This window comes from Tasmannia lanceolata, unplaced genomic scaffold (genome assembly GCF_043159265.1).
Source record: "Tasmannia lanceolata isolate RefF3 unplaced genomic scaffold, GAP_Taslan_0.1 ptg000044l, whole genome shotgun sequence".
NCBI classification, from domain to species: Eukaryota; Viridiplantae; Streptophyta; class Magnoliopsida; order Canellales; family Winteraceae; genus Tasmannia; species Tasmannia lanceolata.
Window position 1 is genome coordinate 15,230,897 of NW_027518721.1, and position 72,089 is coordinate 15,302,985.

The 72,089-nt window shown below is 38.0% G+C and overlaps 1 protein-coding gene and 1 pseudogene across 5 annotated transcripts; both read right to left on the reverse strand.

The window, feature by feature from the left end:
* Positions 1–6,230: 6,230 nt before the first annotated feature.
* LOC143863826 (uncharacterized protein At3g49140-like) lies at positions 6,231–30,929 on the reverse strand. 4 transcript variants are annotated; one of them, XM_077374603.1, is made up of 11 exons: positions 30,794–30,929; positions 30,504–30,645; positions 30,004–30,226; positions 29,540–29,642; positions 29,377–29,444; positions 29,157–29,285; positions 28,910–29,038; positions 28,315–28,665; positions 26,707–26,859; positions 12,614–12,709; positions 6,231–6,778 (listed from the first exon to the last, which is right to left on the reverse strand). In XM_077374603.1, the coding sequence occupies exons 1-11, from the start codon at positions 30,837–30,839 to the stop codon at positions 6,674–6,676; spliced, it is 1,545 nt and encodes a 514-aa protein (XP_077230718.1). In that variant the 5' UTR covers positions 30,840–30,929; the 3' UTR covers positions 6,231–6,673. The 4 variants fall into 4 exon arrangements, with proteins under 4 accessions (XP_077230718.1, XP_077230717.1, XP_077230719.1 ...); XM_077374602.1 differs by having other exon boundaries at positions 28,910–29,041; XM_077374604.1 differs by lacking the exon at positions 26,707–26,859 and having other exon boundaries at positions 28,910–29,041.
* Positions 30,930–33,483: 2,554 nt separating this feature from the next.
* Positions 33,484–58,872, reverse strand: LOC143863341 (F-box protein PP2-A15-like; annotated as a pseudogene). The gene is made up of 4 exons (XR_013240868.1): positions 58,858–58,872; positions 56,784–57,049; positions 54,614–54,732; positions 33,484–33,829 (listed from the first exon to the last, which is right to left on the reverse strand). The product of XR_013240868.1 is annotated as an F-box protein PP2-A15-like (transcript).
* Between the last annotated feature and the right edge of the window lie 13,217 nt (positions 58,873–72,089).

Below are 72,089 nucleotides of genomic sequence, written 5' to 3' on the forward strand. Positions count from 1 at the left end.
ACCATTAGCATGACTTAACTTTCTCTACCATTTCCACTAACTTCATTTTTCCCTTTAAAATAACACCATTATCTCCATTACCATTATATATTCCATTATCCCCACCACCATTCCCACCATTACCATTATATATTCCATTATCCCCACCACCATTCCCACCATTACCATTATATATTCCATTATCCCCACCACCATTCCCACCATTACCATTATATATTCCATTATTCCCACCACCATTCCCACCATTACCATTATATATTCCATTATTCCCACCACCATTCCCACCATTACCATTATATATTCCATTATTCCCACCACCATTCCCACAATTACCATTGTTTATTTCCATTATTCTCCACCACACCCACCATTCACATTATATATTCCATTATTCCCCACCACAATTCCCACCATTACCATTATATATTCCATTATTCTCCACCACACCCACCATTCTCATTGTTTATTTCCATTATTCTCCACCACACCCACCATTCTCATTGTTTATTTCCACCTCTCCACTAAGTTTTTCACTATATAAAGAGAGGTGATGAGAGGAGAAGAAAAAAAAAGAACACATTGTTTTTGGATAGTTTTCTCTTTCTCTCCCTCAATATCTCTCACTCTCTCACTCTCACACTATCATTATCTACTTTCTCTCCTTATTTGTTTCTCCCCATCTCTCTCCCTTGTTCCATATATAAAAAAAATATAAAAGAAAATAAAACAAAGAAAAAGAGAAAGAAAGCGGAAGCGGATCAAGCGGCGGTGCGATTTTCGAATTTTTCGGCTCTCGGATTCGGCGAGGATTTCGATCACAGGTAGGTACTTAATTTTTAGATTTTTCTAGAATTATTTGGTATATTTGCATGATTTTTAGTATTTAATTGGATTTAGTTGAAAATTAAATTTGTATGCTCAAAATCATGATCTCCATGAGTGTTTCGAAAATAAAATATATACTAAATGAATTCCAAAATTAATGAAATTTCGTGGGAAACTAATATGATACCAGTACATTCTACCATGAAATTTTGAGAATTTTGAGAATTTGTTTGGTATATTATTTTATGCTTTCTTTGAAATTTACCAGCTTTTGGAGGAATTGTTACTGACATCAGATCACAACTAAAATTCTTAAAATTTTTACAGTAGTCTTTAATCTCACATTTCTAGTTACTGTAAAAGTTTCAAGTGATTTGGATCTGTTTTCATATGGGATGTAGGGTTAATTCATAATCTGGTCTGAAAATTAAAAAATCTGAAACTGATAGTAAATGGTTTCCAAAATTCATGAAAATTTCTCAGTATGTTATTTTTACTTATATCTTATTAATGTAGAAATTTCATTGAATTTAGATTCATATTTCTAGTGGTTTCTGTGTTATTTGTGCAATCTGGTCAATCAATTGTTAAATCGAAATTAAATATGAGCTTAATGTAAAAATCTGTAAAACTCTTTCCGTAAGCTACATTTCATCATATCTTGCTGCTGTAGAAATTTCAACTCATTTCGAATTCGTTTGCTACAATTTCACTTGTAAAATCACTCATATGTTTAAAATTGATAAAATTCATTGAAAATCCGAAATTAATTGAAAATCATCTGAATATTTCTAAAGAACCTTAAATCTCTGTCACACATTAACTCCTTAATCCATTGAAACAGAAATCTTAGGATCATTAGAATTCCCTGGAAAAATGGTCAGTGCATCCATAATCGTATCCCAATTGCAACCGATCTTTGACAATTTGAATACTTAAGCTATAGCATGTTGTTGGCTCCGAGGTTACTGTCCACGGAAATCCTGAGATATGCCAGGCAATAAGATGTTATAACCTAAGTATTAAATTGCGCAAGGAAAGAACGCACGATTCCCTTCCTTGGATGCTATTCTGGGCCGAAATTGGTGAACCCTAGAACCATTGGTAATCCTCAAGTGTCCATAAATCGAAAATCCATGAAATCTGAAATTAATTAACTTCAAGAATTTGAATTGATTTGTCTCGAGTCTTCCGGAACCATTGGATTATGGTTTCCAATCTAAGAACCATTAGAACCCAATTTAGGAACACTAGTGTTGTGTCGTGTCCTAAGTTTTAGGGAGTCCTAGAGTTAGGAGTCCAGCCTCATCACGGACGCTTGCTATGTATAGCAACCGTACCATAGGTCTAGTTACACTAGTCACCTCATCTTTCCCTAAGACATGCCTAGTAGACTAGGATGTAGGCTAACCTGCATTAGTCTAAGGGACAACTTGCATTTAGATAAGAATCATATAGCATCTTCGATGAAATCCTAAGATAATAAAATCCTCAACTTGAATTAAACAACTTCTCTTAAAACTGTTGAAACAGTCAATCCCGTCTAGGTCGGTGTCTTAGTTGAGTTAGGCATATGTAGCTTAGCTTAGGTGCACCGAACTACGTCGACTCTGATCCCAGTGAGGCTTGGGTACGTAGGCAGCTTGGATGTCTGATGGCATACCACCCGCGAGTCGGCACCACAACAAATTGTGGTGTTTTGTATATTAATTTTCTTGTAAATGCTTAATCAAATCACTTAGGATTTTCCATGAAATTAGAATTTTAGGAGAACTGTCACTTAGATTGAATCCAGACAAATAAAGAAATCAAGATACACATTTAGGATTCACATTGAAATTAGATCATAGGATGCATGTCCCGTAGTTAGCACATTAACAGAGAGTTGAATGAGCCATTTAAAATAAATTTAAAAGAGTTAGCTTTTGGAATCGAAGACCGATTATCGGGCAGGAATGGTGCATGTGGTGGATAACTCCCCATACCTTCCATTCTCGTAACCAGGTAGCGAGTCTAGATTTCTGGTTAATTACGGGTCCTAGATCCCACATCTAGGTGGCGACTCTGTCAGTCTCTTTCGTGTGGAATTCGGATTGCCTTAGTGATCCCAAGTTCACAGGAAAGATTAATTCAAATCAACATTAAAATGCACACGCCAATCGCGTGGGTACGAGAGACCAAGAGAGAGAGCGCGGCGGCTCGCGCCCCACGCCCCTCTCGCGGGATCATGTCCCACAAAACCAATGCTTTATATCAAATATTGGTTTAAACCATTATTGTTCAAAAGTTAGGGGCTGCTTTCCGAAATAGAAGGGGTCTAAACAAATGATTTGTCAACCATTATTGATTTAAACCATTTATTATTCAAGATTGTGGGGTTTAAACCAATGATTGGTCAGAAATTAGGGGTTTAAACCAATGCTTTATATCAAATATTGGTTTAAACCATTATTGTTCAAAACTTAGGGGCTTATTTCTGAAATGGAAGGGGTCTAAACCAATGATTTGTCAAATTTTTTTGATTTAAACCATTTATTATTCATGATTTAGGGGTTTAAACCAATAAGGTGGGAGAAATTATTGGTTTAAACCATATATTGTCAAAATATTAATGGTTTTCTCAACTCAACTAATTTTCAAAAAAATTGATGTTTTAACCAATGATTTACAAGAAATATTGGTTTAAACCATCATTTTTCAAAACTTAACAGCTGTTTTCTGAAATACAAGGGATACAACCTGTTTACCGAAATAGAAGGAATTCAAACGAATGATTTTTCAACATTATTGGTTTAAACCATTTATTATTCAACATTTAAGGGTTTAAACCAATAATGTGTGACAATTATTGGTTTAAACCATATGGTTCTGAAAAATTAGGGGTTCTGTAAACTGAATAGGGGTTTTAACAAAATATTTCTATCAAATTTTGCTTGAAACCTTTATATTTCAAAACTTAGGGGATTTCCAAAATATCGGTTCAAACAATTACGGGTTTAAACCAGACTTTAGGGCTATAAACCATACATTTCTAACAAATTAATGGTTCAAACAAAACTTTACGTCTTTAAACCATAAATTTGTTAACAAAATAGGGTTTTAAACCAAACTTTAAGTCTTTAAACCATAGATTTCTATAAAAAATAGGGTTTTAAACCATATATTTGTAAAAATTAGGGGTTTTGAGAGAGAGAGAGAGAGAGTACTGATTTTCCCAAAACCCCAAAACTGATTTTCTCAAAACCCCTAATTTTTTGTTTCTAAACTGATATTCTCAAAACCCTAACTTAATATCTCAAAAACTAACTGAGAGGGAGAGACTACGAACCAGGGAGAGAAAATGTTCGCTTACAATCAGAGGCTACCGGAGAGAGAGGGCCGGAGAGAGGATGCCGTCGAGAGAGAGGATGCCGTCGAGAAAGAGGGCCGGAGAGAGGGAGAGAGAGAGGGGGTTCCGTCGACAGAGAGGGTACCGTCGAGAGAGAGAAACGCCGTCGAGAGAGTGCCGGAGAGAGAGAAACGCCGTCGAGAGAGTGCCGGAGAGACAACACCGACGGCCGGCGAGAGAGAGAGAGAGAGAGAGAGAGAGAGAGAGAGAGAGAGAGAGAGAGAGAGAGAAGAGAGGTGAAAATAAAAAGTCAAGTTTCTGAGGGTAAAATAAACGATTTTTACCTGAGGGTAGATTTGTCTTAAAAATCTCAAACCAGTCAAAGTCACTCTACTTTGGTCATTTACAACACTCCCCCCTTCATACGATTTTATCAAATGAAAGCCCTTTTTTTGGTCATTTTCTCTTTATTATATGTACTTAGGAAAAAAAATACTGTAACCCCTTCTAACCAAGGTTTAAAATTTCGGTTTCAGTACCGGTTTCGGACCCTGAAATTTCGAAATTTCGGTCGAAATATGGTACAAAACCCAAATTCAATATTTTATTCAATATTAAATTTCGGTAATTTCGGTTGAAATTTCGGTGAAATATTAAATTAATATTTGAAAAAACAAATTTTTTGGGTCAAATTTCGCAAAACCGAAATTTCAGAAATAAATGACCGTTTTGGTTTTGGGTGATTTAGGTGTCGGTCTCCACCGAAATCCGAAATTTCGGTCCAAAATTTCAAATTTCGGTTGAAATTTAAAACCATGCTTCTAACATGGATTTTAAACCAAACTACCCCATATTATAAATAATAACCAAAATACTGTAACCCCTTCTAACATGGATTTTAATCCTACATCTCTAGTTCTCTACTAGCTAGCAAAATATCATCCAAACATAAGACTTAGAAAGATAAACTTACTCCCACATAGATACCATTAACGTGAAAAATGTTTTAGAACACATACGGATTTATCAAGTTTGTAAATCAAATGTTTTCCTCTATCTAATAAAAACCTTTTAGCTTGATTCATGCAAACTTCCTCCTCATAGATATTCACTGAGGAAGGGCATTTTTATGCTCGTTTAATGAGCCATTAGTGCCATGATTATTCTTAATGAGTCTTCCTTAAAAACTTTATAAACCCACTTACACTCGACGGGGCTAAACTCCAATTGGTATCTCATCGAGATCACACACTTAATTACTAATCATTGAATTTATTTCATCCTTCACAGCCTCGTACCAAAATGTAGAGCTCTCTCCACTCTACATAATTGGGTCATCTTCAATTTTACCCTTATGGCTAGGTTCTTGCAGGTACACTTCATAATGGGAGAGAATTGCATATCTCTTTACTCTTGAGAATCTTCTTAATGCTATTACTTCCTCTACATGTTATGGATTTTCTTTGAACTTCTTAATAGTCTTTTATGCAGCAACATACAAAAATTGGCACCATAGATCAGTGCTGAAATGGAACCTCAAGGTTTCAAGAACCACAGTGTTCAAGGTGAGACAATCACATAAACAACTGAGAGCAAAGGGTTATAAGGGAGACAATCACATAGACCCTGCTGTGCTTTTTGGGCTGCACGAGTACAAACTTCATTGTTTTTGTAGGGCTTTGGGCCCTTTAGAGCTTGAAAAAAAGATGAAATAACTGTAGCAGTTCTATAAACTTCTCAATTCATTACAAATACAGTTTAATCGATGAGTTTTCCACAATGTTTTCCCTATGACAGTGAAAAACTTCTCATGATCATCTTCTGCTTTTACGGCCATTTTTTCACCTAAGTTGTAATTTTTTTGTTTTTGCATTATTCAACATCGTGATGGGACAATAGCTTATGATTATCGGGTTTGGTAATGCAACTAGGCATTTGGTTAGGACATTGCACAATGCTATCACCTAAAGGCTGTGTTTAGATGGCCGAAATCAGGAATTGGTATCGGCATTCTATTCTGATTCCTATTCCAATTCCCCAATAAATGGAATGAAAAAAAAAAATAAAAATCAATTCATTATTTAATAAAAATTTCATTCCAACCGGGCCGAAATCATAATACCACTTCTTGGAGCAGGAAACAGATTCCAACAATTTCCCCTTCAATCCAATGCTTTTAAGTATGCCTACTTACAATCAATACTACCTCTAGGCCTCTTCTATGCCAAAATCATCGTTTCTGAAAGGCAAGTTAAGGGCTTCAAGAGGCCAGTGCTGAAATGGAACCTCAAGGTTTCAAGAACCACAGTGTTCAAGGTGAGACAATCACATAAACAACTGAGAGCAAAGGGCTATAAGGGAAACAAGCTCCACCAAGGCTATAACAGTTACATTTTTACATTTGGCATAAAATATGTTGGATACACAAACTCCAGAGAAACTGCTGCCCTGCTAAATCTGGCTCTCGGCACCATGTAGAATACAACAAACCATTGATACACTACAGAGGTTCAAAAGGTGTTAGCATTCCTTCTGGTGAGCTTCAAATTGTGTTTCCAGGTTCTGATGGATCTTCGGGAACAGAAGATCGTGAAGTTGTCTTTCAGCACTATATTCTGAAGTGGCCTGCAAAGACAACTCAATTGAGATAAGATGGCGCGAAATCATCCAGGTTTACATGAAATATGTATGACAGCATTTGGAGAACTTTGAACATGACATAAAATACGATATATGTTAGTCATAAGTGGGGGCCTGCCTAGGTATGGGACTAGGTAGGATTCAGCCTGGAATGGGACAGGGTTAAAGGGCTTAGCCTAATGCGCTCCATCAGCTATGGAGCTTTTGGCGTATTGGTTAGGTATGTAACATTTGGCTTCAGAGCAGCCACCATGTTACGTGTTCGAGTCGCGAAGGGGCGACCCGTGGAAAGGGCTACCTAAAGGCTAGACTGAAAGCCACCAAGAAGTGGGCTACCAAGAATGGCAGATGCAGAAGGATGGTGGAATGTTACGGTCCTGGGCGGGGCCTGCCTAGGTATGGGGGACTAGGTGGGACTCAGCCTAGTATGGGACAAGTTTAAAGGGCTTCGCCTAACTGATTCCATCAGCCCTGGAGCTTTTGGTGTATTGGTTAGGTACTAAACAATATATTAGCCTGGGTTGAAGTCAACAACCACTTACCAAGGAAATCCAGAAGTGTCAAGCAAAGTCAAAGGATATGGTCCTAAATAATGACCAAACATAGAAGTGTCATCTTCTTACACATACCAGCAATCTTCAAAACACCATTTGCATCACTTAGCATGACGAAGACTGTTAGGCGCGCAGTGTGTGGAGTACTGTTTCAATATTTTTCTTAAGTATTTTATGAATGGATGAGCAAAACCCTTCATTTTTTGTCCCCACCATACATATGCCATAGGATGATCCTAACCCTTTGATTTGTGGAGTTTTTCCATACCGTGCTGGCCAAAAATGGGGGCCACAAATCAAAGGGTTAGGATCATCCTATGGCTCTAATTTGTGGGGTATGACCTATCTAAGACAGGGACCAACAAATGAATGATTTGGATCACCATTCATGTTGCCCCCCTAAACTTTTTGGGCTGCAGAGTGCTGCACGCATGTTCATCATATAAAAACTCCCTAAATAAAACCTAATCTCTACTTTAGAGCAGCCCAAAATAATTATAGAAAGGGTATTACATGTTGCTGCCCTCTTTTTTGGGGCATGGCCTATCTATGATGCGGTCATGTGGGCCCTACTATACCTTTTGGGCTGCACAAGCATTGTACGCATGCTCACAATATAAAAACTCTATGTAAAGAACTACCTTCTACTTTAGAGCAACCCAAAATAAATATAGAAAGTGCATTACATCCTGTTGTCCTAAAAATGCTATTCACGTTTTGCCATATAGGGCTCACAAATACCTACTGGAACTTTACCTAATAAATAAATAACTACGTCGGTCAATTTTCGTATAGTACGGATGCCTTTGGGGCACACTGGATATTAACATGATGTTCCGTTCCGAACACTTTCCAGACATTCGAAAAACTATTTACGAATGATTTCCAGCGCTCCCATTGATTCACAAACATATCAGTTATTAATGCTACTACATCAGTCCCCAAATGCAGAAAAAAACTCATCCGCGAGTTTGCATCTTCAATTTTCAATAATTTATGATTATTCAACTTCACAAGTCATGTTTCGAAAACCACATGACTTTCATTGTAGGATTGTTCTTTCATATTTCGCCCCCCTGGTTAATGATAAGCATTGTTGTTCAAAAAAGTTCAATCATTGATGCTGTGAATCTCTCGAGGTTGCATCAACCAATCACGACTAGGAAGTTATCGATCTTGAATTTTCCTTCAAGCTTTACTTTGCCATCCAATAATATAAAATCAATTCTCATGTTCACTTAGTTACGTGTTCACTTCTTTACGGACATTTGAAATGTCTTTCATTGTTCTTACAAAGAAGCTCAAAATTTCCGAATCTGATTTATCAAATTTCCAAGATTGGATGAAATTCTTCTACTCATGAAAAATCAGAATTCATGGGAGGCATAAAATTTCCTTCCTCGAATACTTTCTCTTCAAAAATCAAACTCGATATAGGAATAATTTCCATTTTACGAGAAACATTTTAAAAAATAGCACTTGAAATTGAGCTTAGATTCATACTACCATTCTCACCAAGTCCATCTTCTATACTTTTTTTTTTTTTAGAAAGGTAATGCTTTTATTGATTATAACCAGATTGTACATAGAGGAGGGACAAAGTGTCCCTTTGCAGTATATGCTACAAAAACATGTAGAACCCTTACTAGTCCAGAACCCTCGGTTCTCCATCTTCTATACATTCATTGTGACTACATCACACTGCACTTCCTCTTCTTCTTCTTCTTCTTCTTCTTCTTCTTTTCTTTTCTTTTCTTTTCTTTTCTTTTCTCGAGTGACATGATAACATCACACTTCCTCTTTGTACATGGGTCAAATAGAAAAACTGAAAAAGAAATTAAGCAACGAGTAGAAACAAGTATCGCATCTCCCTTCATGAATCATTGTATCTAGTACGGTTAGGGGTACTTTCCTTTTTTAGATGTAATTTGTCTACCATCTTCCTTGAAAAAATATTTTTGTTGGATCCTCCACCGATAATAAGATTACATAACTTTCCTTCCAAGGTATACCTTGTTTGATGTTAGATCACTGAAATGTCTATTCATTGATGATCTATGGAGGTGATAAGATTGTCTCTTGAAGCAAACAGATACTCTACACTTTGATCTTTTATAAGAGAAAATCCATGTGGAGAAAAATTTCGACCTGGAATTTAGCATGGAATTCAAGTATTCTTATGTTTATTCCCGAGTCTCGATTCCGTTCATCTCCTTGAACAAATCAATCATCACCGTAATTTTGTACTTGACCTCAATCATCACAATCTCAACCTTCAACTTTACATGACCCACATCGATGAAAAGGTTTGATGTCATGTATCTTAGCATCATCTTTGTTCATCGGGTTCTCTCTACGTCGTGAATCCACAAGCGACATGGGTAGATCTAGCCTTTACAACACCCTTTGGAGAATTTTCTTCAATTGATCAAGTTCATGTGGATCAATAGCCCTTTTTGGTGTCATAGTGAATCCTAAAATGATTTTCTGCATCGAACTTGCTTTGATACCCGTTAATGCAAGTAAACTACTAGGAATCTACCAAAAGTTCAAAATTTGCAAGAGAATTGAACAATCTCAGAAAGAATCTAATAAAACTTCATATGCTCTCACAGAGAAAGAAAATGATACTATATTTGATCATATCATGATTAACATAGGGTAAAACCCAGCACCTAAGGGGGAAAACTCATAAATATTCATTAACCTCCTCAAAGCTAAATCAAAATTCATATTTATAATAATCCCGAAAAACCTTATAACCCTAGTTTAAACCTAACCATTGCCTAACCATTGATATATGATCAATTTCTGCCCTTAGATCAACCTAAATAAAGCCTAACTTCTATTGTAGAGCAGCCCAAATAAAAAGAGAAAATGCATTACATGTTATTGTCCGAAAAACACTATTCTCAATTTCTCTACATAGGATCCACCAAAAAGGCAAATCATAAAAATTAAATGAAAACCACTAAAAATATGCATAAAATATTATAACTATATTGTCCAATTTTCCTGATGAATGGAGGCCTCTACCTTTAGGACCCACTATGGATGCTACCATGACGTTCTAGACATTTCACGGAACATCCCAGAAACAATTTGCAAAATAATTTATGGCACTTTCATTGATACATAAAAATATCAGTTGTTAATGACACTGTATCAACGTTGGTCTTCCATACACCAAGCCAATGTGCTAATAATTTGGTACATAGCATGAGATGGGTTTCATATCTGGTCCATTTCAAAAAAAAAAAAAAAAAGTGGTTTCATATCTGGAACTCATTGTGGACAATACATGGAACATTTAGAGTGCATCTTGTTTTTTCAAACAAGTATGACTTGAGCCTGTGAAATTACAAAAATAACCTCGATAAGTGATGTCACACAGAAACAATACAATGAGTGCAACATCTGTAGCAAGATGAGTAATGTTGTTACTAATATAGGTGGGCTTGTGAAATTACAGAAATAACCTAGATAAACGATGTGCCACATAAATAATAAAATGAGCGTAACATCTGTAAAAAGGTGAGTTATGCTGTTACTACTAGAGGTTTCAAGCTCGGGCGTCTTCAGCGTTGAGCACCATTTGGCAAATATAAATATACAAATTGCGATTACCGAAGTGGTGCATGCCATTTGCTAGAAGAGACTTTTGGAGAAGATGAGGTGACTACTATGGTAAATCCCTAAACTCGTTGTAAGACTTTACAAGGGAGTATTTATTTAACTACCAAGATTAAACAGAAACTCACAACTCTCATGGTGATGAATAATACTTATCAAGTCTAAAGTGTACATTGCGTAGTTTGTAATGTAGGGCTCTACACAAGGTTTTAATTACCTAGTATTGTGGTGTATAGTAAACAACTGCGTGTTCTTAAACAATCTACCATCATGCAATTTCCGTGAGTTTGTGTCAATCAAATGATCTTTAGCACAAATCCTTTGTTTTCCATTTTTGCTTTCAATAAATTTTCATATTTTCAATTTGTTTTGTCAATTTCTGTTATTGTTTATCTAAGAAAAATCATGTGACCAAAAGGTGAATGTCAAGGATAGGTACACTTTGAACTTCTTCCATCACTTCGGATGTGGTAAATGAGAGATGCAAAAGAATATTTTACAGACTTCATTACAGCCCAAATAAGGGTTTAACACGTTCCATGATGTAGAAAGGTGTACCACTAATCACTAAACACATCAACCTCATATGTAATCTAATCCTTAATTTCTGAATGGCCATGGGTTCAGATTCAAGAGCGACGAAGAGAGTACTAAAAACGTTCAAGTTGTCTGGGAGTGAGAGTAGAGTAGGAGCCCACCTCGAGTAGAAATTTCCTACTACAAGGTATATTCAATGAATTTGGAAATTATAGCTAACACACTGTATGGTAATCGATCATGAAAGAAATACTACTGGCGTGAGAAATACTACTGGCATGAACCATTCATACTTGTTCTTGTAGATGAATTTTGATTGTTTAAAAGTCTCCTGCAAGGGTGCAACTAAGGTCCTAATTGCCACAACTCCACTATACAAAAGAAGATATAAATAACTTACACTATGCCAATTAAGAGGGATGATAGAGTGAAGGGTGCCTTGCAAAACTCAGCTTCAAGGGCACCCCTATTCGTTGATTCCTGAAAAGTCAACACGCTTTCCACTTTTTTAGGCGCCATCCACTTTTTTCGGCACAACCATAATTGCACCTTGCAGAAATTAACAAATAGGGGTGCCCTTGAAGCTGATTTTTGCAAGGGCACCCTTCATTCTATCATTCCTCACCAATTAATAATCAAGAGAAGATATTATTGGTAAATGATTCATTCTTATTCTTAGAGTGTTCTAATGACATTCCATGTTCAACAAAATCCATCTTACATCTACCAACTTTATCGGGTTCGATAGATCCAAACATCGATTTCAGTTGTCCAAGTCTAATACACTAAACTGCTAGAATTCAAGGTGTTGGATATCATTTTTAACCAGATATAGTTTGATAAGAAGTTTTTGCTGAGAATTCCAAGAAATTAAACAATGAATAAAACATAGATCTTTGTTTCTAGGTAGGTCACAATAATTACACTCTTTAAGTTTTTGCTGAGAATTGCAAGAAATTAGAACACAAGTAAAAGTTAAACACAGATCTTTGTTGCCAAGTCACAATAAAAACATTATTTCATCAATAAAGAGAACTTCACTAAAAGCTAAAAACAATTACAGAGGTGCAGTGCCAAAATCACTATTGTAACATACCCGTGTATTAAATGAGAATCTTAAGGTCTGGACTTGCGTTCCAGAGCAGACTCTTAAGTCAAAACCGAGACTGTCCATGCCAATGAGTGCTGCCTCCTGTTAAGTCACGACATAGAATTCTAATTAATGTACTTATTAACCTGGAAGAACTAGAAAGATGCAACAGAAGAAAACTATTGCTTGCAAGTGAATACATGTGTTGGGAGTCACTGGTGTTATATATGTGTATTAATTAAAATAATATATAGAGAGAAAGAGAAATTACCAAATAGTTGTTTGCCAAAAGAACAATTAATCCTTATTTACAAAGACAAAAACCTCCCAACTCTAGTGCCTTACAAATGGACACATTGTGATTTACAAACTTGTGTTCCTTGCCTATGATCCTGTGGCATGTAACCATTTTCATCATTGTAGAGCACAATATATTACGATTATTGGGGAGGAGAGAGGGAGGGGGGGGGGGGGGGAGGGGGGGGTGACAATATGTTTCATGTAAATAAGTACTTACAATAAAAACTTACCCTTAAATAACTATTCAAAAAAATTCTCTTAAATAAGTTTAAGTTCTTATTATACAGATAATATTTACTTTATGCCAAGGACCGGTGAATTTTACAAATCTTTTAATTTTTAAATATATTTAATGTAAGCCCAAGGGTTCTCATGGCTTAATCATTCACCTTACCTTCTTGTTTTGGTGCTAGCAAACTAAATTGATTAGCATTTATGGACTAATGTGTTGCTTTGAGGTGTTGTGTCATATACAGGAATTTCATGTCATAATCGCCATTACACAACTCAACTCAACACATGTCTTGTGGATACACACACACATGATCAAAGAGCTTACATCTACATCGGAGTCATCACCATTCGGAGATGATCAAGTTAAGAAGCTCAAGATAAAGATCCCTCAAGCTACCTAGCAAGTGTCAAGAAGAAGCTTGGAGTTAAACAAGCCATTGGTGACACATCATGCACCTTCCAACATGCATTAAAGATTGAAGGAGTCACAAGAGCGAAGTCAAAGTTCAAGATGTTCATTCAAGCCGAAGAAATCCAAGAGAGTGCAAAAGAGCAAAGACATGCCAAGAAGACTCAATGGTATACACTTTAGAATGTATTTTGGAGTTCTCTTGATTTTATGTTTAAATGCACTTTCAAAAGGTTTTCAAATGGTTTTCATACTTAACTTTTTACATCTTTGAAAACCATACACACATTTGGCCCGCTAACAAAGGTAAATCATTTGTAAGAGGAAGGGTTCCTCGCAAGGCTTCGTTCAGAAAGGGTTGGTGCCCTTTGGAGTTCGAAGGAGAAGTTGTATGTCCGGCTTGATGATTCGCCATTGAAGAATCCCAATCTTAGTGGAGCATCCAAGGAGGAAAACTTGGAAGAGTGGAGTAGGTCTTGTGGTAGACCGAACCACTATAAAAATCGTGTGTTCCTTGTGATTGCTTGTGATTGCTTTCTCCTTCTCTTTGCGCTTGGTGATTGGTAATCTCTAACCCTATTTGTGTTTATGTTTTAAATTAACAAGAGTTAGTGAATGTATGCTAAAGTAAGATCTAAACCCTAGCTTTCATCATCCTGAATATTTGAACAAGGGTTAGACCATATTTGCTTAATTAGAAAATTAATTTTATTAATCCACCCAATTAAACCAAGAATTTTTAATTAGCCAATTCACCCCCCCTCTTGGGTTGTCACACCTGTCTTTCATTTGGTATCAGAGCGTAGGCTCTTAAAGAGATTTTTAAATTCAAAATCTACAAGAGATAAAGATCCGTGACAATCCAAATGGATTTTGAGTTAGGACAATCCGTTATAATTCCTCCATTCTTTGATGGAACAAATTATAGAGCATGGAAAGTAAAAAATGTTTGCCTATCTCAAATCCATAGATTTTGGCATCTTAGATGTCCTTGAAAGGGGATTTTCTATTCCAAGGAAATGCACTAAAAATGATGCAAAATTATTTTTGTTAAATTCAAAAGCTATTATTATAATATGTTGTTGACTATGTCCCAATGCTTTTGATAAAATTTCATCATGTACAAATGCAAAAGATATTTGGACTAATCTTGAAAACTTTTATGAGAAAAATAGTAGTCTCTCTTCAATTGATAAAAATATTGTTTTTGAACAAAAAGACTCTACAAAAATCTTTTGCAAAGGAAAACTCTTTCAAGTATTCAATTTCCGATTTGGAAAAAAAATTTGAAAATTTGAAATCGGAGGTTAATGAAAGTTTGTAAAGAAATGAAAAATTAAGTCATTTAAGCAAAATCTTGATAAATAAAAAACGATGGCTTAATTAAATAGTGCAATATCCTTGGAAAAGAAAAAGAAAGCCTTGCAAACACAAACAAGGATTTAAATGAGAAATTCAAACTTGTTTGTGAAAATGAAGAAAAATTAAAAGCTAATTTATCTTAACAAACAAATTGCTTTGAAAGTCAATTAAATGAGATTGAACTAGTTAATAAAGAACTCTCTATGAAGAACCAAATAATACAAAAAGAAAGGGACAAACATGTTTGTCATCATGTGTATTCTTGTGGTTCTAGTTGCTCCTCATCTACCTACACTTATTCATGTTCATATTGTGGTAGATTGGGACATCACAAATCTAGGTGTAAGCTTAGAGTTGTGAGATCAAACAAGTTTGTTTGGATAAGAAAAGACACTCCCACAAACAAACTTGGTAGGAACCAAAGTGATTTGGGTTCCACAATTCCCCACTCAATTCAGTGTTTGAAATTAGTGATATATGGGGTTGTGCTTTAATTGCTATATCATGTGAATCTTCTCTCTAAATATTATAGTTCAAATGTTAAACTTCTTGTATCCAGACTGTCTGTGCTTAAATCATACATCATTTCAATTCATGAACTTGGATACATATACTTGTATTTGTTCACTAAAGGTTGTATCCATGCTCTTATGTACTTAATGATAACATCATATTCAACTATAGTCTAAAAGTAAATCACTTTTGTATTCACATTAGACTATATTTTGTGCTATATTGAAAATCTTTTAGAAAAATCCATCTAAGAGCAAGAACACACACATATGCACTTCGCATCCACAAATGGAGAGCTTATCCTGACAATATTTTGACTAGACATATAGTAAACATATGTAATCATCCATATCTAGCAAAATCCATTTAGAACATCCACTTTGAGCTTCACTGAAAACATAGGTCCATTTATTCCATTTGAGCTTAAATATTGAAAAATAGAAATGAATTTTTAAATGTCCTCACATAGCTTAGGGATCAAGTTTACACGTCCATTATAATTCCATAAATACATGCAAAATAGGAGAAAATGAGTTAGACCACAAAATCCTTTAAAAAATATGAAAAATCCAAAACAAGGGTGTGGCGGATGACCGACCCTCTACGGGCGACCGTGTTAGGGAAATAGGAGAAAAATAAATCGAAATAGGTTAGACGCAGCGGGCGACCGCATGAACCCGGTCGACCGCTGGTAGTCGAGATGGAAAAAATAAAAAGAGTCAGGCGAGTCGCGGCGGGCGACCGCGATAGACCAGTCGACCGCGACGGTCGAAAACTGCGTTTTAAAGGACGACCGCGAGTCATTTCTAACTTCCGCCGCTTATCTCTTCTCCTAGGTTTTTCTTCCCTCCTTGCCCCGAAGCCATTCCTGGTGGAAGATCATCAAGATTAACGCATTCAAGTGAGTTTTGATCCGTTCATCTTTCTCTATTTCTCATTTTCTCATCTTTCTCTTTGTTTCATCCATTAAATCACCCCATAGCTCATTCTCTCCTCATCTCTCCTCATTTCTCCCACAAATCTTTCATTTTCTACTTGTTCCCATCCTTTTCATCCATTCTCATCATCTTTCTCAAAACCCCCTTGATTCTGACTTTGATTCTACACTTTTCCTTAAAACCCTAGTTCTAAAATGTCAACTTTAAGGAAAACCATTGCTCAAAAAGGAAAGCGAGCAAGAAACGAGCCGGAAGAGGTGTTCCCTATCGAACACTTCTTCAACAAGCAGGCCAAGGATTGCTACAAGATATTCGTGAATCGAATAGTCATCTCTAGAAGAAAAGTCATCTTTCAAGATTTTGATAAATTCAATCTCCTACCACTTTTTGATTTCCAACGTTGGTCCTTCTTTCTCATTTATAGCGCAATGGTTTATCCTGACCTAGTTAGGTATTTTTATGCCAATTTGGAAATTTCTCATGGAGGAGTAATTATGAATACCCATCTTCAAGAAGACAAATTTGGGTTAAATTTGAAGGATTTATGTGCTTGGCTTGATGTACCGAATGATGGGTTAAGGATTTTCTTTTCGAAAAATGATGAGATAGAAAAACACTTGTCAAGGACGGATGTTTATGAAACCTTAGGAACTGTCCCTCTTTCTCAAGACAAACTTAACATCAGTGCGGGTCTAATGAATAATGTAGCCCGAATCATTCACAAGATTGTAACCTACAACATCACTCCCAGGGCAGGAAATTTTGATGTAGTGAAACCCCTTGAAGCCCTCATAATCCATTGCATTATGAGAAAGATCAAGCTAAACCTAGGGTTCATTATGATAGGTTATATGGATGAGGCGGTCAAGAGAGGACAAAGTGGTCTTCTTTATGGGATCCAAATTACTAAGCTCCTGAGACATCATAAGATGAACCTGACAAATGCATTCATTGAAAACCCTGATCCTGTAATCAACCACACCACCCTTACTCTTATGAGAATCCCGATACCTGGTGGAGGTGGTCCCAGTGGATTTACACTAGATGAGATTAATGAGGCCATGACAGAGGCTGAAGAAGTGGCCAGGATACAGGAGCAGGCTCGATCACAGGCTCAGCAGCGTCAGGCTCCTGCCGCTAGCTCATATGGGGATTTCGCCAGAGATATCACATCCTTGAGGACTGGCTTAGATACCGTCACGACTAGCTTAGACACTCTTTCCACCAACTTTGTGACTGCTGAGAGCCAAAAAGCCTCTGATCATGAGAAACTTATGGAGCTTATGGCAAGGCAGCATAGGAAGATGATGCAAACTTTTCAGAGGAGTCAGGTCACCAGATACTACACCTCCAGGACTCCACCTCGTGATGAGCATCAACCTCCACCTCACGACTGATCGATGACCAGCACCTTCTTTGCAGCAGACGCACTGGAGTTTGTCTTATCATGATTGCTACTTGATCATCATCTTTTGTTCAGTTTTTCTCTTGTCCAATATGGGCTTTTGGACTATGCTTGTATTTCCTTTTCTTCAGTGGATGGTTATACCCGATGTGGGCTTTTATTTTGGTCTGTACATGCCCAGTATGGGCTTTTATGACTGTTGTGGATGTTGCCCTAGATGAGCTTGTGGATATTGTGGATGTACGTCCAGTGTGGGCTTGATATTTTGTTTATGGATGTATGGATGGTGCCCATAGGGGCTTTATGCTTTATGATTTATTTTGGTTCATATCTCAGAGTGTATGCTTGTATTTATTGTGGTGATGATGAGTTCTTGTTCCTCACATCCATTTATATACCTCTGATGATTGTTTGACAGGATGTGAAGAGGGTGTGTCTTTTCCATTCTCTATTCATGTATATGGAGCCTCATTTTGCCCTATCTATATATACATGATCTTTCTTTTTGCCATGGATATGTACTCCCTTGTTATTCATTCTCTTGTATCATTGTGGTTATTGGACTATACTCTACTCTTTATCAGGCCTTGTCTAATAATCATCCATTCACATTCAAATTGTGATTATCAAAAAGTGAATGGAGCACCTATTGAGTGGTTTAAAAGTGATTACGTTCAAATCACTGGGCCTATGTGCTTGGATCTTTTACGTTTAGATTAGATGCACATAGTCAAGGGGAGCTTTCACTTGCAAATGTATAATCATCTGGGGTCAAACAACCTACACTCAAAAGTTATTTTATAGTTATGAGCATGTTCATGCTCAGGAAGAGACTTGTCTGCCCTATGACAAGAAAATCTCATACATAATGCAACTTGTGAACTTGAAAGGTTAGGTCATAGATCTAAACATATCCTTGCTCAGGTAGATTCTTATCTACTTTAAAAAGTTGCAAATGAAGCCCAAGTATTCAAATCATTCTGCCTTGTCATGCTCTATTACATAGGTTTCACCTAGAGCCTCTAGCAAATTCATAGGGGGAGAGCCAAATGGTTATATATTCATGATTATATAGACCAATGTGATATGCTCATATGGTTTATTGCCCCTATTTTTGTGCTTAACTTGCGAATCATTAGATCAAAAAAAAATTTAATTAAAATTTATATTGATGATGTCTTATCATACACTTTACATTATTTTCTCTTAGATAAGTATCATATGAGATTGAATGGTATATCATATACAAGACACATAGCGTAGACAAACTATTATTCACCTTTACACCCCATTTGCACTTTCTCCTGTAGATCACTACCTTTTTTATGTTACCAAAAGGGGGAGATTTTTTTGGAATTGATTAGGTAGTCCAATTGTATATGCACCATATATTTTACAGTCATTAACTTTATTTGTGCATATAGTGAGCGGGAGTTATGCTCTATTTTTTATATCATATCATGCTTATTCAATTATTTGTTTGATATCTCCTTCCTCCCTAATCAATTTGTCTGTCATTATAAAAAAGGGGGAGAATTTAAGCCCAAGGGTTCTCATGAGTTAATCATTTACCTTACCTTCTTGTTTTGATGCTAGCAAACTAAATTGATTAGCATTTATGGACTAATGTGTTGTTTTGAAGTGTTGTGTCATATACAGGAATTTCATGTCATAATCGCCATTACACAACTCAACTCAACACATGGCTTATGGATACACACACATGATCAAAGAGCTTGCACCTACATCGGAGTCATCACCATTCGGAGATGATCAAGTTAAGAAGCTCAAGATAAAGATCCCTCAAGCTACCTAGCAAATGTCAAGAAGAAGCTTGGAGTTGAACAAGCCATTGGTAACACCTCATGCACCTTCCAACATGCATTGAAGATTGAAGGAGTCACAAGAGCCAAGACAAAGTTCAAGATGTTCATTTAAGCCGAAGAAGTCTAAGAGAGTGCAAAAGAGCAAAGACATGCCAGGAAGACTCAATGGTATATACACTTTAAAATGTATTTTGGAGTTCTCTTGATTTTATGTTTAAATGCACTTTCAAAAAGTTTTCAAATGGTTTTCATACTTAACTTTTTACATCTATGAAAACCATAATCACACCCAAAAATGTGTTTGAAAACCTAGGACTTAAGCCCAAAGACCAAAGCCCAAAGCTCCTGGATCTTAAAGTTAAAAATGGAATTTTACTTAGGGCCGGTCGATCGGGCTATTCCGCGCGACCGCGGGATGTAACCTGGAATTCCAGGGCATCTCGAAATTTATCGGGTCGGTCGACCGGGGGTGAGCCGGGCGACCGAGGAAATGGTTCTATCGAAACAGAACCATTCCAAGTTGGTCTTGGCGGGCGACAGCCATGGGTCCAGTCGACCTTGATAGTGTATTTTAGCCGAATTTTTATTCAAACAGATTGCCCTCCCCAGGTGATCGCCATAGGGCTGGTCAATCGTGCCGGTATGAAATTTAAAATTCAAATAAATAGCCCGATAAGGGCGGGCGACCACCGTGCCGTGGTCGACCGCCACAGCCTGGAAATAGAGCCGTTGGGGCTTGCGCAGATTGACTTTTTCAACCCTCTATTTTACAGTTTTACCCCCAAACGGTCATATTTCCTTGTGGGCTATATATACACTATCTAAACCTTTCTAAATAACCTTTTGCAAGATCAAATCCTATCTTCTTGAACCTAAACTTTTATATAAAAGGTTAAACCGCTTTGAACTTGTATTTTTACATTCTTTCAAGAAGATCTCCATAGGCTTTACATTTGTATCCATTCATTGGAGAGATTGTGAGCTATACAATGTTTGTAATCTGCCTATTAAGAGGCAAAGAGAGTTCTTCATTTTATTCTTGAGGGTCTCCGATTTGGCCCCTTAACAAAGGTAAATCATTTGTCAGAGGAAGGGTTCCTCGCAAGGCTTCATGCAGAAAGGGTTGGTGCCCTTTGGAGTTCGAAGGAGAAGTTGTATGTACGGCTTGGTGATTCGCCATTGAAGAATCCCAATCTTAGTGGAGCATCCAAGGAGGAATACTTAGAAGAGTGGAGTAGATCTTGTGATAGACCGAACCACTATAAAAATCGTGTGTTCCTTGTGATTGCTTTCTCCTCTTTGCGCTTGGTGATTGGTAAAATCTAACCCTATTTGTGTTTATGTTTTAAATTAACAAGGGATAGTGAATGTATGCTAAAGTAAGATCTAAACCTTAGCTTTCATCATCCTGATTATTTGAACAAGGGTTAGACCATATTTGCTTAATTAGAAAATTAATTTTATTAATCCACCTAATTAAGCCAAGAAATTTTAATTAGCCAATTCACCCCCCTCCCCCCAGGTTGTCACACCTGTATTTCATTTTAATTTCCTACACAAAGTTGCATCAACAATTACTTACAATCATCTTTTACTTGAACTTCAAAAATATGGCACGAGAAACTTCTACAAAAATATGAAATATATTATAATAAAAAATAATATATAATAAAAAAATCTTGAAGACAAACATGTTATTAACATTCATTTTATACATTTTCTCAATAAATTACTCAATATTTTTTTGAATGGCAATAAATTAAATAATATTAAAGAGATAGAAGCATTAAAATAATAGTACGAAACACACACGAAAAATTCTCAAGACACATGCAAGAGTAATTCTCAAGACATACATGCAAGAGTAATCCTCAACACACACAAAAGAGTAAGACAACATGCCATTATTTTGATTGATTACAGCCAAATAATTTCATTTGAATGTATTTACTCTCCTTCCAATTTGCTTTGCTTTCTTTTGTATGATCATCTCGGTCATTGGGCAATACCCAACTGGTCGATTCAGAAAGATTTGAAGGTTAAAGCCGTGGGTTTTGGCTCCTTTCTGTTCAAACTCTAGGACGAAAGTGAAGCCATATGGATTATGCAGGATGGGCGGAGATGCCAAAGGTAGGATTTAGGAGCATCTGTATCCTTGGTACCCGGAATGCCAATCAGGAACAGAATCGACCTGGGTGATTATCCTGGGTGTCCCTCTTCATATCTGTACTGAATCAACTTTCAATGCCATCGGTTCCGTATTTGGACCGGTAATAGAAATTGGATTTGGGCTCAATAGAAGCAGGGGGATGGATAAGCCTAGGTTCAAAATAATGTCCAGAGAATGGCAGACCCTCAATTTTGCTGTCTGGATTTGTCCTTCTTCAATGTTGTCTGATCGGATGACTGGCTTGCGTCGAGGGCAGTTGAATTTGAGCCGGACGTAGCTTTTTAGAGGATCCTCCTTGGAGGTCATGGTTCTTCCATCCTCTGCCACTCTGCCTTGCCTGGAAACCTTTCCTTGTTCCTCGAGGGTTGTTAGCGGGTTTCCTCGATTAGTGTTGGATGGGGTGAGGGCTAGTGTGGACAAATCATAGGACTTTGCAACTAATCCTTTTCCAGGTACACATTCTGTTTTCTTTCCAACATTTGACTTCTAATGTTTTAGGTGCTGAGATAGCAGTATCTCTATGATCTAGAATCTTAGAGAGAACCCATTAGCATCCAGTAAGTGTCCTTGTTATCAGGGAGAACCCAAGTCACTCAGTTAATTTTGACTTGGAACCTATCCGAAATTTAGCTCCACCCCTTGGGATTGCTGATTCTCCTACTAGAATAAGCATTAATGAGGATCTTGTTGGGTAGTCTTCTGTAGTAGGTTCCAAGAGATTGATTGCAGATTTAGAAGATAAAGGTTTGTAGGCGCTTAGGGTCTGGAAAAATCATTAGATATTGTGACTTTTCATATAATGAAAAATTAGTTTCATATCATCTAAATCAGCATGTGTAGGGCGATTCATAAATCGACACACTTGATTAACAACAAAAAAGTCGCGCAATGGTCAAATATTGGGCACTGCCACACATTTCCAAACGAGGGGAACCATAATAAGCACTAAGGTTTCTGTTAAAATGGCTGGAGTTACATTTACAAATATAACATCGAGAAACCTATCGAGAAGATCAAGAGCATAAAGAAGCAGAGCAACACAAATGTATTGTGTTGTCAAATGTGAACTCAAGGTGCATTTCAATTTGCAACCAAATATACATTTGACATTTGGTAAGTTGACAAGTTCCAAGTTGCCATTGTTTGGAAGATCACTGTTCTTACTCCACTAACTTCTTCCACTTAGGATAATTCGAGCGTCGACAACAATTTTGATAACCATGAAACCCCCACTCAATATGAAAGAGAAACTGAATTGTAAGAAATGAGTTGTTAATGGAGTGACTAAGAATGTTATTTCTCCTTAAAGAAATAGAAAGATCAAGAAAAGATCATTGTACAAATAAAAATGAAAAGATGCAGACTTAAATGAAGGAAAAGAATCAGGGAATACATACACCATGAGAATCATGATGAAAAATAGAGTGGAAGTTGGACCTCTTGAACTTTTTTCATGCTACTCGCGTGGAATTCAAGTTCCATATCCTTCTAACGAGAGCAAAGAAAAAGGATTTTCACGGTTGAGGTTACCCACCCACTCATTGTTGTTATTTTTAAACTAATGTGCAGATAATTAAAAAGGAAAAGACACGGGAATTCAGGCATCAGTGACTCATGATGGAAAATAGTGTGGCAAACAGTACCTCCTCTTGAACTTTTTTCACATTCCTCTCATAAGACTTCAAGTTTCATATCATTCTCAGTGTAGTGAATGAGAAAGAACAAGCATTTTACTGCTGAGGTTACCCTCCTACTCACCACTATCATTGTTACTAAAGAAGGACAATCTTAATTGAACCTAACAAAGATGACTCAAGAAACTGTAAAGGCTTGACAAAAGGATAACATAATCAATTGTTCCATTAGGGACAACCCTTTTCATTCTAACACACAAAATTGGGAACCTTAAATTGAGATGAGTCTTCAAGAAGGTATGGTCCCTTACTCCCACAACCCTCACCAATCACCCTTCCGATGTTAGGTCCTAAAATACAACACAACCATGAAAGAAACCATGCTGCAATTAAGAGAGTTAGTAAGACAACTGATACAATGAGGAGTGATAGGTAAGATTGAAGAACATGATCAAGAGAAATTCATAAGTAGGAAGAAAAATCAACTGAACATTTCTAGAGACGGATGAAAAGGACCCTTGGGAAATAGAATGTTGTCAGGTCATGAAGGAAGAGAGAGTGGAGAACGCATTAGATTAAATGTCTATTAATTGCTCTTGAATCAATGAACCAAGAGTGAGCAGGAGTGAATGGAGACATGAAATGTTTAGATACTTGAATGTGAACATCTCAATGACGAACTATGTACGAACAACTCCATAACTTTTTTTTTAAAAAGCTCAAAATGAACCCAACCCAAAACAAATAGAACACATTAGGATTAAATGTCTATTAGTTGTTCTTATATCAATGAACCAAGAGTGAATAGAGACATGAACTGTTTAGATACTTGAATGTGAACGTCTCACTGAAGAACAACAAACAACTAGATAACCTTTAAAAAAAACTCAAAATGAACACAACCCAAAACAGATAGACAACCTCCCCCCGTCTCTCTCTCCTCTTCTCAGACATTGGTTCTGAAAATTTTTGGTAGAAAGATTTAAAAAAAACAATGAGAATGAGAACCATTTGAAAACTCTTAATTCAGTTTTTGAAGATACTCATAGTAAGAACTTGTACCTATGGATTGAAAGTCTCCTCCGATGTCACCTTAGACAGACCTCCAAGGAAGAATCCAAGACACCCTCAATGAACCCACCTAGATGATTGCTTCCTTGAATACAGCAAAATGGAGCAAAGATGAAGAGGATGAAGCACAAAAGGGGAGGAAAAACCCAAAATAGGGGTATATACTCAACTCAAGTCAACTCAACTAAACCTTTGTCCCAAACTAGTTGGGGTCAGCTAATGAATCCTTTAGAAAATTTTCATGAAAAAGGTGAAAGAAATTACCCGGCTCAAATTGACTAAGTCTAATCCTAACACTAGTTGGGTTCGTCTACATGGATCATTTAAAATAGGGGTATATAAAATAGGAATTTTGTAATCCTCGGAAACTCAACTAACTCTCAACTCAACTCAACAAAGCCTTTGTCCCAAACTAGTTGGGGTCGGCTAAAAGAATCATTTAGAAAAAATTCATGAAGAAGGTAAAAGGAATCTACCTAGCTCTAATCCTGGTTCTAGTTGGGTTCTTCTACGTAGATCATTTTCTTCCATTATATCCTATCCAAGGTTCAAGTTCTCTGTTATGTTCCTAGCTATCAAGTCTTTCCTCAATGTTTCTACCCAAGTTGTTTTCGGTTTGCCCCTACCTCTTTTTACTCCATCAATTTGGCACGAGTCGCCTCTTCTCACTGGAGCATCCAAAGGCCTACGTTGGATATGTCCAAACCATCTTAAGCGGTGCTCTCTCATCTTCTCCTCAATTGGAGCCACCCCCACTTTTTTACGAATGTCTTCATTTTTAATTCTATCTAGCCATGTGTGGCCGCACATCCATCTAAGCATTCGCATCTCCGCTACACTCATCTTATGCACATGCTGCTTCTTGGTGGCCCAACATTCTGAGCCGTACAGCATGGCTGGCCTCACAGCTGTCTTATAAAACTTTCCCTTCCACTTGGTAGGGATTTTACGGTCGCACAGAACTCCTGAGGCAAGCTTCCACTTCAACCAACCTGCTCTTATTCTATGGTTAACATCCTCTTCAATCTCTCCTTCCTTATGTAGAATTGAACCAAGATAGCGAAAGATACCCCTCTTAGGTACCTCATGTCTAATCATATTTACTGCATCCTCGTCCCACCTCCTTACATTACTAAAGTTGCATTCCATATATTTTGTCTTAGTCCTACTCAGTCTAAAGCCTTTAGATTCCAAAGTAGTTCTCCATAACTCTAATTTAGCATTTACTCCTGCTTTGGTTTCGTCGATTAATACTATGTCATCTGCAAATAACATACACCACGGCACCTCATCCTGATACACTTCGTAAGCTCATCCATAACTAGCGTAAAAAGTTAAGGGCTTAGAGCCGATCCTTGGTGCAGTCCTATTGTAATTGGAAACTCACTAAACGTTCCATCCGTGGTTCTGACACTAGTTACTGCTCCATCGTACATATCCTTAATCACATCAATATATTTAGAAGGCACTTTTTTTCCTTTCAAGGACCCACCACATAACCTGGGAACCCTATCATACGCTTTCTCCAAATCAATGAAAACCATATGAAGGTCCTTTTTATTTTCTCTAAATCTCTCCATTAACCACCTAATAAAAAAGATAGCTTCCATAGTCGATCGTCTAGGCATGAAGCCAAACTGATTCTCTGACACCTTAGTCTCTATTCTTAGTCTATGCTCAATTACCCTCTCCCAAAGCTTCATGGTGTGACTCATTAGCTTAATTCCCTGGTAATTGGTGTAAAAGGACCTCAGAAACCTATAAAATAAATGGTCTAAAAGAAAATCAACCTACAAAATAAATGGTGTAAAAGAAAATAACCCATAATTTATTATTATTCCTAATATTTAAGGGTATATTGAAGAATCTGGTGCAAAACACCCATAAATTTATGATTATATCTCCAAAACTAAAAATTACTCCAAAGTTCCCTAAGAGCTTCAAGACACCTTTTAAGAGGCCATCTTGTTTTTGAACTACACTCACATGAACAGTCAAGAAGATAAACCAAAATTTAAAATTTTCAGCCGAAATTATTAAGATTTATACCGAAATTTCCACCAAAGGCTGAGGCCGAAACCGAAACCAAAATTTCAAACCTTGAAGATAACTGATATAAAGGCCTGAAGAGCCCATTAAATGAAATGAAACTCTAACCAAAACATGAAAGGTTGCCCTCAGTCACACAAGCAGCGTAGCATATCCAAACAGCGGAGGTTATAAAGAATATGCATTACCTCTACTTGAATACCCTTGCTCCTCCAACAGAGAGACTTCAGAGCATGTACAGACTTCTCTCCTCCAGCTTTCAGACGAGATATAATTTTGGCAGCTGAATGTGCAATAACATCTGGTCTAGCTTTTCGAAAATCTTTGACTTCTATCGCAGTCTGTAAAGTAGTGGAAACATAAAAAAAAAATATTTAAGACGAAATTGTAGGACTACATCATTACATGCGAAGCTTTCCCAAATATCATTAGAATGGTCGCCCAGAAGCACATGACATCAAACTGCTTCACCAAAAATAAACACGTATAGAAATAGAAATGCGAAAACATTTAGTATACATTTAAGAGCCCTATCCTTCTAAAAAGTTAACTTTAGGTGTAAGCTTAAGAAAGTATTAGAGGGATGTTGAAGATTGCTCTAGGGCACTTTATGTTTTAAAGTGTGTTGGGATATTTTTTGTTAAGCTTGATATAGGTTAGTTTTTCCAAAGAGTGGATTATCTTGTGGAGTGGATCCCCCATTATTTTAGATTTTATTGATCTTTATCGCGGTTTTGTTTATTTGCTTCCTATTATATCCCATCTCAATCATGGGTTGAGGATTCTTCATGACCGACTTGCCTCAATGATTCTTCTCTTCTTACCATCAATTAAATTTCAGATAAATCACACCAACTGTTAAAAACTCGTTAATCTATTTATCGTGTGATAGCGCTGTATGCTCTTTACAGGCAAGGAATCTATAAGTACAGATTGTAGGGGGCTAAATTAAATGGAATTGGCGTGCAGATTTGCCCTTCAAAAAAATTAAATGTAATTGAAGTTAACCCCATACTCGATAGTCTCTTATGCTTACTCATACAATATATTAAAGAAACACCTACCAAAATGCAGTTATTTTTATCACTCTTCATCATTTTTGCATGCATCAGTAGATTCAGTACAAGTCCTACTTGCAAGTCTAAAAACAATTAAAAAAACGTAGCTAATAAAGTCGCATAGGCCATTGATGATTTGACAGCATCTCATAAAATAAGACTAGCAATGTGACAAAATAATCATTTCATGCTAAGACTATAGGGATGCCAACTAGAGTGAATTACAGAGAGATCCACAATATGAACCTGAGTAGGAAAAAAATTGTGAGAGACAAAGAAATGCATCATTTATGTCTGGCGTGCAACCTTAATTTGGACTCCTGAGATTTCGGAGTACAACCTGCATTTATCACTGGGACCAAACATGAAACAGCTAAACCCAGTCACAGTTAAATTACAATTAACAAAACACAGTCTTCACTTTCATTACAATGCATGCTTTGAATATACAAAGATTTTACAATGCAATGAGTGGATAGAAACATGGATTTAAATTTCGGTTTTGGTCCCAATTTCGGCCTTGACTGAAACCGAAATTTCGGCTGAAATCCCATAAAAATTTTTTTTTTTTTAATTGAATTTATTGAAATTTCGGCCGAAATTTGGGAAATCTGAAATTTCGGATTTCTCAAAATTTAGGTTTTGGTCCCAACCAATTTCGGACGAAATTTAAAACTACAGATAGAAACAAGCAATCAGATGACGGTAACAAAGCAGTCTAGAAAGTTCATAACTTGCCTGATTTCCATATGCAGAAACCAGCTGAATATTAATCATCTCAAGCTTGTAAAATGTATATTCAGCTCGAGGGTTTTCATCTTTTTCCGATTCATCAGCCCAGATAGCACCATGTTTAGACGAGGTTTGGGAACCTGACCCACATTCATGAGAATTAAGGACACCAAGTCCTCCTTCATTGTCTTCCAAAATTTTCTCAACCTGATTTTTGTCATCATCACTAGTATGATAACCTGCTATATTCTTTCGGACAATCGAGTGTTCTTCAATAAAGGCAGGTCTTAACAGACCTTGGATAGCAAGACCACTCGAAGGTTGAGAAATCCAATCCAATTGCTGATCTGATACCACCTGCACAAACAAAACCATGTGCAATCTGATAGCTTGAACCATGGTAAATAAATTGTTGATCCTTCATACAGGAAAAAAAAAAAGAGAAGAAAATCTGGCATTCAATATATACAGCAGACAGAGGGATGTTGTAAAGAATGTCATGTAGCATTCAAGGAGACATCCACATCAAATCTGATAGAAAAAAGTGTAACATTAGATCATTTTCTCCAAGATTAATTATTATCCAAGCATTTCCAGATACCTCAGCCATTTTTCTGGAAAAATATAAGGGATGACAAGAACGCATCGTCTCCAAGTTTGCCCAATCACCTAATGTCTCAGAAGAACCAAAATCATCATCTTCCTCATCTTCAAGAATTGCAACCCAATCCTGCTAAACAAATATTAAAACAACATGGAGGATGTTAAAAAGTTCTGAAATTTCCTCCACCCTTACAAAGACATAATAAAGTTGCACAATTTGAATTCATGCAGAACAGAACCTACACCTCTTCAAAGTCATCATCAATGTCACTATCTTCATCTGTGATTTCATCTATGCCAAAATCAATATCAGCGGGCCCTGATAGATCCATCTCGCTGAGCATTTCTATATTATCCAAGCCTATTAATACTTGCTGCAATAAATATCAAATTTACAGAAGTTATAAGCAAAGCAAGGAATTATGGTATACAGCTCTAGATATAAATAAATTAAAGGTTAATTACCACAAAGTTATTGTCAGCAGTTATAGTTTGCAGAATATCTTCAGTGTTGCGCACCTTGAAGTAAATATCTGACGAAATTCAGAGCATGTAACACTTGAAGCAAGGCAATAGGAGTATTGATCCCAAGAAAAGATACTAAACATGAAAATGGTATATTGCTTACCTCCATGCTGATCAGTTACATAAGGCAACTCTGGCCAGAAAATGTTCTCCTGAACTTCATCATTGGCCACTCCTGAAACCATAAGTATTGCTTTGCTATTTACCTGCATGTAGCATGAATATGGTAGATTCAAAAGCCCTGGAGATATTCCAAATAAATAAAATTCGTCTTATCATTCAAAAAAATAAACAGGACACAATTTTGGCATTCAAAATTTTTTTATGGATTGGTATTGAACTATTGCTAATTGTTGTCAAAACATATAACAAACAACTATCCACATTTATCCCAGAAGGAGGAAACAGAAATGATACCTCAATTATCGTTCTCGTCGTCTCAGCATCAGTGAGTCTAGCATCTTCAATACCAATCCATCAAAAAATTTTGGTATTGATTGGTATTGAATTATTGCAAATTGTTGTCAAAACATATAACAAACAACTGTCCACATAAATGATACCTACCTCAGTTATCGTTCTCGTCATCTCTGCATCAGTGAGTCTCGCATCTTCAACACCCTGTGCCAACACAGAATCCCTAATTTCCTCAGAGGGGTGGTAATGTGACTTTCTGCCGGACCCCATTGGATCCGACATCGAGTCCGAATACTCTGCCGCGGCTCGACACCTGTTCTTAAGAATATTATTTTTAGCCTTGAAAGAACAGCCATCGATTCCTCTTGGAAGCCTGTAGTAAATCAAAGTCAGTGCAGAGCCTATCAGAAAACATTTTTTAAAAAATCTTGGATTTTACAAGCTAAAACCTAGATTTTTTAAGCTAAAACCTGGATTTTTTACCAGACTGAGTAGTAACACACGTTATCTACGCATTCAAAATGTAGGTTTTAAGATTTAAAATCTTACAATCCAGGATTTTACAATCTTGGATTATAAAATCCATTGTTTTATGTGACAGAAAAAAGGAATCTGAGAATGAAAGTATGAGAATGTTCGTATGAAAGTACCAAAGCCCAGCTAGATCTGATGCTTGAGAAATTCTTTTGCTGGTAAATCGGTGAGCGCAGCATTGAGATAACGGTCTGCGACAGACTAGATGAGGAGCAGCTGGATCATCGTGACCGTACAAATTCCACGATGATCGAGAAGCTTGCATAATCATCGATCGAGGAGGGGAAAGATAGAGTGAGTTTTTGAAATGCAAGGGAATAGAGTAAAGGAGAAGAGAAAAGAGAGAAAAAATTGGGGATTTATAGAGGGGAGGAACAAAATAGAAAGAAAAGTGGTGAATACTTACTTGCAATGGAGACCGAGGAGAAACCCACTGCCATCGCACTTTCCATATCTCTCTCTCTCTCTCTCTGAGTTGTGTTCGTATGGATGAGAGGTGACGTGTTATCTTTCTCTTTCTTGCTCTATGTAATAGGACCAGCTGGTTTAAGCATCCTGAGAACTGATTGTGGAGAATTTATTAGGACTGTCAATCGGATGGTCAAGCTCGAAGCCCGCCCGTTCGGCCGCTAAAAGCCCCGCCCATAATTAAAATAGAACAAGCCAAACCAAGCTTGTCAAAAGTTGAAGCCCGAACTTTAATTTGGGCTGAGCTTGATCTTGTCCAGCCCGTTATAGGCCCAGGCCCGATAATATATTTACTATATAAATTTTTAAGATTTTTAATGCCCTTAAAAATCAGTAGATATTAATTAAATAGGTTACTTAAACATTAATATCCTATAGGCTATAGTTCGATATTAAATAGGTTTTTTTCTTTCTTTATTTTGCCCCTCTTCAGCCCACTTAATATGATGATCCAAACCGTTGAAGTATACAAATTGGGCCCCTCTTCAGCCCACTCCATATGAACGGTTTGGATCATCATATCTTATATGCTATAGTTCGACTTCAGATTTATTAAATGAATAAGACAAAATCTGGCAAAAAATCAATCGGTGTGGCTTTTCTCACATGCTAAAGCCAACAAGTTTAATGGCTTTCTATGAAATTGGCTTTTCAATGCTTGCCTTAGTCTTTTCTCGTGCAGAAAATAAGAGGTGATGGGCAAGCCCGAAGCCCGTTGTGGAGTTTGGGCAAGCAAATTTTGTAATTTAGTCAAGCCCGAACTCGGCCCGAAGTCCGTTGTATAGACATGGGCTGAGCTTGAGCACCTCAGGCCCGCCCAAGCTCGGCCTGACTGACAATCCTAGAATTTATATGATGGGTGGCCGTGAAAACACGTGAAGTCTAAAAAAAAGTAGGTACAGCCCACTTTTTTCGATGATCCAAACCGTTCATCCGTTTGGGCACAACGTAAATAGGTTGTGCCCCAAAAATCAGTTCCATATTCAGATCAGTTCAGATCGGAGGGTTAGGATCATCCTATGGAACTGATTTTTGAGGCACAACCTTACCTTGTGCCCAAACATATGAACGGTTTGGATCATCGAAAAAAGTGGGCCGTACCTACTTTTTTTAGACTTCACGTGTTTTCACGGCCACCCATCATATAGGTTCTCATGATTGTGAGTCCAAAACGGATTATTGGACTCAAAAATTAAGGCCACTTTTGGCCACATGAAAAGAATATTCCATGGAATATTTGTTGGGCCAGGTGGGATTTGGGAGGATGGTTTTAAATTTCATTTTCTGTACCGGTTTCGGACCCCACTGAAGTCAAAATTTCGGTCGAAATCCGGCGAAACCAAAAAAATACTATTTTATTCGATACCAAATTTCAGCCGAAATTTGGGTAAAATATTAAAGTAATTAAAAAAACAGGTTTTGGGTGAAATTTCGGGAAAAAACGAAATTTTAGACAAAATAAAATACCATTTCGGGTTTTATTGATTGCGGTCGAAATTTAAAACCATGCTTGGGAGAGATGAGATGGAGGCAATTACAAACAAATTCTCTCCTGGACAAGTAATCAGCTACACAATTAGCCTCTTATCAATTACTTTTGGACCATGTGGGCTCATAATGTCCTACAAGATCAACGGTCCCGATTGCACTTAGATGTCCCGAGTTGGATTCTAAAGTTATACTTACCATTGATTTGACGGTGATGTCTTTCTCATCATAAGACATTCTCCTTATATTGCCATTTGTACATGTATAACAACATCTTTGTCATTTTGTAAAATAAATAGGAACCTTTTTCTCATAAAAATTTAGAGCATAGTGTCAACAAATACGTTCAAAGTACACCAAAAACAACTCAGTGGGTCCGCATCATTGAACGTAAAAAACCATTCATACATTGGACCCTAACTTAAATTGACGGTGAGGATGATCCTAACCCTCTAATATGTAGATGTTTAAAAAGGACGACACAGTATAAAAACTTCTCCATATTAAAGGTTTAAGATCACCCTACAGAGATGATTTTCAGGACATAGCCGCTGGAGTTGGGATCCGACGAATGGACGGTTTTGAACATCCTTTGGAAATGATCTATCTGGTAGTGTGGTACAGCCTATTTATGTTGTGGCCCAACAAATGAACGGTTTGGATCATCCCTTTCACGAGCTTTTAATGCCCCCCTCACTCCCACCCCCAAAGTTTCTTCCTCTTCAGTCCATCTATCACAACTGGCCCTGAAAATATTCCAAGGAATATTTTTTCCAAGGTTGCCAAACATGGCCTACTTCCAATTGGTTTTTTTTCCCCTGTTTTTCAGGGGCTTTTCATGCTCCCCTCACTCCACCCCCCCCCCCCCCCCCCATCTTTTCAAGTCTCTCCCTCTCCGCCCATCTCTCTTTCTTTTTTCTTTTTTTTTTTTTTGATTGGTAATTTGGGGTTAGGCAGACCCCCACCAAAATTTATTCAAAAGAAAAATGATTACATACGGTTATAAACGGCTCCATAGGAGTCTTCTAGAAGGATTACATTCAGTTCATGAGGAATAACAGAAGGGGGGATTGGAAGACCCTTACAAGGGCAAGAGATCTTAGATAAGAAATCAGCAGCCCTGTTTCCTTCTCGCCCATCTCTCACAACTGCCTTTTCTATATTGATATATAGACAAAAGCATCTCAGTTAATATATAAACAAAAAACAAGCTAATTCTGAAAAGCTAAAAGCATCTCAGTACATTACATCATTGAATCAGCGAAACCAAACAGCACTCCAATGACACTTGCTGACCATCTGAAGTAGATAGCTCGAATCGTACGGGCTTTATATCCCACCCATGAACATGCTCGAAATCAGACACGAAAATCTTCCAAGGTGAAGCCTGAATGACAGACTGTACACACCGGCAGGGGAGCGAAACTTCACTGACCCATCTACTTCAAACCACAATATTTGATGCAAAAAAGCTACCACATGGAACCTGCAAAGCAAGAACAAGAAATGCAGAAATTTCGGCCCAAAAAAACAACATTTGGAGCGCCTTTCTGAATTTAGGCCGAAATTCCGGAAATTTTGGGATTTCGGCTAAAATGATAGACTTGTCTGTGAAAAGTGCCGATGTGACTTGCTGTGAAAAGTACACAATTACATATGCGACCCAATTACATATGATGGATAAAAGTGTACAAATGATAGACTTGTCTGTGAAAAGTGCCTATCTGACCCAATTAAATATGCGCCCACCCCACCCTTTCTGGAAGAAGATATGGACAAACACTTGCCAGTGCAAAATTTGAGTATTCAAGTGGCAAGTGAGCATGGAGTTATTGCCTTCCATGGCTAAGGTCCTTTCAATTAACATCACCCGATTCCGTAAGTGCCTCAGACATAAGGTCAAAGAGGACGCCATCTTCTATTCCTCTGGAGAGCCCTTGGAGACCACCTCTCCGTATATCTCACCCATCGAAACTCCTCAAAAGAAGCCATCGCCCAATTGCACCTTCATGCCACCAAATCTGGGAGAATCTGCATAATCTGGCTCATAGCTCAGTTCATTGTTGCTTGGCGTAAATGGAGGAGAAGAAATGAGCTTGTCTTTCATAGTTCTCAAACCAGAATCTCCCAAATCTGGTTAAGAGCCCATGCATACATCATTGAATTAGCGAAACTGAGCTCTAGGCCTTCTTTTGAAAACAATTTGGAGCTTCAGCTCTTCAACTTATAGAGCTAGATAGATACCCAGAATAAACTCCTCCGAACCAGCCAAGTTTAATGGTATCCACCCCAATAAGCATGCTACAAGTTAAACTTTGACAGGATCTCCAAAGGAAACCCCGTCAAACCGGTGCAGAAGGCGCGACCCTTGACAATGATGAGAAGTTCCTTTTTTTTGAAAGATAATGATTTTATTAAGAGAAAATTTTACAAACATCAATGGGCAAAGGCATCCCCGAAACATTTGATCTCTCGATACTCTTGATTTCGCTAATCTGTCCGCAAGATCGTTAGCACTACCTGGGAAATGGGAGAACGTAATCTCGGGCCCTCTGATCATCCCATGGATCTAACCGATATACTTCGTGAGTTCCCAAGGCCCTATGCTTTATCCATTGGCCCAAGAAAAGATGTTTGAAGAGTCTCCTTCCACCTCCAATCCTCCTCACCGTGGTCTGGAATAGGAATGAAGAACGCGGCCATCAATGCCAACTAACTGGGGGCCTGTCAAGTGAGCAACCGTTGACAGCAACTTAGGGGAGTTTGGTTGAGGGGGAAACATCTAGCTGCAACTTTAATATTTAGAATTTTCTCATCATGATAGATTTCCAATTCCTAAGAATGGTGTTCATAGAAAACCCCCAAAATGCTTTTCCAATCGTCACCGAACTAGCCACATTGAATTTGATCTTCCAGCCGTCCAAGCCATCAAAGTACCTCTATCCTCATAAAGCATGAAAGTTCATCTCTTCCCAAATTCCCTATATCACTGCAAACGGAATAAGCTCCCATAGATCAAATGAAACCCGTTCCTTAACTATCAAAAACACTCCATGACAGACTTCAACAGCACTCATTGTATTTCAAACTGGTAAAAAACACACTACATCGATACAATAAGGAGGAAACCGCTTTGTAGTGGAGGAAATGGTGCTCAATGGTTTCTTCATCCAAACACATAACGCAGCTATTTGCCATCTAAAATTTGCACCTTGAGCCTGTCCACTGTGCCGATTTTTTTTTTAAAAGCATGATCGCACATTAGAAGGCTTGGATTCTAGTGGAAACTGGAGCCAAATAAACCTGTTGCTAAGGAAAGGATGTCTGCCTCGGAGAGATTAGAAGGATCTAACTGAGAAAATGCCCCTCCGGTCTTTCATACACTGGGAAACAAAGCATTCTCCCAAGATGAAAAGCAAGTTACTAAGATAATCAAGTTATGGATCCTTGAGGCTTCTATAAAATAACCAACGCCATATTACTCTTTCCCCAATCTTTCATAACAATCAAAGATTCCTGCATTTTAATCTCTTGCTATCCAAATCGAGCCTCAAACAATTTCCACGTCTTTCTTTCTTTTTTTCTTAATTTCATCCCACAATTCCAACGCTGTCTAGGGTCAATAGGGCAATAGACAGAAGACATCATCCACCTGAAATCATTCCATCAATTTATGAAAATAGTCGTAAGCACAAATCTTTCGGTTCTGCTATCCTCCATGACCAACAAATCCATATACCAAAAATTAGCATGAAACTGGATCACCCTGTAGCTAGAAGAGAGATCGAGTCAATATTATATGAAGAACCACAGACAACCCGGGTCAGCCGGATAGAACAGACCCTCTTTTGGTTTTCCTACAATATAAGACCACAGGGTGTCTAGACTCTCAAATTCCTAACTAACTTGACCTTCGTGCTAGGCCTCAATCCCCTCACATTCCAAGTAATGGTGGCCATCATCATTAACTATTTTTTGTATGTCTTTCATGTTCTCCGCTGTTTGTTACCTTCCTTTCTTCTTCTTTTTTGAAATGATGGAGTTTTATTAAAAGAGAGAAACAGAACCATGGACCGTTCAAAAAAACAGAGAGAGAGAGAGAGAGAGAGAGAGAGAGAGAGAGAGAGAGAGAGAGAGAACCACGAGAAGGTCGAGAGCGAAAGAAAACATAAAGAGGATAAAAAAGCTACAAGAAATACAATCATCAGGGAATAAGAAATCGAATATCTCCAGGGATGAATGCTCCACTCCGGCTCTAACAAGACGGTCTGCCTCCCCGTTAGCCAACCATGATTGGTTTGTACTCCACCATATGCTTGTTGCAGTGATGAAGCACATTGCTTTAAATACATTGCTGTAAACAAAGCACCCGACTTTCACCTCCAAACATGATTGAACCGAACCAGGTGGCTCTCCACACAGTCTCATCAATGAACTCTGAGAATCTCCACGTGTGGGGAAGCCTTCCGTCCAACCGCCTTAGTGAACAATGCCAAAGCTTCAAATTTTTCTCCTCCACTGAGATACCTATCTTGGTTGCAGCATCCGTTTTGTTGTTCTCCAAATCTTCCGTCATTTCTTGATTCAGAAACTAAAGCTCAAAAGATATAATCTTAGATGAAGATGAAGAATTGTCTTCTGAGTTGGAGGTTTAGGCATTACTGTTAATTGGTAGGGGAATTCAACTCCACAGGTTTTATCACTTTGGCCTCATCCTCATCCTCACAGATTTATACCTTAAATTAACCACTTTCACTATATTTAGCCATGTTTGGTCTGAAATAAGCTTTCCCATATCCATCCATCCATCCCCCCCTTCCTCTTCTTTTCCTTTCATTTCCAATCCTTTCTCCTCTCTCCTCTGACTTTAACTTCTCCTGCTGTTAAAGAGACATTTGGAGTGGCCCCCCTCATCATAGGAAGCTAAATGGAAAATTGGGATGGTATTTCACTTCACTGTGGATTGATTCCTAGTTGATTGATGGTCCCAATCAAGGCATAATCAATAGTGCTCCATCAGATCAAACTGTAACAGAATTCCATCATTGACACTTCCTCTAATTGATGGACAACACCCACAGTATCCAGTATGGCAATCAACTTACTCTAAGAAGGATATGACAAAATGCAACCCTTAGGCCAACTACATGCAATTCAGAATTCTGAAATGTGTACAACTAAAGTTCGGAAAGCAAAACCAACCAAAGCAGGATTGAGTATTTGGATAAGTACACAGATTGGGTCCATCTCTATCATAGGCAGCAAAATGGAGAATTCGGATCATACTTACATCAATACGGACTGGTTTCAAGCTGGCTGAAGGTTCCATTTAATATTTGCATAGCTGCGCACTGTCAGGTCAATCCTTAAACTACAGCAGCAGCAGCAGCAAAGGAAGAAAACTGAAGAGGACATACACAGCTAAACAAATAGGAGAAGCTCTAAAGATTCAAGCAACTAATATGAATATAATGGCATAAAATACATAAATAAGAAGTAAATTGCGTCCGATATAGATTGAAATCTACGTCGACTATTTATTTTACTTCAATTTGAACTTGAATCATTCTCTAACTTGTCACTAACCATAACTGCAGCAATCGGTGCTGGTATGTTTGCATCAGATGCTTTCTCTTATTCATGAACAGCACCTAGATCATTCAATCTGGCAACCAGTCTAGTATTGGAAAAGTAAAGAGTCTTACGCTCCCTCCACATTAAAAACTTGATGCAATAGTTTGGGCTGTACATGGTTACTACATTAGGAAGCAAAACAAGAGCCAAGCATTCAAGTGGGAAATGGAAGCAGGAAGCAAGAAACAGGGAAATAATAAAAAAATCATGTGAGAAACACATTTGGAAACATATAAGCAACATTTGTGAAGTGATAGGGATGCGTCAAGGGAAACAAGTACGAGATGTTAGAGAAACATATAAGAACACACCTAAACAGTGTGGGAAATGCTTCTAACACATATAATAAGAACCTCCGAAACATAAGAACACCTATAAAGAGTGTTTGAAGTTGGAAAGGAACACTTTTCAAGAAGTGCTTCTAAAGCACGTACATGTGGCAGTGGGCTATGCAAGGGTACCTTGGCAAAAATTCTCTAGAAAATATCAATTATGAAATTTATAGCCCGTGATCGAGCGGGTGGGATTGACAATAGATGCAAGACCGTATAGGTAAGAGGAAATCTTAAGTGGCGCACTAAATGCATGTTTTTCTTTTGTGTGTGTGCGTGCGTGCGTGTGCGTGGGTGGGGGGGTAGATATTGCTAGTTGAATGTTCTTGAGCACCAGAATCACATGCCAGGTTACTGATATGTCCACTTTTACTTATTTTATTTTATTTTTTATTTCTCTAGATTTTTTATTGTCATTTTTAATTTGTATTTGCATTAGTTTTTTGTGTGATTTCTGTGTCTATGTACAAAATATGTTAGCTTGTTTCTTTACAAGCTTTTAGACATAAATATATGCATTTGTATTGTTGGCTATTTTGAATGGCATGTGCGTTTATGTTTTCCTTTGTTTTTTTTACTAAAATTAGAGGCGGCATTCATGCACACACTATTTTTCTCAAAGGGTTTTGTTTCCCCGTCAATTCTCAATTATGAGTGCAACTTGGGTTGAGCTCAAACCTAACCTGACGAGCTCAACCCGATTTTGGCTTGGGTAGGATTTGGTTAAGGTTGGAAAAGCCAACTTGACTTAATTTTGGGTTGGGTTAGCGTTGAAGCCTGGGGCAGCCGTACACGATTCCATTCCCCTAATTTTACCGTGAATTTTCAAAATCTTAGGGTTATATTTTTTTATTTTATTTTTTGCCTCAGACCAACCCGAACCCAACCCAATCCAACTTGGACCTTACTTGGAAAATCAGGTTAGACAAGTTGGGTTAGGGTTGAGACATTTAGAGGCAAGTTGGACTAGGGTTGCACATTTAGAGGCAAGTTGGGTTATGATTGACTCTCCTCAACCTGAGGCTAAAGTTGCAATGGGGACATCAACAATGCAAAAGAATTCAAGGTTTACAAGCACAGACATGGGGGATGAGACTGATGGTGGAGATTCTAGCATGGGCCACAGACATGGGTTTCCTTTTTTTATTATTTATTTCTATTTTCTTCATTTTATTTGTAGCCTACTTTTTAGGCATCAAATCTCATTCGTTTGGCGTGTATTTGGTATTATTAGAAAGGTTTTTCAATTATCTATTTAATGAGCCCAAGATCACATGATTTGGATGTGATTTGAGCAAGTTATGGGTGTTTTTAGGAAGTGGTATAGTTCTATTTCAGTATTACTATTTTAGCTTTTTAACTTTATTTAGTTTACTTTGGATTAGATGAATGGTTGAGATTAGTTGCTCAAGTCTTAAATTATCTTCTACGGTTTCTTTTCTTATAAATACATCTTATGAAAGCAATGTAAGGGACTTTTGAATATTGAATAGAATTGACGTTTTGCTTGAAGCCAGAAATTTGGGTTTTCTTCTTCTCTCTTCTTCTTGGTGGTTTGGAACCATCCTTCTCATCTTCTCTCTTCTTCTCTACTCTCTTTCTCTATCAAATCTACACAACAAGGTTAGTACATCAATCTTTCAAGTTTCTTTTGTGTTTTGGACCCTAAAGTTGAAAAAAAACCAAAATCCATATATCTTGTTTGTTCTTTAAGATCTCAATCTGAGATTTTGCGGGATTGATTTTGAGATTAAACCTCAGCTAAAACATTCAAGATCCCTTACCCTAAACCCCTTTTGAGCCAAGTTGAGATTTTCACCCTTTTAAAGGCCTAAAAGGCTAAAACTAGTTTTTGAGATCCCTAGCCTAAACATACCATCAAAACCCCTCCCTAAACCCTAGATTTACTTCATTTTACCTTTCTAGATCATAACTATAATCTGGACAGCAGTATAACCCCAAAATTCCAAATCTGTAAAATTACCGAAATACCCTTTTAGTCTAAATCTGGACTGCTTTGAACCCCTAACGGCTGTTGATAATTTTCGGATGCTCTTCATTGATTATTATTATTTTCATGCTTGTTTACATCTAATTCATTGGTATTTGCATTAGCTTTTAGTTCTTCTAATCGGTTGCATGCGTAAAACCTAGTTTAGGACTAATTTTGCCATTAACAATCCACTTAGATTAGAGGATCTTTTACCTATTGATTAATTTGCATAAGATTTATTTCTTGTTAATTGTGATTTTTCTAATTATTGAAAGCATATAACGTCTCGTTATTGCTGCTGCCCCGTAAAAAAATTAGAGCCAAATCAGCCATAGGTTAGTTCTTTAGGTGTTTGAGTCTTCCATGTTAATAACACTAAATCTTTCTTAAAGCATTTATCCCATTAGGAGTGTAGGAATCTCCCTAAATTAGGTATTGTCCTGCATCAGGTTGGATCGGGTAAGGGATGAGGTAATGCTACCCCAGATTGTGCTTTAGGTTGGCCCCAACCAGCCCCAACTTGGTCCGAGTTCCACCCATATTCTTAATAATCCCCCCCATGTTTTCGAATCGCGTACCCTTTTTTACCAATCGCGTCCGCCTAATTCCCCATTTGTTTCATCATGACCCCAATATTGTTTCAAATGCATTATGGATCCATGCCATAAATGTTTTTGCTTCAAACTTAAGAAAACTTGAGAGTGTTCCAATCTATGTTTCGCAAAATTTAGGAACATTTCCTGTGTGTTGTCTGAAAGGTTTCCCAACACCACCCACCCAAAAAAATTGTTTTCACTAAAACACATCCCCTCACCTAGGCATTTCCAATAACTATGGGGCAGACTGCAACAATGATTCGCAAACTTGGCCTAACCTAGTCTAAGATTACTTGTCTAGTTTGAAGTATGTGTTGACCCATTATTTCGAAAGGAAAACAAACTATTAGACAAATACATAATCTACAGAATTTGGCTAGGAAGTCAACTATGACAATTACCATTCAAAAAAGAGTCAACTGAGACAATAAACTAGTCAAAATTATGTCCTAACAAGAACAAAGTTGGTCTGACTTAGAAAGTTCGAGTCAAGTTGACTAGGACCCAAGATGAGCTAGAACATTGACTCATCTTAGCTCAACAATTTCACCTACAGCTAGACCAGATTCAAGAAAACTATGGCCAAGTTCAAGGTACACATGTTGATTGGCACATGTAACATTTAGATGCTGTATACTCTACACAAGTGATCTACCAAGTCAACTGAGAAACTAATCCACATGAAAATATGTTCGTAACAAGGCCAAAACTAAGCTGGCAGAATCAACAAAAACTAAATTTCTTGACTTTTCCTTCTCATGTTCTCAAAACCCAATAAGAACCAAATACAGTTTAGAGAAGGCAATTAGACTGATGGCTCGAAAACGGGAACAATCACGAGGTGCTTCCTTTGCAGTCCTAAGATTGTCAAGATTGACAGAAGTAATGAGCTGTCAAAACTCACATAAAAAAATTGCCAGTGTAACTCATGGGGCTGTGTTATTCAGGCAATATGGCCTCCAGAATCCAATGAATGGGGGCTCCTAACACAGAGCCAGTGATTTTCAATGCATGAGTAAGTTGGTCAGGAATTACACATAAACAGTGAATGAATACATAAACAAGTAGTTCCTTGATGATACATTTTTTAAAATTGGTTACAATTTCACTCAATAGTTCCTCAATGATACTAAGGAAATTATTATTATTCAAAGATGACGTAAACTTCAGCTGGTTCATTTTGTCCGGTGAATTCTAACTACGGGAGTGTTTTACCTGCACATGAAAATGTAAAGATACAAATAATGGTAAGCAATAATTAAAAGTGAAATAAGGTGAAGTAAACTTCAGCTTGTTCATTCTGTCAGGTGAACTCTAGCTATGGGAGTGTTTTACGTGCACATGAAAATGTAAACAAATACATAATGGTAAGCACCAGTTAGAAGTGATGTGTTCGAAAAATGGATTCATCCCAGTGTCTTGTTGGACCCAATTACATGGATCGATTATATCGTGTTGTGATCATAAGAGAAAGGTAAGGGAGCTTTGGTGATACACGGCCAAAGGGCACGAGTAGAGCTCCACCAAAAACAAAAATGTAACCGAAAAAAGAACTCTTTATAAACCTCCATAAATCTGCCCATTTTTACCCTCCATAAATGGAAGGGTTAGGATGATCCTATGGACCTGATTTTTTGTGGGCACCATATCCATCTAAGGGCCTTTCAAATGAGTGGTTTCGATCACCCAAGAAATGTGGGCCCCTTATGTTTTGTGAGCGCCACCTCATATAAGCTATATGAGGTGACACCTTAGGAACTCTATTCTCTCTCTCTCTCTCTCTCTCTCTCTATATATATATATATATATATATATATATATATATATATATATATAGAGAGAGAGAGAGAGAGAGAGGAAAATGATTGTGACCTTGAAGCACATATAGCTTATATGAGCTTGAGGGCCCAAACACATGTGGGTCCACATTGTTAGGATGATCCAAAGCATTCATTTGAAAGGCCCTTACATAGATAGGGTGTGTATAAAAAATCAGCTCCATAGGATCATCCTAACCCATCCAAAAGTGGAGGGCAAAATGGACAGACACCGATTGCCACAAATCTGCCCATTTTTGCCCTCCGCTTTTGGAGGGGTTAGGATGATCCAATGGAGCAGATTTTTGGTACACACCCTATCTATGATGCGGCCTTGCAAATGAATGGTATGGATCAGCACAAAAAATGTGGGACGCATGTGTTTGGGCCCTCAAGCTCACATAAGCTATATGAGCTTCAAGCTCACAATCATTTTCCTCATATATATATATATATATATATGAGGAAAAGGATTGTGAGCTTGAGCTCAAAAACCATTGAGGCCCACATTGTTAGGATGATCCAAAGCATTCACTAGAAAGGGCCTTACATAGATAGGGTGTGTACAAAAAATCAGCTCCATAGGATCATCCTAACCCACCCATTTGTGGAGGTCAAAATGGACAGACCACAAATCTGCCCATTTTTGCCCTCCACTTTTGGAGGGGTTAGGATGATTCAATGGAGCTGATTTTTGGTACACACCCTATCTATGATAGGCCCTTGCAGATGAATGGTTTGGATCCTCACAGAAATTGTGGGACCCATGTGAATGGTGCACTCAAGCGCACCATTCCTTATTAGAGCTTGAGCGCACGAACATATTCCTCTATATATATATATATATATATATATATATATAAATGGGAATGACATGAAAAGTGTTTTTCAAAACATATCATTAAGGGCGTTACGACGATATATGAGAGGAATGGAGAAAAACTCGTGATTGGTGTGGGGGTATAGGTAGGCTATAAGTCAATTGATAAAAGATTGAGCGCCCGTGGAAAACGGCAGCGTCGTATATAATTACTCTTTTCTTTGTACCTTAACAACAAGAAAGGCTTACCTTTGGAACAAAAAAGTAATAAGAGAGGTGCACAGACCAATCAATCGTATCGGTCGTATTCTTGAATTTGGAATGAAAAACACTTTTCATTCCTCCCGTATATAGTCATAATGCCCTTAATGATAGGTTTTGAAAAACAATTTTCATGTCATTCCCATATATATATATATATATATATATATATATATATATAGAGAGAGAGAGAGAGAGAGAGAGAGAGTTAAGTGAAGCTACACATACGTGTAGCTAACTTAGCTACACCGACGGCTTAAAATACAGTGGGCCCACATTGTTTGGATGATCCAAACCATTCATTTAATAGGCCCTCACATTGGTAGGGTGTGCCCAAAAAATCAGCTCCATTGGATGATCCCAACCCTTCAAACTGTGGAGGCAAACATGGACAGTTTTGTGAAGGTTTTTACAAGTTCATTTTTTCCTCCAAAAATTGTAGGGTTGGGATGATCCTATGGAGCTGATTTTTTGGGCACATCCTATTTATGTGAGGGCCCATCAAACGAATGGTTTGCATCACACAAACAATGTGGGGCCCATTGTATTTTAAGCCGTCGGTGTAGCTAAGTTAGCTACACGTATATATATATATATATATATATATATATATATATATAGAGAGAGAGAGAGAGAGAGACAGAGAGAGTGTGTAGGTAACTTTCCTACACACTTGTGTAGGTAAGTTACCTACACACTAGCTTAAAATACAGTGGGGGCCCACATTGTTTGGGTGATCCAAACCATTCATTTGAATGGTCCTCACAGAGATAGGGTGTTCACAAAAAATCAGATCCATAGGATCATCCCAACCCTACGATTTGTGGAGGTAAAATTGACGTGTATAAACCTTCACAAATTAGTCCATTTTTTGCCTCCATAGTTTGAATGGTTGGGATGATCCTATGGATCTGATTTTTTGTGGACACCCTATCTATGTGAGGACCATTCAAATGAATGGTTTGGATCACCCAAACAATGTGGGCCCCCACTGTATTTTAAGCTAGTGTGTAGGTAACTTACCTACACAAGTGTGTAGGAAATGTTTTCTCATATATATATATATATATATATATATATATATATATATATATATATATATATATATATATATATATATATGAGTTAAGTGAAGCTACACATACGTGTAGCTAACTTAGCTACACCGACGGCTTAAAATATAGTGGGCCCACATTATTTGGGTGATCCAAACCATTCATTTGATAGGACCTCACATTGATAGGGTGTGCCCAAAAAATCAGCTCCATTGGATGATCTCAACCTTTCAAACTGTGGAGGCAAAAATGGACAGATTTGTGAAGGTTTTTACACGTCCATTTTTGCCTTCACAAATCGTAGGGTTGGGATGATCCTATGGAGCTGACTTTTTGGGCACACCCTATCTATGTGAGGGCCCATCAAATGAATGGTTTGCATCACCCAAACAATGTGGGGCCCACTGTATTTTAAGCCGTCGGTGTAGCTAAGTTAGCTACACGTATGTGTAGCTACACTTTTCTCTCTCTCTCTCTCTCTCTCTCTCTCTCTCTCTCTATATATATATATATATATATATATATATATATATATATATATATATATATATACGAAAACAACTTACAAGAGATTACTACATTTTTTCTCCCTTAAGCTTTCACCCTTGAAGCATCTCCCTAAACTTTCCCTTGAAGTTCTTAATCTTACCATCTATAAACAAAGACCCCAAACTTCTAGACTCAAGAGACACATAAAAATAGCAAATACATTAACCACATAGTTGTAGTTCCCATGACTCATCTAGGAATACTAATCAACAACACAGGAAATCACCATTTGACTTTTTGATAATCCAATTAGCCATAAAGACTCTAGGAAACACAAAAAACACTTTATATTTTCCACACACAATAATTTCCTAGAAGACTACAATGGCTTTTCAAAAAACCATGCACATTCATTTGGATTAAGAATTTCCAACACCCCTACTTAAATCAAAATCGCAAACAGTTTCTAAGCTTCATCAACATGATCATCATATGAACTTGTTGAAATCTTCATCTTCAACATAGCAATTTCTCCTTCAAGCAACTTGGTCTGATTCTTCAAATCTGCCATACGTTCTCTTTCTTCCATTAGGTTACCATGATTAGCATCCACAAAGACGATAGAGTAGCAGGCCGGCAAGAAATGAACGACGACATGTGCTGCAGTTTCTTCAGCTTCTTTCTTTGTGCTTGCCACCTTTCAAAAAAATTTATTGAAAATTCCATCGTTTCCAACTTCAACCGAGACTTTGAAAATGAGTCAGTGGTCTGGTGCTTCTGTCCAAACAGTATAAACATGAGGTTTTAGCTTCAAATTTTCCAAAGCTTCCAATAGAAATGCTTTAAATGAAGCTTATACAACAATGGTTTCCATGGTGCAACTGCATAAACAAAAGATAATATCATTGCCTTTATGCAACGCCAACGGGATAAAGAAGAAAATTGTTCTTTTTCCCAACACTCATTGAGACAGTAAGAGAAATTTGTTCTCTTTTCCGGAACACAAAAGATGACACTTTTCCTTTCAACCTGAGAAATAAGAGAAGAGTCGTTCTCTTATTCACACCACTAAAATTTTGCACCATCCAATCAAATGAAAACACCACAAGAAGATATAGAGAAGAGAATCGTTCTCTATTCTAACAAAAAGTCTTAAACAAATCCTCTCTGTTAAACCTTTAAATGGACCATAATCATCCTTAAAATCTTTAAAATAGATAATCTATCCAACCCATACACTTGAAGGAAATTTCTTCTCTTGAAAATTCGAATCTTGAAAAGAAGTCTACTTTGACATATCTCCTCTATTTTTACAATAACTCTTTCTAGAAAACTCTGATTGATTATCTGTTTTTTTTTTTTTTTTTTGTAAACTAGACCCAAAAATCTATGAATTGGTATATTATATGCCAAGTTTTGACTAAAAAAAGTTACTTGGAAAAACAGAATAAAAACGTGCAAAAATCTAAGACTGGTTTTTTCAACACAACACGCCCTGTGCTCTAATACCACGTGTTGGCCGCAATTACATGGATCGATTATATCGTGTTGTGATCATAAGAGAAAGGTAAGAGAGCTTTGGAGATACATGTCTAAAGGGCACGTGTAGATCTCCACCAAAAACACAAATGCAAAACCAAAATAAGAACTCTTTATATATATATATATATATATATATATATATATATATATATATATATATATATATATATATATATGAGGAAAGTGTTGGTGAGCTTAAGCTCACCAAACTTATGGTGAGCTTAAGCGCCCAATCACATTGGGGCCTACTTTGTTAGGATGATCCAAAGCATTCATTTGAAAGGCCCTTACATAGATGGGGTGTGTACCAAAAATCAGCTCCATAGGATCATCCTAATCCATCCATTTGTTGAGGTCAAAATGGACAGACATTATTTGTCCACAAATCTGACCATTTTTGTCCTCCACAAATGGAGGGGTTAGGATGATCCTATGGAGCTGATTTTTGGTACACACCCTATCTATGATAGGGCCTTGCAAATGAATGGTTTGGATCACCACAAAAAATGTGGGACCCATGTGATTGGGGCGCTTAAGCTCACCAACACTTTCCTCATATATATATATATATATATATATATATATATATATATATAGAGAGAGAGAGAGAGAGGAAACGGTTTGTGTGCAGCTGCATAGAGAAGCTATCTGTGCATGGCTGCATAAACCATGGTGGGGGCCACATTTTTTGGGGGATCCAAAGCATTCATTTGGAAGGCCCATCCATGGATAGGTTGTGCACCAAAAATCAGCCCTATAGGATCATCCTAACCCAATCAAAGTTGAAGGGGAAAATGGACAGACGCTGTTTCTGCCCATTTTTTCCCTCCACAAATGGCAGGGTTAGGATGATCCTAAAGGGGTGATTTTTGGTACACACCCTATCCATGGAAGGGCCTTCTAAATGAATGCTTCGGATCCCCCAAAAAATGTGGCCCCCCCATGGTTTGTGCAGCCATGCACAGATAGCTTATCTGTGCAGCTGCACACAAACCATTTCCTCATATATATATACTAGCAAAAAACCCCGTGCGATGCACGGGCCGACAAAGAACTGTACGGACCACATCACGGGTTGATCCAAACTGTCCATGTGATGGAACACAACATAAATAGGTTGTGCCCCAAAAATCATTTCCATAGGCTGATCCTAGCCCTCCAATCTATAGAGGTTTCCATAATATGTTGTTCCTCTTAAATCGGATGGTTAAGATCACCCTATAGATTTTTTTATTAAAAAGGCATAAAGGAGGGGGGTAGGATTGAAATTATTTGGCTTTAATGGGTGCCTTTGTTAAAAAGCATAAAGGAGGGCGTAGGATTGAAAATATGTGTGTTGAATGGGTGCCTTTGTTAAAAAAAGTCAAAAAGAGTGATGTGTAATTCTACAAAAAATTCTCTTATTTTCTCTTCTACTATATATATATATGAGGAAAATGATTGTGAGCTTGAAGCTCATATAGCTTATATGAGCTTGAGGGCCCAAACACATGGGTCCCACATTTTTTGTGGTGATCCAAACCATTCATTTGCAAGGCCCCATCATAGATAGGGTGTGTACCAAAAATCAGCTCGGTTGGATCATCCTAACCCCTCCAAAAGTTGAGGGCAAAAATGGGCAGATTTGTGGCAAACGGTGTCTGTCCATTTTGCCCTCCACTTTTGGATGGGTTAGGATGATCCTATGGAGCTGATTTTTTGTACACGCCCTATCTATGTAAGGGCCTTTCAAATGAATGCTTTGGATCATCCTAACAATGTGGGCCCACATGTGTTTGGGCCCTCAAGCTCATATAAGCTATATGAGCTTCAAGCTCACAATCATTTTCCTCTATATATATATATATATATATATATATATATATGTGTGTGTGTGTGTGTGTGTGTGTGTGTGTGTGTGTGTGTGAGAGAGAGAGAGAGAGAGAGAGAGAGAGAGAGAGAGAGAGAGAGAAAAGTGTTTCTAAGCACGTGCTTAGGGAACTCTCTAAGCACAAGTGGCTTAAAAGGCCACCGATTGGTCGCTTTTTGTGGACCCCGCAGAGGTGAACCCGCCATAAGAACCAATCGGTGGCTTTTTAAGCCACTTGTACTAAGGGAGCTCCCTAAGCACGTGCTTAGAAACACTTCTCTCTCTCTCTCTCTCTCTCTCTCTCTCTCTATATATATATATATATATATATATATATATATATATATATATATATATATATATACATTTTAAGCCACTTGTGCTTTGGGAGCTCCCTAAGCACGTGCTTAGAAACACTTTTCTCTCTCTATATATATATATATATATATGAAAACAACTTACAAGAGATTACTAAACTTGTTTTCCTTTAAGCCTTCACCCTTGAAGTTTCTCTCTAAACTTTCTCTTGAAGTTCTTAAGCTTACAATCTCTACACAAAGACTCCATATTTATAGACTAAAGAGACACCTAAAAATAGCAAATACATTAACCACAAAGTTATAGTTCCCATGAGTCATCTAGGAATACTAATCAATAACATAGGAAATCACCATTTGACTCTTTGATAATCCAACTAGACATAAAGACTCTAGAAAACAGAAAAGACACTTTATATTTTCCACACACAATAACTTCCTAGAAGACTACAATGACTTTTCACTAATCCAAGCATGTTAATTTTGATTTAATATTTCCAGCACCCCTCCTTAAATCAAAATCCCAAATAGTTTCCAATCTTCATCAACATGATCATCATCTGAACTTGATGAAATCTTCATCTTCAACGTAGTAATTTCTCCTTCAAGAAACTCGGTCCGATTTTTCAAATCTGCCACACACTCTCTTGCTTCCATTAGGTTACGATGATTAGCATCCACTAAGACGACAAGGTAGCATGCCAACAAGAAATGAATGGCGACATATGCTACACTTTCTTCAGCTTCTTTCTTTGTGCTTGCCACCTTTCCAAAAATTTTATTGAAAATTCCATCGTTTCCAACTTCAATCGAGGCTTTGAAAATGGGTTTGTGGTCCGGTACATCTTTCCAAACAGCATAGATAGGAGGTTTTAGTTTCAATTTTTCAGAAGCTTCCATTAGAAATGCTTTGAACGAAGCTTTCACAACAATGGTTTCCATGGTGCAACTGCAACTCAACTCCACTAAGCCTTTGTCCCAAACTCTATGAAATGAATCCTATAGAATGGTGTAACTGCATAAGCAAAAAATATTATAGTTGCCTTTATGCAACGCCAACAGGATAAAGAAGAAATTGTTCTTTTTCCCAACACTCATCAGGACAATAAGACAAATTTGTTCGCTTTCCCGGAACACAGAAGATGACACTTGTCCTTTCAACCTTGAGAAATAAGAGAAGAGTATCATTCTCTTATTCACACCACTAAAATTTTGCACCATCCAATCAAATGGAAACACCACAAGTAGATATAGAGAAGAGAATCGTTCTCTATTCTAACAAAAAATCTTAAACAAATCATCTCTGTTAAACCTTTAAATGGACAATAATCATCCTAAAAACCTTTAAAATTAATAATCTTTCCAACCCATACACATGAAGTTAATTTCTTCTCTTGAAAATTCGAATCTTGAAAAACAGTCTGCTTTGACATATCTCTACTATTTTGACAATAACTCTTTGTAGAAAACTCCGATTGATGATCTGTTTTTTTTTTTTTTGGAACTAAACTAAAAAATCTTTGAATTTGTATATTATAAGCCTCGTTTTGACTGGAAAAAGTTACTCGGAAAAAAAGAATAAAAAAGTGCAAAAATCTTTAACGGGTTTTTCAATACAACACGCCCTATGCTTTGATACCACTTGTTGGTATCACCGTTTAGCTCTGATACCACCTGTTGACCCCAATTACATGGGTTGATTATACCGTGGTGTGATCATAAGAGAAATGTAAGGGAGCTTTGGAGATATACGGCCAAAGGGCACGTAGCTCAATCAAAAACACAAATGCAACACCAAAATAAGAATTCTTTACATATATCAAAACAACTTACAAAATATTACTACACTTGTTCTCCGTTAAGCCTTCAACCCTGAAGCTTCTCTCTAAACTTTCCCTTTTGATCACAAGATTCACAGTACGATATAATCTATACATGTAATTGGGGCCAATAAGTAGAAATCATTGTTGAAAAAGCTTCGTTCAAAACATTTCTAATGGAAGCTTCGGAAAAGTTGAAGCTAAAACCTCTCGTTTATGCTATTTGGAAAGAAAGACGGGACCGGGAACACATTTTCAAAGCCTCGGTTGAAGTTGGAAACGATGGAATTTTTAATAATTTTTTTGAAAAGGTAGCAAGCACAAAGAAAGAAGCTGAAGAAAGTCCAGCACATATCGCCGTTCATTTCTTGCCGGCATGCTACCCTATCGTCTTCGTGGATGCTAATCATCGTAACATAATTGAAGAAAGAGAACGTGTGGCAGATTTGAAGAATCGAACCGAGTTGCTTGAAGGAGAAACTGGTATGTTGAAGATGAAGATTTCATCAAGTTCAAATGATGAGCATGTTGATGAAGATTAGAAACTGTTTGAAATTTTGATTTAAGGAGGGGTGTTGCAAATGGTAAATCAAAATTAATATGTGCATTTTTTTGTGAAAAGACTTCGTAGTCTTCTAGAAAGTTATTGTGCGTGGAAAATATAAAGTGTCTTTTATGTTTCCTAGAGTCTATGTCTAGTTAGATGATCAAAGAGTCAAATAGTGATTTCCTATGTTGTTGATTAATATTCCTAGATGACTCTTGGGAACTACAACTATGTGGTTAATGTATTTGCTATTTTTAGGTGTCTCTAGAGTTTATAAGTATGGAGTCTTTGTGTAAAGATGGTAAGCTTAAGAACTTCAAGGGAAAGTTTAGGGAGAAGCTCCAAGGGTGAAGGCTTAAGGGAGAACAAGTGTAGTAATCTCTTGTAAGTTGTTTTGATATTAATAAAGAGTTTTTATTTTGGTGTAACATTTGGGTTGTTTTGATATATATTTATATATAAAGAGTTCTTATTTTGGTGTTACATTTGCGTTTTTGGTGTAGCTCTATACGTGCCCTTTGCCCGTGTATCTCCAAAGCCCCCTTGCCTTTCTCTTACGATCACAACAAGAAATAATCGATCCATGTAATTGGGACCAACAAGTGGTATCAGAGCATAGGGTGTGTTGTGTTGGAAAACTAGTCCAAGATTTTTGCACGTTTTTATTCTATTTTTCAGAGTAACTTTTTTCAGTCAAAACGTGGCTTATATATAATATACCAATTCAAAGATTTTTTAGTCTAATTTCAAACAAAAAAACGGATCATCAATCGGAGTTTTCTACAAAGAGTTATTGTCAAAATAGTGGAGATATGTCAAAGTAGATTGTGTATGGGTTGGAAAGATTATCTATTTTAAAGGTTTTTAGAATGATTATAGTCCATTTAAAGGTTTACAAGTTTACAGAGAGGATTTGTTGAAGATTTTTTGTTAGAATAGAAAACTATTCTCTTCTGAGGAAGCACGGATAAGGGTACGGGGTGCGGGTACGACACGATACGGGTACGTGGATACGTGATTTTTAAAAAAAATATGATACGGGTACATTGAGGATACGCTGAATATAATATATTTTTATATTTTATTATATATTTATAAAAATAAAAAAATAAATATTTTGTTAAAGAATTCAAACAATTTAATTGGAGAACAATCAAATAACAATAACATCACCAAAATCTAATATTACTTCTAAGTTGTTAGGTTTTTATTTATGGGATATATATATATATATATATATATATATATATATATATATATATATATATTAGAGATATTTTGATATATTCAACCCCCCTTTTGTTAATTGGGACAACCCCTCTATTGTAAATCTGTAATTTTCGATTTAATTTGAACCGAGTGCGCACCCGATACGTACACAAACCCGGGTGCGTATCCAGTACGCACCCAAAGAGTACCCAAGAGCACCCGCACCCGATACGCACCCGACACGGGTACGTGGGCCTCCGGAGAGTACCCATGCTTCTTACCTCTTCTCTATATCTACTTGTGATGTTTCCATTTGATTGGATGGTGTAAAATTTTAGTGGTGTGAATAAGGGAACGGTACTCTTCTCTTATTTCAAGGTTGAAAGGACAAGTGTCTTATTTTGTGTTCTGGGAAAGAGAACGAATTTCTCTTATTGCCCCGATGAGTGTTGGGAAAAAGAACAATTTTCTTCTTTATCCCGTCGGTGTTGAGTTGAGTTGAGTTGAATTATCCCATTGGCGTTGCATAAAGGCAACGACAATATTTTTTGCTTGTGCAGTTGCAGCGTGGAAACCATTGTTGTGAAAGCTTCGTCCAAAGCATTTCCAATGGAAGCTTCGGAAAAGTTGAAGCTAAAACGTCCTGTTTATGCTGTTTGGAAAGGACCGCACCACGAACCCATTTTCAAAGCCTCGATTAAAGTTAGAAACGATGGAATTTTCAATAATTTTTTTGGAAACGTGACAAGCATAAAGAAAAAATTTGAAGAAAGTGCAGCACATGTCGTTCATTTCTTGCCGGCATACTACCCTATCGCCTTTGTGTATGCTAATCATCACAACCTAATGGAACAAAGAGAACGTGTGGCAAATTTGAAGAATCGAAACGAGTTGCTTGACGGAGAAATTGCTATGTTGAAGATGAAGATTTCATCAAGTTCAAATAATGATCATGTTGATGAAGTTTAGAAACTATTTGGGATTTTGATTTAAGGAGGATTGTTGGAAATTCTAAATCAAAATGAATGTGCATGGGTTTTTTAAAGGCCATTGTAGTCTTCTAGGAAATTATTGTGTGTGGAAAATATAAAAGGTTATTTTGTGTTTCCTAGAGTCTTTATGTCTAATTGGATTATCAATGAGTCAAATGGTGATTTCCTGTGTTGTTGATTAGTATTCATGGATGACTCATGGGAACTACAACAATGTGATTAATGTATTTGCTATTTTTAGGTGTCTCTTGAGTCTATAAGTATGGGTCTTTGTGTAGAGATGGTAAACGTATGAACTTCAAGGGAAAGTTTAGGGAGAAGATTCAAGGGTGAAGGCTTAAGGGAGAACACGTGTAGTAATCTCTTGTAAGTTGTTTTGATACACACACACACACACACACACACACACATATATATATATATATAAAGAGTTCTTATTTTGGTGTTACATTTGTGTTTTTGGTGGAGCTCTACACGTGCCCTTTGGCCGTGTATCTCCAAAGTTCCCTTCCCTTTCTCTTATGATCACAACAAAATATAATTGATCCACGTAATTGAGGCCAACACAGGAAACTAGTATAATGCTCAAAATTTTGAAACAAGTATAATCTTCATTTACACTGATAATAGGATACATAGCAGCGCATGAGTTAGGAAACAAGCTGAATTTCAAGAAAATCATCAAGAAATGCAATCAAAATATGCAGTTGAACAATCAAGCAACTAAATTAAGCTAACATAAGCTTCTCCAATAGAAAACAAGGTCTACGAATATGTTTCTTCTATGACAGGCAATATCTCAAAACTACAAAAGTCTGTCACAGAGTGTCTAAGATAAAACTATCAAACCACAATTTGATGAAAGTTAAGGAAAACAAGTCAGAATAAATGAGTATCCATCCACCAAGTAAGAAAGGAATTCATTGTCGTTCTGGTGTGTATCGTTAGGAATGCCAAGTTTCAATCTTTCACAATACTGAGAAACTAAGAAATATACCTAGATTCATCGGTGGGAATCCAATTCCAGTATCTCCGATCTTCAATCCCTGTTATCAACATAGCTTTTGCCGAAACAGACATGCAAATTCCACCCGTAACTCTGTCCAGCCAAACCTCCTGAAGAAGTAGTGCATCAACCAAATGGTCATCCAGGGAAAAAAAAAAGAGAAAAAACCTAAACCTGACTCAACAACCACCAGCAATCAAATGGACCTAAGTTGGACATCTCACAAGTTAGGGAATTGAGACTACACAAGGTTGTAGTTTCATTTCATTTATTCTCCAATAAAATCAATTGATTGACCAAAAAGCAAAAAAAAAAAATGTGCAAGATGAACTAACAAATGACAAATTCCAACCATCAAAGGCGAAGCCCATCGAAACAATGGAAGCCCTAAAGTTACAATCTGATCCACAATTGATGTAAAATGTACTAACAAGGCCAGTTATAAATACCGTCACTGCATGGATAGATCTCACTGTGAAACGAACTATCACTACATAATTCATGGATTGGAGTCAAATAAGAGGAAATGATAGTGTTGCCTAATTATCCAGGGTTGAAAAATAATATGAAATTGTGCTTCTTCTTCTTACTGGATAATTCATGGATTGGAGCCAAATAAGAGGAAATGATAGGTTTTCCTAATTAACTAGGGTTGTAAAATAGCATGAAATTACAGCCTTGTGTAGTTTCAATCCTAATTAGCTCCTTCTGATAAAAATCTACATCAGACATCGAACTTCCAACGAAGAGAGAGGAAAGTAGGAAAGAATAGACTAATTGTAATACGGTTTTCTAATTAGATAGGGTTGTAAAATAACATGAAATTGTGATAGTGTTTCCTAATTAGCTAGGGTTCTAAAATAGCATGAAATTGTGATTCTTCTTCTGATGAAAATCTACATCAGACATCGAACTTCCAACAAAGAAAGGGGAAGTAGGAAAGAATAGACTAATTGTAATAGGGTTTTCTAATTAGCTTGGGTTGTAAAATAACATCAAATTGTGATAGTGTTTCCTAATTAGCTAGGGTTGTAAAATAACATGAAATTTGTGATTCTTCTTCTGATGCAAATCTACCTGAGACAACGAACTTCCAACGAAGAAAGGGGAAATTAGGAAAGAATAGACTAGTTGTGATAGGGTTTTCTAATTAGCTAGGGTTGTAAAATAACATGAAATTGCGATAGTGTTTCCTAATTAGCTAGGGTTGTAAAATAGCATGAACTGTGATAGTGTTTCCTAATTAGCTAGGGTTGTAAAATAAAATGAAATTGCGATAGTGTTTCCTAATTAGCTAGGGTTGTAAAATAACATGAAATTGTGATTCTTCTTCTGATGCAAATCTACCTCCGACATCGAATTTCCAACGAAGAAAGGGGAAATTAAGAAAGAATAGACTAATTGTGATAGGGTTTTCTAATTAGCTAGGGTTGTAAAATAACATGAAATTGTGATAGTGTTTCCCATTTAGCTAGGGCTGTAAAATAACATGAGATTGCAGTAGGGTTTCCTAATAAGCTAGGATTGTAAAATAACGTAAAATTGTGGCTCTTCTTCTGATCCAAATCTACCAGACATTGAAAGTAGGAAAGAATACACTGGGCCCGTTTGGAATCCTCATGCATTTGTACTTTGATTTGGTTTTGAGTTTTGGATACAAAACACATCAATCATGTTCATGATCATGTTTTAAGAGAGAGAGAAAGAAAGGGAGCGAGGGAGGGAGGGAGGTCTTGCTGCTGCCGGAGCAACACGACGAGGAGCAGCGATGGTGAAGAAAGTTGCCACAAATATTGATTTCCAAATAATGTCTGCAATAACAGATTTGAAAATCGGAATTTTTTGCACTGTTGTAGCTGATTTGGAAATCTAAGGATCTGATCCAGTTCAAAAAATCAACTAAATCCAAATCTAAATCTTGTGGGTATCCAAACGTGGCCTAATTTCAATGATCTAAACCAGAATTAGAAGAAAGAAAAGGAGAAATGTAAAGCAAAACAAAGGGGGATACAGAATTATCTAGGGTTGTAAAATTACATGAAATTGTGAGTCTTCTTCTAGTGCAAATCTACCACAGACATTGAACTGCCAAAGAAAGAAACAGGAAACTAGGAAAGAACATACAAATGTAAATGAAAACAAAGAAGGGGAATAAAATTACCCTGGTGCCATCATCAAAGGGAACTGGGCGAGAGAGCAGAGCAAAAATGTCTTTTTTAGAGAGATTTTGGTAGGGAACTTATCTAACAAATCCTGGTAATTTTGAGGCAACTTGGATTCCCAAACAGAGTCCGACGAGGCCGCGCCGCGAAAAGCTCTGTTGAGACGAGCCAAGTTGCAAATCTCTGGTGGGGTTAGGTATAAGAAGACACAGGCCACGCAACTCTCTGGTATTCCCCCCCCCCCGCCCCCCCCCCCCCCCCCCCCCTAAAAGAGAAAGATAGAGCTAAAAACCCTATTTTTGGGGGTCTTGATGTTTCAGATTCTGGAGACTAGCGCTGCTACCGGTTTGGTTTTGCTTGAGCCAGGAAACGAAGCCACTTCCCTTCTTGCAAATCGCAATCACACAGGAAGTTAAAAGGACAATAATAAATTCGCACCCCCTACAGGATGATTCGCTCCACTTGAACACCTAAAAAAGCGTCAGAGTCTGCACAGTTCACGTTACAAGTGGTGCGAATCATTCTAGAGTGGGTGCGAATTTATCATCTACCTATAAAAACGCAATCCTCCTCGGTCGCTCGGTGCACATTTCTAGTAAAAAAACAGTGGGGCCTACATTATTTAGGTGATCCAAACAGCTAGGATGCGTCCAAAAAATATGATCCTAAGTCCTAACTAGACCTGGCAAACGGGTGGGCCGGGCCCGGTATGACCAGACCCTGGTCAAAAAACGGGTCAGAAAATTTATGGGTCACTAAGTGTGGACCCGGACCCCTTTTTTTTAATGAATTTTTGTTTTTTTCTTTTTTTTTTAAAGAATGGGGAAAATTCTCAAAAAAATGTGATTTTTATCTTAAAATCTCAAAAAATGGTGAAGTTGGCTAATTTCTCAAAAAAGGGTGAAACGCATCCCAATGATTGTTTTAGGACGAAAATGCCCTTATGTTGCCTTTCCCTCTAATAAAATAAGCAACAAATTCCAACGCATTTCACCTAACATTTTGACCATTTCTCACCTCTCTCTCTCCTCACAACAGGAACAATTGAGGGCCCCCCCCAAAATTCTCCTCCTTGGTGAGTTGGTGCCCAAATCCAACCCACTATAACAGTGTACCGTCCGGACCATAGGATGATCCAAGCAGTCCATTTGATAGGCCACATCGTAAATAGGTTGTCCCAAAAAACCATTTCCATATGATGATCCTAGCCCTCAGATATAAAGAGAAATTGCTTATTATGGAAACCTCTATACATTTGAGGGTTGTGATCATCCTATGCAAATGATTTTTGGGGCACAAGCCATTAATGTTATGGCCCATCAAATGGACAGCTCGGATCATCCTATGGTTAGGACGGTACACTTCATTTTTAAAATATATGTGGGGCCTAAATTAGGTTAATGTTACTGTACAAACCACACCATATGATGATCCAAACCATGGACAGCTTGGATCATCCTATGTTGTGGACGCTACGCTTCAATTTGAAAAATATAGGTGGGGCCTACGATTGGGCCTTAATGTTACTGTACGACCAACTCTATAGGATTATCCAAACCATGGACGGCTTGGATCATCCTATATTGTGGACGGGCCTTAATGTTACTATACGACCAACTCCATAGGATGATCCAAACCATTCATTTGATGGGCCACAATGAAAATAGGTTGTGCCCCAAAATCATTTACATAGGATGATCACATCCCTACAATCTATAGAGGTTGCATAAGATGTAGTTTCTATTTAGATCGAAGGGCTAGGATCAGCCTATCGAAATGATATTTTGGGGCGCAACATATTTACCTTTATGCCCCATCTAATGGACGGTTTGGATCATCCTATGGTGTGGTATGGGTGGGGCCTACGTTGTTCAGAGATGGGCCCACCATTCCACCAACGGTTTCTTTTGGCCCCACCATCTTTTAACAACGTAGGCCCCACCCATACCACACCATAGGATGATCCAAACTGTCCATTAGATAAGCCACAATGCAAATAGGTTGTGCCTAAAAAATCATTTCCACAGGGTGATCTAATGAAATACAATGCAAATAGTATTGTACGGGTCACACCTGAAGGTCGACCATTTTACGTTCTTCGCAAACAGGTGCGAATTTGCCATAATAGGTCGACCTGCAGGTCGACCTGCAGGTCGACCTTTATAGCATATGTACAAACAGGTGGGAATTTGCCAAACAGGTAGGAAGACCAATATAGGTCGACCTGCAGGTCGACCTTTCCACCATTTCGTCAGACAGGTCTAAAACATGTGAAAAGGTATAATTAGTGGTTCCTAGGTAAAATTAGTGATTCCTAGGTCTAATTAGTGGTTCTGAGTGTTTAAAATCCAATAAATACAATCATTCTCACTTTTTATAGTGGATTTTACTGCATAACTATTTCAATCTCACAATTTAAAGTCCTGCAAATATTAGGCCATCTAAACTATGAACCACTATGAGATCTAACTGTTTAGACAACTATTTAACCCATTGTTCATACATTCATTGCAACTTTGACATCCACTGAAATAATATTAGATTGTGTCAACCACTATTTATACCTTGGAACCACTAAATACTGGTAAATAGTGGTTCCTAGGTATAATTAGTGGTTCCTAGGTATAATTAGTGGTTCCTAGGTCTAATTAGTGGTTCCGAGTGTTTAAAATCTAATAAATACAGTCATTCTCACTATTTATAGTAGTTTTAACTCCATAGCTATTTCAATCTCACAATTTAAACTCTCGGAACGGAATAAGTATTAGGCCATCTAAACTATGAACCACGATAAGATCTGACTGTTTAGACAACTATTTAACCCATGGTTCATACATTCATTCCAACTTTGACAACCACTAAAGTAATATTAGATTGTGTGAAGCAATATTTCTACCTTGGAACCACTATTTATAGTAATATTAAATAGTGGTTCCTAGGTTAAATTAGTGGTTCCTAGGTCTATTTAGTGGTTCCGAGTGTTTAAAATCCAATAAATACAGTCATTCTCACTATTTATAGTAGTTTTAACTACATAGCTATTTCAATCTCACAATTTAAACTCTCAGAATAGAACAAGTATTAGGCCATCTAAACTATGAACCATGATAAGATCTGACTGTTTAGACAACTATTTAACCCAGTTTTTCATACATTCATACAACTTTGACATCCACTAAAGTAATATTAGATTGTGTGAAGTAATATTTCTACCTTGGAACCACTATTTATTCCTTGGAACCACTAAATATTGGTAAATAGTGGTTCATAGGTTAAATTAGTCATTCCTAGGTATATTTAGTGGTTCCTAGGTCTATTTAGTGGTTCCGAGTGTTTAAAATCTAATCAATACAGTCATTCTCACTATTTATAGTAGTTTTGACTGCATAGCTATTTCAATCTCACAATTTAAACTCTCAGAACGGAACAAGTATTAATCCATCTAAACTATGAACCACGATAAGATCTGACTGTTTAGACAACTATTTAACCCATTGTTCATACATTCATTACAACTTTGACAACCACTAAAGTAATATTAGATTGTGTGAAACAATATTTCTACCTTGGAACCACTATTTATACCTTGGAACCACTAAATATTGGTAAATAGTGGTTCATAGGTTAAATGGAACCACTAAATATTGGTAAATAGTGGTTCTTAGGTTAAATTAGTGGTTCCTAGGTCTATTTAGTATTTTCGAGTGTTTAAAATCTAATAAATACAGTCATTCTCACTATTTATAGTAGTTTTGACTCCGTAGCTATTTCAATCTCACAATTTAAACTCTCGGAACGGAACAAGTATTAGGCCATCTAAACTATGAACCACAATAAGATCTGACTGTTTAGACAACTATTTAACACATTGTTCATACATTCATTATAACTTTGACATCCACTGAAGTAATATTAGATTGTGTGAACCACTATTTATACCTTGGAACCACTATTTATACCTTGGAACAATTAAATACTGGTAAATAGTGATTCCTAGGTAAAATTAGTGGTTCCTAGGTATAATTAGTGGTTCCGAGTGTTTAAAATCCAATAAATACAGTCATTCTCACTATTTATAGTGGTTGTAATTTTATAGACATGAGTTTCATCCTGGTTTACTCTAAATAGAAACATAGAGGGCAATAGAGAGATAGAGAGATTAAAACAATACACCATAGCATTGGAAAGAGGATGGTGACAATAACAAATGCCTAACACAACCATAACAAATCCCTAACAAGTAAACAAGATGACAATACACCATAGCAGTGTAAGGAACATGTTAAATGTATGCACAATGGACCTACTTGAGAAGCTTAGGTTTGATAGCCAAAGAAAAATTCTCAAAAAATTGTAATTTTTATCTTAAAATCTCAAAAAAGGTGAAGTTGGCTAATTTCTCAAAACCCAATGAGTGTTTTAGGACTAAAATGCCCTTATGTTGCCTTTCCCTCATAGAAAATGAGCAACAAATCCCAATGCATTTCACCTATCAATTTGACTTTTTTACCTTCTTCTTCCCACGCCAAAATCAAACTCCATTTGCTGTTGTAAAAATCCCAAATGAAAATCCATTGCAGAGAGGTGAAACTCCCCTCTCCTAAAATGTAGATTTTATTGGATCTTTTCTTTGGCTATCAAACCTAAGCTTCTCAAGTAGGTCCATTGTGCATACATTTAACATGTTCCTTACACTGCTATGGTGTATTGTCATCTTGTTTACTTGTTAGGGATTTGTTGTGGTTGTGTTAGGCATTTGTTATTGTCATTATCCTCTTTCCAATGCTATGGTGTATTGTTATAATCTCTCTATTGCCCTCTATGTTTCTATTTAGAGTAAACAAGGATGAAACTTATGTCTATATAATTACAACCACTATAAATAGTGAGAATGACAGTATTTAATGGATTTTAAACACTCGGAAGCACCAATTAGACCTAGGAACCACTAATTATACCTAAGAACCACTAATTTTACCTAGGAACCACTAATTTTACCAGTATTTAGTGGTTCCAAGGTATAAATAGCGGTTCACACAATCTAATATTACTTCAGTGGATGTCAAAGTTGTAATGAATGTATGAACAATGAGTTAAATAGTTGTCTAAATAGTCAGATCTTATCGTGGTTCATAGTTTAGATGGCCTAATACTTGTTCCGTTCCGAGAGTTTAAATTGTGAGATTGAAATAGCTATGCAGTCAAAACTACTATAAATAGTGAGAATGACTGTATTTATTGGATTTTAAACACTCGGAACCACTAAATAGACCTAGGAACCACTAAATATACCTAGGAACCACTAATTTAACCTATGAACCACTATTTACCAATATTTAGTGGTTCCAAAGAATAAATAGTGGTTCCAAGGTAGAAATATTACTTCACACAATCTAATATTACTTCAGTGGATGTCAAAGTTGTATGAATGTATGAAAACTAGGTTAAATAGTTGTCTAAACAGTCAGATCTTATCATGGTTCATAGTTTAGATGGCCTAATACTTGTTCCGTTCCGAGAGTTTAAATTGTGAGATTGAAATAGCTATGCAGTCAAAACTACTATAAATAGTGAGAATGACGGTATTTATTGGATTTTAAATACTCGGAACCACTAATTAGACCTAGGAACCTCTAATTATACCTAGGAACCACTAATTTTACCTAGGAACCACTATTTACCAGTATTCAGTGGTTCCAAGGTATAAATAGTGGTTCCAAGGTATAAATAGTGGTTCACACAATGTAATATTACTTCAATGTATGTCAAAGTTGTAATGAATGTATAAACAATGGGTTAAATAGTTGTCTAAACAGTCAGATCTTGTCGTGGTTCATAGTTTAGATGGCCTAATACTTGTTCCGTTCTGAGAGTATAAATTGTGAGATTGAAATAGTTATGCAGTCAAAACTACTATAAATAGTTAGAGTGACTGTATTTATTGGATTTTAAACACTCAAAACCACTAAATAGACCTATGAGCCACTAATTATACCTAGGAACCGCTAATTTAACCTAGGAACCACTATTTAACAATATTTAGTGGTTCCAAGGTATAAATAGTGGTTCCAAGGTATAAATATTGCTTCACACAATCTAATATTACTTCAGTAGATGTCAAAGTTGTAATAAATGTATGAACAATGGGTTAAATAGTTGTCTAAACAGTCAGATCTTATCGTGGTTTATAGTTTAGATGGCCTAATACTTGTTCCGTTCCAAGAGTTTAAATTGTGAGATTGAAATAGCTATGGAGTCAAAACTACTATTAATTTTACCTAGGAACCACTATTTACCAGTATTTAGTGGTTCGAAGGTATAAATAGTGGTTCAAAGGTATAAATAGTGGTTCAAAGGTTGAAATATTGCTTTACACAATCTAATATTACTTCAGTGGATGTCAAAGTTGCAATGAATGTATGAACAATGGGTTAAATAGTTGTCTAAACAGTTAGATCTCATAGTGGTTCATAGTTTAGATGGCCTAATACTTGTTCCGTTCCGAGACTTTAAATTGTGAGATTGAAATAGTTATGCAGTCAAAACCACTATAAAAAGTGAGAATGACTGTATTATTGGATTTTAAACACTCGGAACCACTAATTAGACTTAGGAACCGCTAATTTTACCTAGGAACCACTAATTATACATTTTCACATGTTTTACACCTGTCTGACGGAATGGTAGAAAGGTCGACCTGCAAGTCGACCTGCAATTGGTCTTCCTACCTGTTTGGTCAAATGGTGAAAAGGTCGACCTATAGGACAAAGTCCTAACTCTAGAGGAAGATTTTTCGAAAACAGGTTTATGAAATATTTTTGTACTTTTTTAAAGAGTTTGAATGATTTATTTACAAAGGTTTGGCTAGACCTGGGATAAGAATCCCAAGCTACACTACATACCTCGTGAAAGAGGATCAAGCCAACGTAGTTCGAAACGAACTCTCAAACTACGCTTCTAAAAGAAACACTCAACACTTTAGACTTTTTTTAAAAGGTTTTTGATATTTTCAAATGTTTTTGAAGTGTTTTTATATTTTTGACGATTAAAAGGTGTGTTAACACCCTTCGGCTAAAGGGGATCCGATAGAAGAGCCTCCTTACCCACCATATCGCGGTAAAGTAATTTGGAGGGAAACGGGATCCCTAATGCCTAAGGGGAAAGAAATCAAAACAGGGAGGACTAAAAACCCAAAGAAAAGAACAATCTCGAAGAGACGAAAACAAAACTAACGAGCCCTAATCAATCTCCAAAGGAGACGATATCTAACCCACGAGGGAAAACCCTAAACAAACGATAGATGAAAAGCTTCTAACCCTAAGGGTAGACTTCTAAACAAAAGAGACAGACAAAAATTCTATAAGAAGAATTACTAAACAATCAGTCATTGAGGAAGGGTCCTAACTAGTTAAACACTCTGAGAGGAGGAAATCCCTTAACCTGCTAGAACTTTAAGGCAGGAAGGGAAGAGGTCGGCTCAAGAAACGTTCCATCGTCGCCAAAACCCCAAGAGGAAAATTCTCAAAAATCGATGGAAATGCAAAACACTTGCGAAAAATTTAAGCTCTAATGGAAAACCAAGATAACAAGGGTTAGCTCAAGAAATCCCAAATAAACCTGAATATCGATACCAAAACCCACAGGGGTAAAAAGAAAAAAAGAAAAAGGAGGGGCTCCGAGTAGCCTCATCATAGCCATCCGAGATGAAGGCCCAAAACACATTCAGTTAGGAATACAGGTCAATACCTCACAACCAATTAATTCAAAAGATAAACAACCATCTATCATATGATAGAATACCAACCTGAAATCAAATGAATCGTCTGCTTATACCCTCGACATGGGGCAACGAAACGAGATCAAATAATGCATACAATCAAACCCTCGACATGGGGTCTCCTGTGAAATCAGATGATACTCATACTCATGATATGGAGTAGAGTAATAACCTGATTTCCTACATCAGTTAAGCATACATCCCTCCACCATCCGTTCATCACAGAAAATAAGATTTGCCATCTTGCATTCAAGAGTCAAATTAACATCCAAAGCATAGCGTAAAAATGGGCCGCATATATGATAAATTCAAATTAAAGAATTTGATTCGAATTCACATCAAAGATCTGATCCAGATCCAAATCACAAACCCAAATGGTCTGCAAATATGAGAGATCTGATCTAGATCCAGATCATCATGCCAATGGGCTACGGATGTGAGAGATCCGAATCAAGATTTTCTCAGCATCCAAACAGGCCCTAATGGTGAATAAAAATTAAAAAAAAAATGATCTGCAGAGAGGGTGATAAGATTACTTGTTGAAATGGTGACGATCAGAGGCAAGAATCAGATCTATGCGATGATGACGCTCTTCCCTTGTTGCAATAAAATGAAAAAAACTTCCAAAGCCTGGGATAAAAAAACAGAGAGTGGATTTAAAGAGGGTTTGGGTGAGCGAAGATGATCGGAATCAAGGGGGTTTGGTCGGATTTTTAGGGAGGTGGCCGGACAGATTTAATGGAGTTTTGGCAGAGAGATGGGGTTTGGATGAAGCTCGGTTGGGTTTTGGGATTTTGGATTTTGCAGAAGAAGAGAAAAATGGAGGAGAAGATGGAGATGATGGTGGCTGTGAGGAGAGGATGGAAGAGGTATTGCCGGATTCCGGCGAGAATCCGACCGGAGAAGATGGTTTTGATGGCGGTGGAAACTTTTGGGTGGAATTTTGAGAAGAGAAAAGAAGAAGAAGAAGAAGAAGAAGAAGAATAAAAAGAAGAAGATGAAGAAGATGGTGGCTGTGGAGATGGGATTTCCCACCGGAGAAGATAGAGTTTGCGGCCGGCTGGAGTTGGTTGATGAATGGCTTGCTCTTCTCCTTCCCTCTTCTCTGTTTTCTCTCCTTTCTCTCTACTGTGATTTTTCGAAATGGAGAAGGGGTTTTGAAATGGGTTTGTAGTGGAGGTGGTGGCTGAGGGAAAAGGGTTTGGTGGAGATGGTGGTGGCTTGCGGTGGAGGTGGAGGTAGAAGGTGGAAACGATGGCTGAAATGGAGGTAAGTAGAGAGGATGGGAATGGGTTTGGTAATGGTAGAAGGAGGATTGGGGTTTGATTTGCAGGGGGAAGGGTGGCTGGATTCCGACGGGATGGCCGAAGGTTGGGTCTAAATCTAACAAATCGGGAGTAGACCTAGGACTAGTTGGAGGTAGGAGATTGTGGTTGGGAGGAGGAGGTGAAGATGGTGGTAGATGAAGTGAGGAGGATGAAGAAAGGGTCGGATTCCGGCGAAATTGCCAGAATCAATGGAGATGGGAAGTGGAAGAGGGTGATGGTGGTTGAGATGGTAGTGGTGGGTTGTAAAGGCCAAAGACAAGGTGGGGTCGAGCAACAATGGAGGGTGGAGAAGTGGCTGCGAAGCTCTTCTCTCCCTCCCTTCTTCTCCGTCTTGTGGCCGGAAATGAGGCGCCTGTTTGGGAAAAAAATAAAATATGAAGAAACCCCTCCCCTTGCCCTAATCGGTTTTGCTCTTTTTATATAGGTGGTGGCATGTGCTGATATTAGCACATACCCACCTTGATAATGTAGACACCCCATTTTGACCAAGCCCAAAAAAAACAAAAAAAAAACAAAAAATAAAATAAAATAAAATTAAATTTGGAAAATCCCTGAGCAGCTGGACCCGGATAAGTCCTCGAGAAAAGAAAAGAAAAAAATAAATAATAATAGCCTATAAATTAGTAGCTTAAGGCTCCGGGGTTAAGTCTGGGATAGCTCGAGACCGTCAGTGGGCCCCCATGAAGTTTCGACGAGATTCAATAGAATTTACCTGGGTAATGGGGTTCATTTCGAAAAATAGTGTAGAAGGGGGTCGAATTAGTCAAGTCAGGAGGTGCCCTAGGCAGAGGAAAAGCAGTGAAGATAAACCAAAAGAGGGTTGTCCCTGAGAAAAAGGAGCGAAATTCGTGCGCTCATCAAGGTTGGGTTTTGGTGCGCTTAGAGGATATTGGTGTGCCAATATCCCCCCCAAAAAACCTACCTATATATGGCAAAGAGAGGGGAGAGAAGCCCTAATTTTCTTTTCACCCTCATTAAAAAAAAAAAATGAGAGAGGGAGAAAGCTTGAGCCGCTGCCTCCACCACCACCTCTCCCAACTCCGGCCACCCTCCATCTCCTCCCTCCATTTCCTCCACTCATCTGTCATTTCCCCCATTCTCAGCCACCATCTCCCTCTCCTCTACCGAGCCACCATCAAAACCCACCTCGAAAAAAAGCCAAAACCCACAGCCACCACCTTCCCGCCGGCCACCCAAGCATCTCCGGCCAGCCGCCTCCCCCCTCCTCCTCATTTTCGTCCCAACATCCTCCTCCACAACCCACGGCCATCATCATCCAACCTCATCTCCTTAAACCCCAAAATCCAACCCTAAACCCACTTCTCAAAAAAACCGAATCCATTAAAACAGCAACCACCACCTCTGCAACTCCATCAAACCGCCACCACCGCCTCTATTCACCGCCATTCTCAACCCCTTTGCAGATTTTTCAAACCATTTCCACCCAAACCCCCATCACTTTCGATCACCCCCAACCTCTAGCCACCACCAACCACCCCAAACCCATTTCAAAAACCCCCTTCCACCCTCATCTTCCCCAACCCGACAACCGCCACCACCCACACCACCATCAGCCACTGAAACCCTTCGAAAATCCTCCACCATCCTCCACCTCCACCTTCCTCAACCCCCAAAGCCGAACCCACTTTCTGCACCTCCCAAAAACCGAAACCCATAGCCACCAGCCACCATCCTCAACCCCTTTTCGAAAACCCAATCCACCCTCCTCCAACACCATTTCTACCCCGAACCGCCACCTCCATCGGCCACAACCTCCACCAGCCACCACCCAAACTGCCACCTCTGCAACTCCTCCACCCCAAAGCCCATTTTCGAGACCAAACCCTTTTCGAAAAAACCCAAAAAACCCATCCACCGCCACCTCCATTGAAGCCGATCATCATCCCTTACCTCCTCTGCCACCAAACCCATCCCTCATCATCTCCTTTTTCTTTTCCTTTTGCTTCTTCTCCTTCCCTTTAAAAAAATAAAATAGAAAAAGCTAAAACAGAGAGAGAGAGATCGAGAGAAGAGAACAGATCAATAGCTGGAGAGAGGGAGAAATCAAATGGGAGTGGCTGAGAAAGAAAGATCTGAGAAAAGAAGGGAAAAAGGTGAGTCCAAATCTATTCAATACCTATTCAATACACTCAGGTAAAATTCGAGTTTTCTCTAACTATTCCTCTTCCAATTTTCTCTTTGATGGAATGATGTTTAATACGTGATTAGATTTCAGATTGTCTTCTTGTTGTAAAATGGTTTTATCTCTGAAAAGTATAAGCTCAGGTACCATAGAATCTGATCTTGATCCCTGTCTTTGTTTTGCTTGGATTCTATGGTCCTGTAATAATAATATTTGAGCCTCGAGAACCATAACATCTGGTTCGCGGCTTATACCATTATGGAGATTCTTGAAAGCATTAGTTGGTCTAATTTTGATCGACTGATATGTGTTTTATTAGCTCTCGTGTTCTGGAACTCTTGGATTCAATTTAGGGGATAATTCATAGTAAAAATTCAGTCCAAAAGGGGGCAAATGATGTTACATGCAAGAGTTGGTTGCGAAATGGCTTTTCGCGAAATCGTTGAGCAAAACTTCTTTCTTGAGAGTAGTTATGTGATGGGAAGCAAGGCGAGCTTGATATCATTATCCAAGCATGGTAGCATTCGTACCATCTTCCCTTTCTTTCTTTCCCTTCTTAGGATCCATATATCGGGTTCGGGGTTTCCTTCGTTTTCGTGTTTTCTTTTGGTTTCGAAATTCCTTTCCTCCGGGGTAGGCTATGACGGAATGCTTCTTGAGCCAACCCTTTCCCTTCCTGCCTTAGAGTTTTCGCAGGTTAAGGGATTTCTTCCTCTTTAGAGTCTGTCCTAGAGAGTTTAGGAGTCTGTCCTACCATCCTAGGGTTTAGGAGTCTGTCCTACCCTTGTAGAATTTAGGATTCTGTCCTATCCCTTCATAAAATTTAGGATTCTGTCCTTCCATCTTTCAGAGTCAGTCTTCAGCATAGGAGTCAGTCCTTTAGTCTTTCAGGAGTCTGTCCTTCAGTCTGTCAGGAGTTTATCCTATCATCATAGGGGTTAGGATTCTGTCCATCCCCTCATCAAGTCATGTGATTTTGTCCGTTCCTGCAAGGTATAGGATGCTGTCCAACCCTTGCAGAGTCGTGATTCTGTTCATCCCCCCCGCAAAGCATAGGATGTTGTCCGACCTTTGCGGGATATCAGGAGTCTGTTCTCCCCTTGTGATGATAGGATTATGTCCTCTTCTGTCAAAAACATCAAAAAAACATCTGAAAAATCAAAAATCTCAAAAATCTCGAGTCATTAGAGTGTAGTTAGGAAAATCTTGTCCGAACTACGGATGGATTGATCCCTAGCCGAGGGGTACGTAGGCAGCTCAGGCGTGCTGCTGGCATCCTGAGTCCAGTCACCATCTTTTTACACCTTTTTTTTTACACCATTTTTGCACCCTTTCACTTTTTTTTTTACACCCTTTGTTTCATCACCCTTTCACCATTTTTTTACACACCCTTTTCATCACCGTTTTACAAATATTTCTCACCTTTTCGTCCGAACTACGGATGGCTTGATCCCTAGCTGAGGGGTACGTAGGCAGCTCAGGCGTGCAGCTGGCATCCTGAGTTCAGTCACAATTTCCACAATTTCCACAACTTTCACAACTTCAAAAACTTCTACAAGCTTCGAAACCTTTCAAAACTTTCCAAAACTACAAAAATTCTTCAAAATAACCTTGCAATTCATTTTTTCAAAAAGATCCTCCCATAGAGTTAGGAGTCTGTCCTAGGTGTGTGGGGTGTCTTAGAGTTAGGAGTCTGTCCTGATTGTGCTGCTTTGCTGAGTCCTGTCGTGTGAGTGTCCTCAGAGTTAGGAGGCCTCGAGTCGTGGTCGGTTAGACACTTAGTCGAGCCGATGGCTAGACTAGGACGCGCTTAGAGAGCCCATGGGTTTCCTTAGGACACACAGCCTAGTCACACATAGGTGTAGGGTCCACTTGCATTAGTTAGGGCATATAGGGAGTCCTAAAAAAATTACCCTTCACTCGAACTTAAGTAATGGCGCAAGAAGCTTTAAAAACTAGTCAGGTCTAGTTGATCGAGTCTAGGATAGCAGTCCTAGAGGGTTAGGCATTGTAGTTTAGCATAGGTCGCCGAATTACGTTGGCTCTGATTCTTCCTGAGGCTGGGATACGTAGTGCAGCTAAGATGGATGGCCATCTTGGTCCGAGTCAATTATCGCATTAGAGTCTAGGGTTTGTCATATTGTATGTTTTGCTGTGTTTTCTTACTTTCATGTACAGATCCTATACTTTTAGCTGTAGCATGCATGTGTTTATCCACCATAACATAGACACCAATTAGGCATGACACTCATAACCTAGCTATTCTTAGGTGTCATATCTTTCATTTCTTTTTGTGTGTGCTTCTTATTCATCTCCGAGATATGCATGATTAGCTAGACGTTATCTCGGGGATATTCGTTCCCATTTCACATGATTTTTGCCCAAAACTCTTCAAAGTTAATAATAAATGGCATAAGAGACCAGGTGCTCGCACTTGGGCGAATCGGGGGCGCCTAATCCCTTCCCCATTCGTCATCAGGCACGGACCTTTTATATCTGTGGTTATCTGTTGCGACAGAGCACAGCATGGGATCCAGGGCCCACTTCCTTGGATGGCGACTCTTTCTTTGTTTAAGGTGCGTCTCGAATCCGGGCTAGTCCCCGAATCGAGAGGTATCTCACTTCACATCGCCGCTCATGCTGTGAGGGGCACTCTTTCGAGAGTTCCTTGGTGGGGCTCTCCTTGACGTGGATGATCTAGAGACTCGCGAGGGGGGCACGTCCCCCCGCCTCTCTCGGATCGGGGTCCACAGATAATTACACCACCCTTTTGTCTTTTCTTCCCTAGTTATATACTCTCATGAATTGGTATTGGTGCACACATGCTTTGATAAGCCACCCTCCTTTTAAATGGGAAATGACATATTTTCGCCCTATTTTTACCTAGGACAGCCCCCATGTAAAATATCTTGTCCTTTTTCATTGCTAAGGGGGTGCTTGGGTAGAAGATGGGGTGAGACAAATACTCTTGTTCTTTTTCAAATGCTAACAGCCCAATCGTGTTTTGATAAGTACAGACAGCTCGCTGTCTTTTCTTCTTTAATTAGCTTGCGAGAGCTATCTTGGGAAACACAATAACCTTTCAACAACTCTCTAAAAGCTAAGGCCAAGTGAATTAGTGTAATTATCAAAACATGGTGTGCAGAGAAACATTAGAGCTCGGGGAATTAACTAAAGGAGTGCCAATATTGAAACTCGGGGGATCTCGTAACTTTTCAAAATTTGGGAAAATGCAAGGGAAGCGTAGGGCTATCAAACAAAGGGTATGACTAGGGTCCAAGGATCATCTAAGCTATCCGATTTTTCAAAAATTGCTTTGCAAACGAGGGAATTTTGGATTTTTCAGGTTTTTCCGCAGTTAGGGCTCGATTCTTTGGGAATTTCGGGACTCAGATTTCAGGATTTATTCATTTTTGGTAAATTAGGGTCAGGTCAAAATGGGGTGTCTACAATCATCCCCGGCGAAGACGAGCACCGGCCCGCCGGACGCCGTCCCCCTCGGCAAATAGCCCTTTGCCCCCCACAGCTAGGGGACACAAACTAGACGACGGAAAGCAAGCTACGCTAAGCCGCTCTCCTCCCACCCGAGCTGCTCGTTTTCAGGGACCGCCCCCTGCTCGGGCGGAAGAGGTAGCAACCTCAGCACAACCCCCCAGTATGGATCCGATAGCCGACCTGCAAAGGCAAATCCGAGAGGTAAAACTGGAAATGAAAAAGCCCTACGCCCACGGCATCCTCGACGAATGGGAGCGGGAAACGACATCCCCATTCACCTCGGAGGTCTTAAAAACCCCAGCGGAAGCAGGAATAGACCTCTCCCGTTTCGGTCTGTATGACGGAAGCACAGACCCCCTCGAATTCCTCCAAACTTTCAAGAGGGTAATGACGCTCCGGGGCGCGTCAGATAGATTTATGTGCAAAGCCTTTGCCTCCCTGTTGAGAAAAACCGCTAACGACTGGTACATGAGATTGGAGCCCGACTCCATCGCATCCTTCCACGAATTCGGAAGGAAGTTCAGCGTAAGGTTCTCCAACAACCGCGTCCGCTGAAGGAAGA

What these genes read in the sequence shown, in the direction of transcription:
- LOC143863826 (XM_077374602.1), bottom strand. Translation starts at nt 30,839, where the DNA reads ATGGAAAGTGCGATGGCAGTGGGTTTCTCCTCGGTCTCCATTGCAA. An exon ending in CTCCTCGGTCTCCATTGCAA is followed by an intron (nt 30,646 to 30,793) that starts GTAAGTATTCAC and finishes TGATTATGCAAG; the next exon opens with CTTCTCGATCATCGTGGAAT. An exon ending in TTTCCAGAAAAATGGCTGAG is followed by an intron (nt 28,666 to 28,909) that starts GTATCTGGAAAT and finishes TTGTTTGTGCAG; the next exon opens with GTGGTATCAGATCAGCAATT.